This window comes from Ceratosolen solmsi, unplaced genomic scaffold (assembly GCF_000503995.2).
Source record: "Ceratosolen solmsi marchali unplaced genomic scaffold, CerSol_1.0 scaffold41, whole genome shotgun sequence".
Lineage (NCBI taxonomy): Eukaryota > Metazoa > Arthropoda > Insecta > Hymenoptera > Agaonidae > Ceratosolen > Ceratosolen solmsi.
This window is the reverse complement of record NW_011948424.1, coordinates 5,452,081-5,524,169: the sequence shown is the minus strand read 5'-3', so window position 1 is coordinate 5,524,169 and position 72,089 is coordinate 5,452,081. Positions and strand designations below refer to the sequence as shown.

Sequence of the window (72,089 nt, the reverse complement as noted above, 5' to 3'; positions counted from 1 at the left end):
GAGAGAGAAGCAGATAAAAGCTAGATGCTTTTTTTCTATTAAAATAGCTATTTTTTTCTATTAAAATACTCTATTCATTGGTAGTTTCTTAAATTTATGTAAATAATCATACACCAATACTCGAAAAAATAATATTCATAAGAACATCTAAGCCTCTATTTGTATGTAGAAGAAACAATTATGCATATCGATCATCATAAAACATATCAAACTGATAATTCATGAAAAATCATATTTCAAGTAACATTAATTAATTATGATTATAGTTTGAGCATAAAATAAATAATATAGCGATTAATTATTATAATATATTCGGCGAATATAAAAGATTATTTTAATATTATACGTTTATTTATATTATTATACGTCAAATGTTAAATACGAATCTTTTTAAATACGATTATTTTCTCCCCTAAACAAAATTATACGTCCTTATTCTTACTATAGAAATTAATTTATCGGTTAACTTTCATGTAACAAGTTAAAATGTACACTTAAAAATTCATCATCGCTACTATTTTACATATTCTAACTAGAGTTTACTAAATTTACCTACGCATCGATTAATCGATTAATTTAAAATATAATAATAAATCGATTAATTTACAAGTTTTATTACGATATGTTGACATTTGCTAGTAACGAAAGTAATAAACAATTTTGAAAATAATCAAAATATCTAAGTTTTATACAATTAAATCTCTCCAATTATATAATAATTGTGCAATTGTATAATGGTAATTATCTTAGAAGTTACTTGTTCGACTGCTTATTTATTTCACACAAAAGATTGTTTATATAACTATTTACTTATTTTTTAAGTGATAGTGTATAATTAAGTCACATTATTAAAATCATGCGTATAATATAGTTAAAACATAATACAATTTAATGTATCAAATAAATCCTTCGATGCTATAAATCACCGTCGCCGTATTACGGATGCGATGAAAATTTGGATACAGACTTGTGAAATCTTTTTGGAAGTCATATGACGTCGATCCTGTACTTTTAGCTGTAATTTATTTTATGCAGTGTAAAGTAATTACTTGGTTTAAGCGGCTATAATCAAATGACCTCGGGTATAGCCTTATGATAATTAACTAAATATATGATAACGAAATAGGGTCTTATTTATTAGATTGAAATGCATATCATCGATTATAAAACTTAATTTTATCCTTGTAATCAGTGCAATTTATAAAATTATTCATGAAGTAAACAGAATTACAGGCGGTACAATTCTTGCATTCATCAGTCACACCTGTGTAAGTGCCCAGTCATACATATGCATAGGTACAAAGGTGTACAGATGCACAAATATAGTGCACGTATATTCGCAGGCATACATCCCGTGTCACGGTTTTTCAAAATAATAAAAAACAAATATCATTTTTTAACGTTTATTTTAATTTAAGCAAATGCAATTCTCTATGTGTATATTTTTTCTTTCAAGGAATATTTTTACACGTGCAAAATATTAGAAAAATCTTTTATCAATATATCTTACCTTATAAACAGTTTAAGTATTATTCTGTTTGTACAAACGTCAGAGTCATGCGCTAATTATTATTGCACCATTTAATAAAATTCACTATTTATTACCATGTTTATTGTAGTATAGTATCTATAGTATTCTTGTATTTTTTTAATAATAAATAATTTCATTAGCGTTTCAAATAAATAATTTGTTTAAAGTTAATTATAGTTAGATTAAATTGTGTGAAAAAATTAAGTTATAATTAAAAATACATTATTTACGTTACTTATGCATATTTAATAATTACGAATCTATAATTCATATATATTATTTCTAAATACTATTCTATTGAATTGAATACCACAATAATATATAATTTTGAATTTCGAGATAATTATTCAAGCTGATGCAAAATAATTATTAAAATAATATTATAAGGTTGATAATAAATACAGAAATTTAGTTTATATATATAAATAATCATTCGTTCAAATGTTATTATGTCACTTATAATAATATTCATTCACTAAATATGTTCATATATTCTATGATTCTATGAAAGTGATAAATATTTTTTTATTAAATAATCTTATTTTAAATCTTCTTATTAAATTAGTATAATTAGTTTAGCACGTGAGAGAGATAATTGAAAAAAGATCGAACATTCAACTTCATTTTATACTCGGTTATTTTTCATTCTCCATGCACGTTTAAGCATATATAATCATGTACATGTGCGCGCGCGCGCGCGCGCGCATTTACACTAATGAACATACGAACACATGCGGAAACGCATAAGGGCACGCGCGTGCTAATGTTTGTGTGCGCGCGTTGTACGTGTATATAAGCATAATTGAACCACCGTTAAAATTAGGTTATGTTTTGCAAGATCAAATATAAAAAAATAATTATATTTTTATCTCCCTTACGATTCTATTTCATTCTTTTCTGCAAATGATAGCATACAAGTTTTAAAAAAGGTTTCATAAAATAATAATATAAATTTTAAAACAATACAAAGACAATATTTGAAATGCAAAATAAATGGAAAATATACGATTTTAGAAAATCACCTTCGAAAACTTGAATTTATAAGTGAAAAAATTCCTAAATTTGTTATTCTTAAAAAATTATTGATTATCATAAATTAATTATACATAAAATTAATAATTATCGTTAGCATAAACATATATATATGTATAAGAACGTTAAGAGCGACTCAAAGTTTATTTAAAAATCTAATCGACAAAAATTATTAGAAAGCAATTAAGAGGAGTGGCAAGTTCTTTCTATCGTTAGAAAAGTTTTCGAGAAAAATTGCAAGAAGATTTCATGAACTGATCTAAAGTCATTAATTTTATACCGAATGATAAAAAGATGATTCTACCAAAATTTAAATGAGCAATTTAAATGAGCCTGAATTAAGTAAAGTATTTCTATATTTGAATCGGGCATTTTTTTTTTTTTTTTTTTCATTTCATATTTCTCCTCGCACTATTAAACGTGCCTGGCGTGTACGTCAAAAGCGAAAGAGAGAAAATGCAACTTGCAATATGCATAAAAGAATCACCAAGTAATAAAGTTCATTAGATGATGCGCTTGCCCAAGGCACATAACGAACGCTTAATGGAATTCGTGTCCCAGGGTACTTTCTAATCTCTGAAGGTCTACCCTGTAATTCGCCCCCCCCCCATCACCCTTCACCACTCCCAGCCTCTCACCAAAGTCGATTTCACAGACGACAACTGCGACGACGGTAACGACAACGGCGAGTCAGAATTTTCCGAGTTACAGTAATGGGACCGCAAATATGCAGCTGCAGTGTCGACGGCGCAGAGAGTCAAAGAGTGCAAAAGTATGAAAAGAAAAGAGCCCGGAAATGAGAGAAGCTCTTGCCAATTAAAAACAACCTTAGCCCCGAAATCGACTCACGTCCAGAATAAGTTGAATGGAAAAAAGAAAATGAGGTTACAATAAAAAGAGTAGAATACAACGAGCAGTGAAAAACAAAAAACGTGATTCTCTATAGTCTTATATAGACAAGAGTATGAAAAATGCTTGTACGTGTGTAAGAGAGCATGGAAACTTTTTTCTCTCTATCTAGTCGTTGTGCTTTGTTTTTGCACTGTTTCTCGACAAGAGAATTATTTCAAAGATGTACATTAGAACATTCGTAATTTACCTTTTTCCTACAATAACATACCATTGATTTCATAATAAATTCAAATGTTTTTATAAAAAGCCTAATATTCATATAGGCATTATCGTATTCAATAAAAGCATATTATTTAAATAGAGAATTTTAGAACTATAAATAAAATCTTTTTGTATTTCAACAAAATACCGTAAAATAATAATACTTCGTTATACTACTTTTCCAGTAAAATACAAGTACTACATTCCTTTTTATGTCAGCACTACATTTTATTAAATTATTAAAATTCTATTTATATTATTTTTCAGAGAAAGGTTTACGTTTTATAATAAAAGAGTTGAAATACATTCCATTACGGTAGCACCACCTGTCATGTATGTGATGTAACACGAGTGTCCGATTTCTCGCTATGATTAATTTTTAAAAAAAAAAAAAAAAAAAAAAAAAGCACAGATAGATATCGATAGAGTTAGTTGTGAAAGTGGATCCATCGTGGAAACTAAAGATCCCAATTTCTATTCCCTATAAATTAAAGCCATAGTCCTTCTTTCAGCTCACTTACTTTTCTTTAAAATTACTTTAAAATTACTTTTAAACATTAATTGTATTTATTTTACCATTACTCTTAAGTACTTCCATCATTCTATTTTTCTAGAAAATAAAAATATTTGAAAACTATTTACATAAAAGTATTTTACATATTAAATAAGCATAAATAATTTTCCAACATTAATGAATTTTCTTCTTATAATTTACTAATTTTATTCCCTGAAGAATCACATATGCGCGAACGCGTGTGCGCATATATATATATATATATATATATATATATATCCTTTTACATAATAATGATAATAAATAATAGAATACAGTTAATGATATTCTTTTTGGAATTAAAAATGACTGTAATTTGTATTAATTAAATTTTGTGAAATATTGTGCGAATTATTTATGTCACAGTATATCTTCCATAATAAAATATCGATTACGAAAATAATATAACAAATAATAGACTTTAAGTATAGTAAGATATTGGAAAAAATATTCAATAAAAGCTGCTTTATATTATTTAAACACATATCCCATCGAAGTTTATTACAAAAAACATTCATAATTATTATTTTTATATTGTATATAATGAGATAGAGTGAGATAGAGAGATAGAGAGAGAGAGAGAGAGAGAGAGAATGAGAGAGAATGAGAGAGAATGAGAGAGAAAGTGAGAACTGGATTGAAGAGAGACGCTGGAATGTTAAATAGTTAGTGACGTTTTGAGAAAGCTGATATTGATCGTTAGTGTGACGCAACAGGCTGCAAGCTGCTCCTACCGGTGCTTGTCAAGCTCATCAAGCGATTCGTCAGGTAGATAGGAAACTACAACGTCCTCTGTCCGACTGTTTCCCATTGCTAAACCCTCCACCCACGCCGCACCCTGCCAAACCACTGCTCATCGACTTTCTGCTCCTCATTACTCACCATCTCTTCTTCTTTGACTGATCATCTATCTACCTACTTATGTCTAGCTGGGCGCGTCAGTTTTCAAATGCTCCGTTACCCCAGAAACAACGACATCTACACACGATAGTGCAATATTTTATATATATATATATATATATATATATGCATAAATACGTTTGAGATGCAGAGGCTCAAGCAAAGTTAAATTCGTTAAACTACCACTACGTGTGCTTTTCTACACTTGGTCTAATGCATATTATCTGCAAAATATTAAATTTTAATAAAAATCAGCCGTTTTAGTAGTTATGCAAGAATCTCTTTAAAACGCAAAAATAAAATAAAATGAATCTTCATTGACTAAATCAAATTATTTTTCAATTTTTCAAATTATTCGAAACTTTCACTATTCCCTTTAGTTTTACCATTTTTACGTATTATTCAAAGGGCTAAAAATAGCATATATTTAAATTTAAAAAATTTCCAAAAAATATAATATTCTTATGCTCGATTGTGTGTTTTTATTTATTTTCAATTTTAAACTCATCAAATTATTTGAATATTGTTTATCGTAAATTTAGTTTTCTAATATCAACATTGGTTTTGATGATTTTGGTAATTATTAGACAAAACTGGATTTTATATTTATTTTAATCGATAAATAAAGTGTAGTATATAATTTATTGAACATTACATATTTATATAAATATTTTCCATTTTTGCATAATTTTTTTTTAAAATTTGTGTATATAATTTACATTTATAATGTATTATTGTATATAATAAAGCGAATACACGGTACTTTAATTTGTTTACAGTTACAGGTTTAATAAAATTAAAAGTAATGTAACGAGGAGAATTTTTATTAAATATTCTAATTGATGTTAATTTATCCATTGTCAACTTTTATGCAACTAAAACTATTTGTTGTTAAAATACTGTAGAACGAAGGGTAATTAATACATAATTTAATGTCTCTTCAAAATCTTTATTTGAAGTAAAATTACTAAATGTTATTACTCGATATAATACCAGCAATATCATTTCGTGATGATTGATTTCTAAAAGATTGCTGAATTAATTATATCTGCAATTATACTAGAAGTACACACGAGATAATTCATTTTCATGAAATCTAATGTAATATTTACAGTGAATTGGATGATTCCGATCAAACTGAAGAAAATTCATAAACAATTTCATCCAGCAACTGTATGCGTTAGTTAAAATGTCTTAAATTTACAATATTCACAATGACATTAAAACATAAAATCAAATATTTGCTATAAATCTATTTTGTTTTACATTCACCAATATAAAATACAATAATCCGATTCATTAAATTTTGGATTGATATTTTATAAGCTGATAAATACTCTATGGAGAACATTTACAGTTTTAATAGTTTTCAATATTGACAGAAGCATTACTAAACAATATTAATTAATTAAATATTATACATATATTATACATATATTTGATGAAATTAATGAAATATCTTACGATTCGTCGAGATTTTATCGATTAGAATCTGAATATATAGTTTGTTATTATATCTTAACTCTAAATATATAAATTAATATTCTATATATAAAAATAAGTTTGATCTTAATATTCCTAACTAATTTAATTTATTATAGATACATTATAATTAAACGTAAGCATATTTCTTGTGTTTCAATATATTAAGAAATTACATTTATTATTATAGTTAGCATGACTGCGCTGTATTGGTGAATCTTAATCCGAACAACCAACTATATTTTAATAATTCCTTCGGAAATAATTCTTAATACATAACAAATATAATGGTTTAATATATTATATTTATAATTGAGACGACGACAAGATTATTTTAATTGAATGCTAATGTAATATTACCATCGAAATTCAGTTCGATGATAGTTTTAAACAAAAAATACATACAGTCAGTAACAGTCAGGGACATTATTCGAAAAATTATTTAACGGCAACCTGATTGAAAGTCTTAAAAATATGATAGCTCTATTTTAATTTTCATTATAATTATTACAAAAATTATTCTGTAATTCTCATTGTTTAGGGCTTTAATACATAATCAACATTAAAATATTACAGGCCTGTCTATCAAACCTAAGCCAAATTTACATTAACAAAAACATGAATTTCATAAAAATATATTATGAAAAATTAATACAATCTCATAACGATAGGAGAGATTAATTCCAATATTAATAATTATTTAAGGAGCATGAAATCATGAAATATGTAAAATTGTCGGCAATCAACTAATTAACTAATAATATCATGAATAAATAATGAGAAGTTAAAAAAAAATTATTGTACGAAATACAATATTGCCGTATAATCTATAATTGAAATTCAATATTATACTTTGCTGTTTTAGTAAAATAGAACATTATAAAAAAAAGTAAATAAATAAATAAAAAGAAAATGAAGAAAATAAAGTTACGCGCATTAAACTAATTTTTGCATTACACGCTTCACCCCACTGTCTCTCAACGTTCCGATTTATGTTCATTCTATACTATGTCTGAAAAAGATGGATTCGATGGATCGAAGTACAAAGACAGGAGTAGCAGCTTCGAATGGTGATAGAGGGCAACCGAGAGGCGCAAGAATATCCTAACTGCAGTTCAGTCGTGGGAGCCTCGGGACTTGGATTGAGAGGGAGAGAAGAGAGAGAGAGAGAGAAAGAGAGAGCCTTGGGATGTGAGAAGGAAATAGAAGATGTATGTGAGATATTGGGGAGGGAGATAAATGGGGTGGAAGATAGAGTGAGAGAGAGAGAGAGAGAGAGAGAGAGAGAGAGAGAGAGGAAAAGCATTAGCAACGGTCCATCGGTATGCTTGGGTCGACTACGTCCGGATACCGATCAAAGGTCGCTGCGGGTGGTTGATATCTTCCGGTTTATATCAGCAATGTTGGCAGTCAATGTCCTTTCTTCATTGAAAACCAGAAGTCTTCTGTCTATAAAGGACCATTTTACCTATTTCTTACTCTTGAGCAAAGCTACAACGGGTTCCAGCACTCTCATCATACTGTTTCTTATTCTCTTTCTCACACTCTCTATGCGTCTCCAATGTCACTACTGAATATGCAACGTCGATCGAGAGAAGATGGATACCACAGCAATTTGAAATTAAAAAAAAAAATAGTGAACAGAGAATAAGAAACGAATAATATGATAAGTAATAAATTAGAACACATAAAAATGAAATGAAAATTGTCAATCGGCAATTTAATTAAGTTCTAAGTAATTTGAAGACTAATTAAGCAAACTTTCAATTTTATTATGTATATTAAAAAAATTTATTTATATTTAATACATAATTTGTTAAATAATAATATATAGTTTGATGAATTATTTTTATTTAACGTAAGGTATGCCTCAAGACAGAGAAGTACAGGAAAAATTCATCGATGAAGATTGATCAATGGATTTTTGAATTTACATTGAACTGCTAACTCGTGAAAAAAAAAACATACCAAAAATATACTTTTAAAATCTTTTAAACAACTTAAAACACTATTAAAATAATATAATCGTTATCTCAAATATAGAAAGCCTATTAAATATATATTATTATTCGATTTATTATTTTTATTAAAATAAATTAAATCAAATTAAAATGTATATTATTGTCAAAAGTTATATCATTTTCAATTGTATTAATTATCTCTCCGATAAAATTACTTGGTTTCAAATGAAAATTTAACTTAACAAAATTTATATCAACAATTAAATTAAAGAAACTTTAAATATTTTAAATAATTTATAGCTCATCATATCAACATTGCAACATGTATTACAGCAAAAGCATATGCAGCCTGAATAATTTTCTTTAATGAAAGTAATGAGTTAAAAATTTATAATTAGTATGTTACATATGTTTATATATATATTGAATACACTTATCTACATGCATATATTTTGTAAACTAGAAATTAAATTATATTTAAAAAAATGTAAAATATTGGCAATATATTATAAAATTATTGTACTTTATTTTTAAATAAATTCATATAACAATTTGTCTATTCATAAAATTAATTAATAACATTTTTACTAAAAAGTTTTCATTACTGATTGAATTACTTATATGCATATGTATATATGTATATAATATTATAATATTTGAAATATATCCAAAATTATCATGAATTCCTAGAGATTACAAATGATTTAATTATTAATTACAATACATTCTGTCGTTATAAGTAACTATTAAGAAATATTGTGTCCTTGTGAATTTTCGCGATATATCACAGAGGCTAATATTACTATTACATTCTTATTAAATTAAAAAAGAAAAATCTATTTCATTTGCCCTCAATAAATAATCTCTTCTGCAATTGAAAACTTGGGAATCTTTATCTCATTAAACGACAATATAAATGGTACGATAATGAGAGAAAAAAAAATTTAATCAAAGACCAAAGAAAACAAGGAAATTATCTTCAAATAGAATGCGATCAATACTTTCTAATTCGCCGAGAATAGTGCGCTATATTTAATACAGAATTTTTATATAATTTAAGCTTAAAAATTCGGAAATATCGAAAACCTTTATTACTACACTATAATATCGAAATTCATAATGTAAAAAATGAGAATTTATTCTATGTTATTTATTGGATTATTTGTAAAAATGATTTTTGCAACTAAAGTAACAAGAATGTTATGCGCTTTATATTATTGTTCTCTATATAATTAAGGTTTTTGTATTAAAAATTAATTATTTCAATATTCAAACTGTTTTATGATTAAAACATTTTACAGATTTCATTAAACCATTCTCATTACATTGTAGGATTCCATTTTTTGTTTGTTAGATAATTATTTACCGCAAAAAATTAATTAGATTATTAGCAATTCTATATTCACAATAACTAATTAATCTTAATAATTTATTTCAAGCAATATTAAAAGTTATTATTATACTTCAATTAATATAAAATATTTGTGTCAAATATTATTTTTACGAAAAATGTAAAATGAGTCAATCAAATTCACATAATCTAAATATAAAATTTGTATCCTGATTATTCAAAGATATATATCATCTTTCATTACTTTTATTTTATTTGTAATCTTAATTCAACTTATATTTATGTAAATCACGAGATATCAACTAAAGAATTTTCTCGTATAATCACACAGTAGTGAAAGCAATTTTTTTTTTTTTATATATCCAAATATACGCAATGATTGAAGATTCAAATTGAAATAAATTTTAGCAAGTTTTTCATGTACTGCAAAAATATTTGAATAATATAGTTGATGGGAAAGTTATGAAATAAAGATAAACATACAAAGTAAAATAAATTTGAAAAAATAAACTACTATATTATATATTTAAATTTTTGTTAGCTACGGCGGTGCAATGTGAAAAATCCAAAAATTTCATACGTTTTCATCACAATCGAAACTTTTACAATTGCATGCAACAGACATACAGATGAGGCATAGCAAATGAAATAATTGTTAAAAAAAAAAAAAAAAAAAAGAACGGCGGTCGGCCTTGAAATTTAGGGCGTAATATATCAATTCATACACATAATTGATATTAACACTTAAGAATATTTATTATAATATGCTAAATATCTCGTAATGTTTGAGCAATTCCGAAATTATTGATCGATCTTAAGTTTGTCGAGTGGAAGATTTAATGATACGTCAGTTTGAGCAAGTGTAGTCTCCGACTTCAAGAGACAAAGTTACTTGTAACGATTATTTGAACGATCAAAAATACTTATACTTTTTCCCCATCCCAAAAACATTATGAATCCAATTAATCCATGCAATCGAAAAGTTAGAAATATTATATGCGAGCACACGTACTTTTCAAACGCTTACACTTACCCTAATATAAACCCACTACTTCCGCTCAATTTACTCAACATACTCAATTTCTTTCCAACGTATTAATTAGCGAATTGACGTAATTACTACGCATAACTTTCCGTCTAGATTTTGTATTCATGTATTTATGTAATTTTAATATTAACCCAATTAATATTATATTATAGTTATTTAAAGTATCTAGTTTTTAAAATGTTTTTTTATTTATTTATTTTTTTTTTCTGCTTTTGGCGACTATCTTTCAAATGATAAGAAAATATATTTTCATTTGTACTAAAGAAATACATAATAAAGATCTTAAATTAATGAGTGTTTGTATTACCTAAAGAAAAAAAATTTTTTCTTTTACGTAAACGATATCCAGTATTATGTAAAAAAATTTGATATTTACAATTTTAAATTCAACTATTTCAAAGGCATATTTGTTTCGTATATAAAGTTAAATTTCACTCGAATTCTTGAGACAGACGTACTGTAAATAGTCATTATAATTATTATAAGCCCGATTCTATAAATATGGAATATTTGAATTAAATGACAGACCAACGAGAAAGAAAAAACGAAAAAATACAGTGTTAAAAGGCAAGTAAAAATTGTCGGTTAAAGGTAAGGTAGTGAAATTCTAAAGCTTTTAGCTCTTTTATGAGATGGAAAAAAGAAAAATCAATGATACAAGAAATCTAATAACATTCACGTTTTACATTTAAAATTGAATATCGTCACATAATATACCACCTTACTCATTAATTGTTCAACAATTGTAAGTTTTGATCTTACTAGGATAAAGAGTTTAACTATTACTTGAATTTAAACTACTCCAGTCAATCTTCAGTTCGCTATTTACGTACACGTGGCATACGTATAATGTAGCATTGCATTATTTGACATTAAAATTTGTTGATATTTTAGCAGTATTAACAATATATGCTTGATGCAACAATAATATACTAAATTGCGGTGTGTTAAGTATATCGAAAAATTAGAAAAAAATGTATTTCTTTTAATTTTCAATTGCTGATATAAATAGTGAGTGATGTAAATTATGTAATTTGATAGTTTATATTGTACGATAGATAAGATTTTATTTCTATTCTAATATAAATAGATACAGAATGCATGAAAAACTATTGGAAGTTATAAATCTATATACTTTTTTTTTTTGTTTTGTTTTGTACTGATTTTAAAACTTACTCAATTCTCTTTTTTATTGCCCCATATTTTATATTTTCCTTTTAATATTTTCCTTTTCACTAATCGAAGTTATGAATTTTAGTAATGATGCAATTTGAATAGACAATAGTATTTTAATAAATACATTTTTTTTTAAGAAGTGACAATTTTATTTAAGGATTAATTAAAAAAATTCAATAGTTTCAGAGATAATCTAACATCTTCAAACATTTAAGCATTCTATTTCTAAGACTGTAAAGTCTAATTAAACGTCAGACCTACTTTAAAAATTAAATCGTGTTAAAACCATATAACATTATTTTTCACGAAGCATTATCAGTGATTTAAAGATTTACGTTTTCCTAAAGCAGGCGCAAAAATTTTATATAAAAAAATCAAATCTTATAAATATTATTAGGTGTTGCAGATTGTAGAAACATGTCAACGCAACTGCAACTAAATTCAAGTTTATTAATAAGAATATTTTGTTATTGCTTTCGTCAATTAACTTAATATCCTAGGATATTCAAAATTATTGTAAATAATGTAAAATTTATAATGTCTATATATGACTTGGATGATTCAAACATTAACTAAAAAGATTTAATACAAACGAAAGAAAAAAGAAATCTCAGACCATAAAGTGATAGTATAAAGAAAAATTTAGAAAATAATCCAACCAATTATTTTCATCGATATAAGTCAATATATTCCTGTGATATCTAAAAATGTTATTTTATTAAAATTTGTTTGTTTTTTTTTTCATATAACGAAATATATAGGCAAGAAGTTTTAATTCTCTTAAGTAAAAATTAAATTATTATTGACATTATTATTATTAAAAGTGATATGATAATATTCGTTAAATGCGATGCGTAAATTGAATTTGGTAATCCATATGTATAATAATCATGAATAAAAAATTATTAAAATCAATATTTATTAAATTAAATGCAATTATATATAAGAATATAAAATAAAGTGAATTGTAAAACAAATATTTGATATAATTTAATACAAACATAAAAATCTAATTAATATAAACGTAATACTAAAAAGTATCTTTGATAATATATTTTTAAAGTTAAAAAATCCTTTACAATGAGGCATAAAAACATTTCAATAAATGTGTATCTGTGAAAAATTGCAATTTCAAGTTACTTGTATTTATAATAGGATTATAAAATTGTAGTAAATGTACTCAAAGTCAACAAAGAAGTCATAAAGTTAAAACTACCTTTATACTAACTGCCTTTATACCTCTATACACATGCTTTACGTAGGTTTTAACTTTTATCAACTCAATTATTACTTTTTCCCTACTTTCTCTTCGTGCTACTTAACCGCTTTAAAATTCTAAAGCGATATTCATTTTTTGATAAGTCTGATTGAAATCGGATTATTCTACTCATCGAAGTAGATCTCGTTTAAGATAATAGAAAAAAGTGAAATACGCCCAGCTAAATAAGCCAGACAGTAAAATGCGTCATTAAAAAAATAAAAAAAAAAAAAAAAAAAAAAAAAAATAAATAAAAAAAAAAAGATAAAAATATCTTTAATTAACTTTGTTCCACATTGCATTAAATATCTTAATGTAGCCAGTAACGTCAGCCGCGTAAATATCTTATAATAATACTAGAATATTCCTATTATAATTAAAATAGTGCTTTTATAATAATAAGGTCGTTTTTAATAGAAAACAAAAAAAAAAACAAAAATTTAGATTACATTATAAAGACTTTTAGTATAACTACTAATTTCTAGAAATTTAATATTCAAAACTTAAGTACAGCTGAGTTATTGAAGAAAATTTATTACATTGATTGAGATAGAGAATGGGGTAATAATGATGTTTAGTCACAATTCGGCCTACCGTACTCATTAATAATGTTGTTATAGTCAGCCCGTACGAGAGAGAAAACGAGAAAAGATTACCAAAAACTCCCTCCTAATAAAGCGTCGTTAATTATGTCCTGCTTCCACGCATAGGCTTCCAAGACATAATTATAATATAAAATATCAATAAAACCCCATACGAATCCTTCCTCTTGGATCCTACTGCAAACGTCGCTGCGCACCTATGTATATATAGCCATCCTTACATATACGTATTTATTTATTTATTTAAATGAATACAGTCTGAAGTGGCGATGTCCCGTATTTTGATCTTCGGAGCTACAACTAGGGGCATCGGGATATCGAGAAAAATAAAACCCTAAATAATATTTACTTACAAGTGCATGAAATTTTTCTTAAAGAAGCCCTTTCGAAAATGTATAGCGTTAAAGTTTTACAAATTACAACATTTTTAAATATTACAACATTAATACGGATTCTATTTTTAAATTACAGCTCAACTTTCTCACGTTCTTTTATATCATTCAATTGCATTTTTCTTATACAATTCTTGAAATAAAACTGTTCATAATTATTTTCTTACAATTGCAACAAAACAAAACAAAACAAAAAAGAAAAAAAAAGATGAAATAGAAAAGGAAAAAGAACTTCAAGTAAAATTGGTAAATTAGAAAATTTCAAGTATTGCTTTAAGAATCTACTGAGTATTTTTATAGTAATGTAAACTCCATGGAGTAAAATATTTATTTTTAATAAAACGTTTCCACTGTGAAATAGTCGAATTAAAATTAAGTGTAATTTACTATGTATTTACTGGTAGACTCGTTATTTCGAAAAATATTGACAAAAATATTTCTTGTTAATTAATCGGATAATATAAAAGTCGAGGAAATGCCGTAAATATACCAACATACGTTGCCGTAAAATACGTTTTAAGATAATAGTGAAAGCAATAAGTACGTAAATTTATTGACATTAAAGAAGAAATGTTGTTTCGTATATTAAAGTACATATCTTGTGAGAAGAAAATAAAATATTAAATCTCAATTAAAAAAAACAAAAAAAAAAACAAAAAAAAAAACAAAAAAAAACAACTCTTCTATTAAAATGAGCCATTTCACTTTATAATTGTACATATTCATTTTTTTTTACTAAATTAAAACGAACGTATTATGCCAATTAACATCTCGTTTATTTACTAAATAACACCTAACGTTGGGATAAAACAATCCCTAAAAGCGGTGATGAAATTGTTTCAAGACTATTTTATTCAATGGCACTCTACTGCTTATCAAGTGCTGCACTCTACGCAACTTTAGTTATAAGTGATATTAATTAGCTAATGTTACACAAGTACTAGAAAATTATTTCGTTTGTTAACAATCGATCCGAGCTCTAAGCTTCTTCAAACAGAATGACAAGGAGTGGCGCTCTACAAAGACAACGAATTCCGGACCAACAAAGTCCTTCGTCCCTAATTAAATTATCGTCTCGAAATTTAATTTATTTAACGCCACTGTGCAAGAAAGAAGCACATAAATAATACATAAACATTGACTTAGGAAAGAGTAGAGAATGCGAAATTTCATTTACATTTTTCTAACACTGATATGGATTTTTTTTTTTTTTTTTTTTTTTTCATTAATATTGTTAGGATTATAAGCGGTCGTGTATTGCTTCAAATCTCTATTTCACGTAGATTGCGGTCACAGGTTAATATGTGATTTAAAAATGATAAATGAATTGTTAAAACTTGAGTTTTTAGTGGATTCGGAAACGTGAATATAAATAACTATATTACGTGTTATCTTATGGAATGGTAAAGCAATACTAAGCCTGTAAAGGTAAAATTTTTTAAAATTTAAATGACGTAATTAAAATTTAACAAACAGCACAAATTAGTGAATTTAATATGTTTTAAAAAATACATGAATTGAAAGAATTTGTACATATTTTGTAATATAGGATAAACTCGTAAAGATTATCTTTATTTTCTTCGAGTTGGAATGACCGAATTTAGATTTTTAAAATGCACTTAATGAAATTGTATCAAATCATTATAATTCCCTACCAATATAAAGATTAAATTTATGTTGAACAAAATTTTCGATAGACATAATTTACAAAATTCTCAAATAATTATTGAAAATTAAATAAACTAATTTTTATATTATATCAGTTATAATTAAAATTTTATAACAATTTAAAGCCACCTATTCGTATATTGTCTATTAATATATTAATCTATTAATTTTAAATCAACTGAAATTCTATGACGATTTAACTTGATTTAAATTCATGTAGAAAAACTTTCAATAAAATGACGAAAAAGAGAACAAAATTTAAGATTTAATATTTACTAGAAATTACTAACGGACAGAATATTAAAGATGTTTTTCGACGAGATACAAGAATTGCAGAGATAGAAATTGTTTTCTTTTTATTTATAGACAGTAATGGAATAGTACTAAACTATAATTTATCCGAATTCAACTGTGCAAAAGAGAAGATAGCGTGCGTCTAAATTTGAAAACATCACATCATTATATTCTGTATAAGGTCGTAATAAATTAAATTCACAAATCTATTATAAAATAATATCTAACTGATCGATGCGAATTAGTTTTACTACGTAATATATTAAAAATGAATGGACAATTAGGCAATTAATTTACTACAAAAAAGTACAAAAAAAAAAAAAAAAAAAAAGAGCCAAAGAAATATTATATAGAATTAGAAAATCATTATAGCTAGAAAAAGTTTATCTTAATGTTTAATAGAACTACGTTTACACTTGAGTCAATTTTGAAATTATTGATGTCGTTAGCAGAAAAGATAAATACAGCAATTCACCTAATTTCAGTAATGTTTTTACGAATCTGAAGAAATTCAATTTGAAGGATTTATGCTTTTGAGGTATTTATTTTAGTACGATCATTCTTAAATGCTTACGATTATTGTTTAAAGTAAATGAAAAGAAGTAAATCTTGTATTTTTTAATAATGTAATAATTAATGATTTTATGAGGACGAGTTAGAGGGAAATTACGACGAAATGTAAAGAAAAAAGCAATTAACTCATAATCTCTATTAAAATGCGGCTAGCCACCGTTTTTGATCCACGTTGAGAAATTATTAGATGAGGAAATGGGGGAAAGGGGTGACCACATATGAGATAAGCACCAACACATTTTTGTTATTTGTTTTGTTAATTGGACTGACGATACGGTAGTTATTATTTTGATAAAAAAGGAAATAATCAATGCAAAAAATTGAATGTTCGGAAGTTTAAGAGATATATCTTCCATGTTTTATATTCTATACAAAGCAAATGAAAAATCCTTAAAAATATGTATTTGTTTTAACCAAATTACTATTAGTTATTTAAAATCAAATATAATTTGGTATTATATCATATTATGTTTTATTTAGAATAAATTGAACGATAAAAATCTGAAATAGAAGTGAATGATTGGTGATCACTATCCGAATAGCCGACTCTCTGTTGTCTAAGGTTGATAGAAGAATGTAAATAGGTAACCTTGCAAAGGGTTGATTGAAAACGATACTTGTTACATGCCATGAGAAAGTCGGTGTGGTCGAAGAAAAGAGGAAGTAAAAGAAAGGCAACTTTGATTGCTCTTCCCAACGGTAGACGCTGCGGTTATATACGGTTGGAGTTCGGGGATTGAGGGAGAGACAAAGATAGAGATTGAGTGAGTGTGTAGTCGGGGCAGGGGGAAGGGGAGCAAAACCATCAGTGGTGAGTTTCACCAACCATAACATTGTTGTCGATGGTTGTGATATAACTTTTCCGAGACGTGTCCCGGTCCATTCGATAACTTTCCTTCTGTTTCGATGTTTGGACATTTTCCACAAGGATAGGCCCATCGCATTTAACAGAAGCGAAGCCGTAGCTATATAGGATATATCTATCATTCCTGTTCGCTCTCTCTCTCTCTCTCTATCTCTCTCTCTCTCTCTCCCTCTCTCTCTCTACGAGTTTTTACATTGTTTACATCGTGTTATCTAATTCTTTATTTTTAACACGTCTCGATTATAAGTCTTTGGCTTATTTTGAAAACTCTTGCCCAAACGAATAGATGAACGAATATAGAAGATGTATATTCTCTAGGGCGTATCAAACCTTTTGCAAAAATTATTCACTATCAATTTATAATATCAATAATGTATGGCAAATTTCTATATATTTGTGTTGAAAAAATAATTTAAATAGAGGATGAAAAAGAGTATAGTTATCATGATAAATTTATTCGTGCAATACATATTTAATATATTTAATGTTTTATAATCTGATTTATTTCATGAAACGAATATAAATGTTCTAATAAAAAAAACGTTTTTCACTCGTCAAATATAAAAAAAATTTTTTTATAAAATCACTTTCTTATGTTGGTAAATTCGCGGAATACAATAATAAAATGTAACTTTCATATTTGCTTTAATGCTTCTATGTTAAAATAAAATGAAAAAGACCATTTCAATAATAAGAATGCTAACTTTTTTTTTCTATCGAGAAGATCATCTTCTTATAGTAAAACAAACAGGTTAAAGGGTATTTGTGAATATATCACTATTTATAATTTACGAATCTCTTCCATCATCAGATCATAAAAACTGATGGAAATAAACATAATTTATATGTTAAATTTAATCTTTGGTCTAATAACTAAATCAATATAATGAATTTTTCTAGATGGAATAGTGTAATTGAGAAACCAGTTTAATGACAAAAACAATGAAATTAATTAAAAATCATTAACTTTGTAAAATATTAGTAATGGACAATATAGAAATCTCACATGTTATCAGACAGTTATAAAACAGAAAATAGAATTATAATTACAAGTTAAATTATTCATAAAGTAATTAATATAACTACATATCTAAAACTGTATAATATGAAATTCATATATTAGAACTGATTTAAATAATTAAGTAAACATAATAATTGTTACATATGGGAATCTATATAATTACACAACATTTCAATGGAATATAATATACGAAACTAGGAATATGCGAAATCGGATAAAATTGTAAGCAAATGATCAAGTCGTGTATTTATTCAATGCAAATATAACGAGAGAGAGAGAGAGAGAGAGAGAGAGAGAGAGAAGAGAGAGATACGCCGAGTAGATTATATTACAAGGACAACACTTTTCTAAAGTTGGATAATTTATTATCGAATCAATATAGGAAAATTTACATACAATTTATTCTTATAATGTACCTACATTTTTTATAATACTAAAGTCAGAAGCAAAGTATTGATATTTTAGTAAACTTCAAAATAAAATTACAATTTGTTAATACTTATAATCCACGACAAATTTTGATGATGATAATCTACATTCGGAATTTTAGCATAAACTTAAGATCGAAAAGATTTATGCTTTTAAGTAAATGCTACTCAACACAAAAACTAAATATGTAAAGTTTCAAACAATAAGGTTATTTTCTAGATAAATATGAAACTGGAAAAAATAAAATAAAAGAAGATCAATTCAAATGTTTTCAAAAAGTACAACGTATAAATAAAAAGAAGTGACGTAGGTAATAAAATTTTTTTTACTTAAATAAAAGGTGAAAAAAATATTTATATAAAATTTAATGATCTAAATAAAAACATATTTTAAAAATTGTAGAATATGTTTAAATATTGATGTGAATATTTTTAAAAAAATCATCTATAAAATTATTGTTTCCTCAATTTACATCGTTACAGACTTTAGTTAGTCTAGTCTATTATATCTTCAATGTCATGCAAGAAGTCTTTTTTTTTTATTTATTTTTTTTTTTTTCAAGTAAATGATTGAAAATATCATATTTTGTATTTATAAATTGAATTTTAATAGCGTCAATTTACTGAAATATGGCAAATATTCAAAACAGTAAAGAATAATAAATACAGTAAATAAACACACAATACAGAGTTCAATGTTTAATTTCAATATTTAATAATAAAATATATTTACTATTTTAATGAATATATACATTTAAATATAAATCCTCTCGTCTATTGTCGAGACGTAAAAACTTTAATTATATGCATCTTGATTATACATAAATACATCTAATTCTAGAAATTTAGAAACTCATTAAATTACAGTCAACATTATATTCTCTACCCACTTAAAGAGAGGTAGTTTGAATGAGAAAAACAGAGAGAGACGGCGAGTGAAAGAGCGAAATTGAGAAGGAAAGTATGCGAATAGAAAGAGAAATGAAGCTCCATATAGATATACAGTCTGAATAGACAAGAGCATAGAATTACTTTTAAATTAGCATTTCTACATATACATTAATGAAGACGTTAATCAGACATTATATATAATCTATATACTTAAAATATATATTAGAATATAAGCATTATTGTATCAACAAATTATAATTTGTACCGAATTTTTATTATTAATTTGTTGTTTATTTAAAAGGAAAAAAAGCAAGAAAATTAAAAATTAAAATTACCTTTGCCGAAACTTTTTACTTAAAAAACTCGAAACTTTTTGCATCATAAGAAATACTAAATAGCATAATAAATACTTTAGGAAAACTTTATTTTTCAAATTTTAGAAAAAATAATTTCTTTTAATTGCATATAGAATAATATTTTTTAATCCCAGAATGATGACTTACCAATAAGTAATAAAAAAAAAAAAAATAAGAAAATTATTTAAAACTGATTTAAAAACTAATGCACAATTTTAAAAGTTCTGACAATGTATTCTGACGATAGAGATTAAATAAATTATAAATTTATAAAACAAAAGACACTCAAAAGTTAAATTATTGAAATTTATATTACAAAAAATAAGGAAAGGTTTATTTTAAATGATATCTCACACTTTTCATATTTAATGGCCATTATAATAAAATTACAAAGGTTTGGATTAGTATAAAGCAGATTAAGTATTATAAAAGATTTAAATACTATTATTTATCTGATTATTCATCTTTCGTACTACAGATGGATTCATTTTTAATAAGCTCGAGGTCTTATCTTTATAGCAGTAAATTATATAATTAATAGTATGTGATTAACATTTTTAATGATGAATAGCGTTTTTATATTTAGATTTTTTTTTATTTTTTTCTATACAATAATCATTTTAGCATTCAAAGAACCTTTAAAACATTAAATATCCGCTTTATAATTCAAGATCGTAAATTAAGTAAAATTTTAACTAATAAAAACTATTAGTGAAGCGATAGGGTTAAATAGAGTTACAGGGAACGAAAGAAAATGCGAGAGAACAGAGAAAGAGAGAGAGAGAGAGAGAGGGAGAGAGCACGTGATATAAAAAAAATTAATCAGTTTTTGAAACATACATTTGATTTGTAAATTGACACATATCAATGGAATTTATTTCTTCCAAATTTTCCAAATACACTAATATAATATGTGATAGAATATAGATTGCGTTCTTATGTAGAAATACTAAAGTTACTTAAGAATAGATATATAAGAAATCAATATAAGAAATTTAAACTTTCTAATTTTAAATCTAATTTATAGAAATATACAGTAATATGCAATTATTTTTCCTAAAATAAGAGTAGAATAATTGTTAAATAAAAACATGCATGGAAACGAATGTGAAAGAAATAATCATTTAATAAAGTCGAAGCAAATTGTTACACATGTATATATGTATATATATATATATATAATTGATATTATAAATTATAATTGACAAACTTTTTCATAAATATTTTAAAGACATAATAGAATTAACAGAGCTTCACAAATATTCATTTAAGAAAATAGTGTACCTAACGATACTGTAATGTAAAACATGATGACTAAATTAATTTCGGAAAATAAACTATATATGAAGATCATTATTTATTGCATTTAAATAATATTCCAACTATCAAATAATTATATTATTTATCGAATAGGATCCATTCAACGCGACGTTTGCATATGTTATTCTGAATAATCGATATTATTAATAATATCCAGACATCTTATTATCGATTATTCGGCTTTTATACATAGTAGTCGATACGTTCTTTTATCAAATTATAAATATAAAAAACCATTTTTGCCATTTGCAAATGAAAATAATATATTTTGTTTTTCATTACGGTAACATAATTTAAAAACTGACGATTACGACATTTGGGAAATTGAGTGAATAAAAATTATAAAAAAATTTTAACAACTTAATGGTACCTTTGATACCTAAAATAAGAAGAGGTTTATTGAAAAACATAACTTGCTTACAAAAAATAAAAAAAAAATTAAAATAATTATATATCAGTAATTTATTTGAATAATTGTAAAGCTATAACTCTAATTATTTCATTAGAAATTTGATTATGCAAAGTGTTTAATTAATTTTAAATTTAGCCCACTGGCAACGAAAAATATAAAATATGTGATTATAATAAGTTTTATAAATATACGTAATGAAAGAAACTGCTAATTGGATTAAAGTAAAAAAGAAAACACGTGAGAGAATTTTGCAAAACGAAAACGTAAAGCTCTTAATCATCTGGCATATCGGTATAGCATGCTAATTAAACTGAAAAATGATCTTATGCGTGAGAGAAAAATTAATAATATCGAAAAAAAAATTCAACCGCACCCAAAAACCTACGTGTCCACGTATGGGAACGAAGCATAATCGAATTTCAAACATAACAACAGCGCATCCACAACCCATCAACACGACGACAAACCGAAACGTGCTTGCACATATATCGCGTGACAAGTGAAAATTAGGAATGCCCACGACTTGTATGATGCATAGCTCTTGCTTATTAGATGCCCATGATTAATTGCTGTTGAAAAATGCATGTGCAAAAATGCCCAACAACAAAACCATAAACATCGCATTATTATTCATTTCACATCCACGAGCATATCTCGCACATATTCACAAATCGATCATTCAGCAAACATATAAATATCGCGGACGAGAAATGACCTGCAACTTGATGCGGTTCACGACATTATATTCGCGGCAACAGCTTCATTTATTATTTAAAATATTCCACCGTAATTATAGGAATTGCATGATTGTATTGCGAAATAGCCGTAGCCTATTTATCAATTAGATTTTATTTTTCATGATTTATGTGCTTCTACGGTTTCATACTTTTTACATATCAATACAGTATAATTATACGTAATATAATGATTATAATAGAGTGAAGGATAACTATAATAATTATTAAATTAATGTTTTAATTTCTCATTGATAGAGAATATCTGAGAAACATCAAATTGTATTTATTCAAATAAGATTTCAATATAAAATAACATAGCCAAACGAGTAATCCAAATAATCTAAATAAAGTTCATTAAGCTCGAGAGTACAAGTTTATTGATAAGAGTAATTGTAGTTAAATTACGTTTATATGCCTCTCAATGTAGAATTTTATAATAATAAACTGTAAGTTAAGGAATCTTTTTAATAGAAAAGCTTTACTAGTGTTTTATTTGGTCACTTTAAATTCAATTGACTTAATGACTTTCAAGATACCATTATATTATCATAGAACTTATTTCGTTTAGTAATTTAAAATTATCACTCTTATAATGATAAAGATAAATTAATATTTCAATAAAATAAAAATTTTTCATTTTCTTTTTCACAAAATTTTCTATAAAATTCACTCGCTAATAAATGTCCATGATGTAAAGGTAATATTTTTTATTATAAAATTTTTTAATCTAAAATTTCATCTTTACTCGAATTAATATTATGTAAAATTTCGATTGTATATAAAACTAAAGCACATCATAATATTTCTCGAATACGTATAAAATATTCTTAGCTGATGTTTTAACATTCTTTTGACCTGCAGTACGCATCTTAAAAATTTGCATACAATTATCCTTTATTACACATTAAGCTTCTTGTTTGAAGTTATAAGTCTATTCGGTTTATATTTTCTATTCTCTCTTTCTCTCTCTCTCTCTCTCTCTCTGTACACACACACACACACACACACACACTCTCACGCACACGCACACGCGGACACAAATAATAATCATAAAAAAGCCAACGCTTGGCTACAAGACTCTTTAAAGTAGTTTGAAAATTATTATTGTCAGCGCACTATTATCGCCATCCATAGTATGCTTACAAAAAGTCAGGATTAGCTCCTGTAAGGAATAATAGCTATTCGTAAAAACGTCTTTATACACGCTCATGCATTTTTCCTTACGTGCTTTCGATGTCTAATCATTTAGTACATAATTATCATAATTTTCTATGTCCCGTATAAAAATATTATTTTTTATGAAAATCTAGCTGGAATTTATCTACAAGTGCTATTAATAAATGTTGAAGGTAATTGTGAGAAAAATTACTCTTTGTAAAAACATAAGAACAATAAATTATCCAGTTAATATGGAGAATTTGAAAATGCAAAATTTTCAACGTAGAAATATGTATTAATTATCATCTGTCAAATTCGCTCACACAGACACATACATAATTGCATATTAATTTATTATGTGCACTGTTAATATGAATTAAAATTAACTGACTAAGCAAGCAACATTTATTTACATAAAATTTTTTTTCTATTTTTTTTTAAACATTTATTGAAAAAAATATTTATTACACTATAATTATAACATTTATGTGATTAATTAAGGAGATAATATAATATAGAAGAATCATTAAAGCTAGACATTATGTTTGTTAAATAGATGTAAATTAATGTATTATTTGTAATTATTAGCTAAGATTAGTCTGAATTCGAAAAAAAAAAAGATTTATTAACATTTCACGTGGATCTAAAAACTTGTAAATAATTTTATTAATTTAAAATATATCTATTACATTCATTTCTCATTATATAATTATTTTGAATTTGATTCATATCGTAAATAAAATTAATCTAAGGCTTTAATTTTTTTTTCCATATTACAATTTTTATAATATCATAATGAATAATTATTACAAATATTATATAGATTAATATTTTCTGAGAGTTCCGAAACTCTAGCATTGTCCACTTAAATCGATTATTAACTTTAAAATTTATAGAGAATTTTTTTATGATTACGTACTGCATAAATTTATATACTTTCAAAACAATTAAAATGAAATAATCTAATTTTTTTTATGAAAATTATGTTAAATTTTTCATTAAAATTTAGCAATATTCATATTATAGGATTTCATAAAAATAATAATAGAACAATATTTATAAATTAATGATTAACTGCTGCATTTTATTAAAAATGGAAATGTTGAAAAACTTAATTGTTTAAATATTTAATTATTTATTATTTCCTTTAGTCTTTAGCGGCAGAAATATCTCAAACAATTATATTATGTAAATTGATAATTCAATTTTATTCGCCATTAGCCTTTATCCAACTTTTAACTATAATAATCACTTGTAAAGACAAATATTTATAGAATTCCACGGAATTCTCTTTCGACTTCAATTTATAGTATTCGACTTCAATATTATAGTATCAGCATACATTTTATTATACTTAAATTATACAATATAAATAATAATTTCATAATACATGATATTTTATTTTTATTAATTTGTTTTATCGGTTATATTATTTATTATAATTAAATTACACGCAGTGATGGAAATTATTTTTGAAATCTCAAATTTTTTAATTAATATTTAATATCCTTCAGTATGATTAGTTTTCTTACAACGTATTTATCGAATGGAATAAATTTTTCATATATAACTTTTGTATCATAACAATATAAGCATCAACAATATTTTTTTCTTTTCAAATTTATAGTTTTCCAATGAACATTTTAGTTTTCAAGTAGTATAAAATTTAATGAAAGTAAATCTATAAATTTTATCGTTTATTTGTACAATATTATACAGCTGCCATCTAGTAATGTAATGTAAAAATATTTAATATTATATTTAAGATAATTATTAATACTGATATTAAATATTAATAATATATTTATTGAATAAATACATTACTTTGTCAGTGCATACGATCAAGTTTAATGATATAATTGCAATGCCAGTTTTAAAGAACCAACCGACACAACAGGAAATTGAGATCAATTCAAAGCATTTTACATGCGCACAGTTTAATCAGTCCAAAGGTCTATAGTTAATGAAGATAAAGATGTTCTCAATGTTTCGTCTAGTAATATTTATTGATCAATGAGTATATTTTTTAAAAAGGGCTGGTCGGACATCTAAGAACATTGCTCTTTATATATTGAAATATTGGCTTTGCTAACCTGAGTTGAGAAGATGAGTTAAAAAAAAAAAGATGAGGGTTAGAGAGAGACAGAGAGAGAGAGAGAGAGAGACAGAGAGAGGGGGGTGGGAGAAATAGAGAGAGAACGCAAGCATAAAGTGAAATATCGGGACCTCCGAGTTCCAGCATCAAAGTGCAAAGAATTTTTACGCCACGATAAGCAATTATTGAATCTTACATTTGAATCTACCGCGGTACCATATGAAGTGAGACAGATTGACTGTCTTCTTGCATTTTGTCTTGCTTCTCTATTGATACGTATGAGATTCAAGAAAATCTTGCAGACCGTCATACTTTCTTCTTAACTTTCTGCTGACATGTGTTATATTTTTTCGAATTTACGAATAGTGTATCTAGGACTTATGACGTAAGCCGTGTGACGGATTTTTCAGAGAGACATAAATAAATCGATTTTTATTCATAGAAATTATTTTTGCAATGATTAAAAACTGGCACAAAAGTACTGACGCGTAATCGGATTGCATAATTAATAATGAAGATTTTGATATTTGTATATTCGCTGTTATTGAAAAATTAACTTTTATATTCATTGCAATGGTATTCATAGTTTTATTAATGTTGAATTTATTGAAGTTTAATTAACGATGATTATTTCAATTATTTAAATCATTTGAAATCATTTTCAAATATCTATTTCAGTAGGGAATACGTAAAACTGCAAATCATTATTGCTCGTATTAATATAAGCAAATTCATTGGGCGAAGAAAGAAAGATGTCGTAATCATCATCTTTTTAAAGTTTCTTTCATTTACTTTTATCTTTTATTTAGTCCATTAAATGATATTTTATGTTCAAGTTTAAGAACTAACTTTTCCATCCAGTAATGTACATCTTTTAATTGACTTTATAATCTTTACTCCGAAATTCTTACATCAGCTTATTATATTTTGTTTTTATTTTCCCTACTTTCTTCATTTAGGCTTTAAAAAAATATTTTTCTTTGTAATTTGAAAACTTAAAGGACGTTGAATTACTTGTACTTTATACTTTGATTTTCTATTATGTAATTTCACATAATTATCATTAGAACATTATTATTCCAGAAACTTTAAAGTTTATCTCATTGTAAGTTTAAATAGCTATAAAGATTATTAATTTTTTCAGAATTTAAAATTGAATTGTTAATATAATCTACTTATATGTATTATAATTCTTTGTCAATTTATGTAATTATGATTGTAATATTTGAAGATTAATTCTTATTTGTTAATTTTCTCGAAAACAACAATTTATTAGAAGAATATATTACAATTTATTTATTCATATTTTCCGGTTAAATGTAAAGTTTTAGATGAATTTCGTGTTTCCTGTGAAGAATTACATATTCAGTTAATGAGTTACTTTCAACTAATATTAATTATATTCAAGCATCCAGTTAGATTCTAAATTACGATTTCCTTACATAAATAATATAGACATACATATAAATATAGAAATATGTATTTATATAAATAGAAACTATTCAATATGGATCGTCTGCATTCTCGTCTTAGAATTCAATTTATTATTTTTAAAACGTTCAACTTTTCTCCGACATATATATATATTTCGTCATATATTTAAAAAGTTTTTTTAATATTCGCTTTGTTTCGGATTTATTAAGAAAATTCGTTCAAAACCAGTTATTCGTTTAAAACAACAATAATTTTTAATAATCTATACGTATTACACTTTAACTTTAATTAGATTGCATTAATTTCATGTTAAATAATATTTTCGTATTTAAGAATGGAATAATAATTTCAAAATTATTGTAATTGAATTGTATGAGAAAAATCAATAAAATTTAATTAACTATTTTGAAAAACATGCTTCTTTAATAGGATTTATATTCCGCATATTTTATTATTCGTATTGTCATAATTCATCGCAGGAATATGCTAAAATATCTTTTTTATTCAGAATAACTTTTACTGAATAATATATTTAATAGGACTTTATAATAGAGATGAAGGATATTGTAGCCGTGTAACTGTTAAAATAGCGTTTAAACTATTTGTTAATGATTGAAGTCCAATTAAATTTTTCCATTTATGGCATGTAACGACTTTATTTCAATTGATACAAATGAATCAATGAGTTTGTTATATTAATGCTACGTCTACTCACGTGATATAATTAAGCTGTCAACATTTGTTTAAAAATTTTATTTTTGAAAATCTCGTAAATATAGGTTTTTTGTTTTTGCAAAACTATTATACTTTGAATTTAAATTTCATTTAAATAAAATCGTAACACATTAATCTTCAGTGGCTTTGAAAGTTAACATTAGCTACACAAATGTATATAATCATATATTTTTGTTTTAATACAATTTCATCGGCGAAATAATTTCTTATTTTTATTTTCTACTAAAATTTTGTTTATTTAATTTGTGCAATTATTATAGCTCAATTTTTATTACACTTGCTTCAAGAAAATCTTATTAAAACAATCATATTAATAGTATTTGCATATATATATATATATATATATCTACATATCAGTATTTTAAATTTACAGTATTTTTTTTATTTTTTATGTTTTTTTTTCGTATCTTTTACACTTTTTATTGAACCATCATTTTTAAAAACTTTTTATTGAAAAACATTATAATTTTTATAATCTTTTTACTAATTTTTTTTTTACACTATATGAATTTCCAATGCTTTTAACTCGTCACTTTTTATTATTCTTGAAACTTTCGAATATTTCAAATATGGTAAGGATTTTAATTAGATATTTTATTTCTTGCTCTTTTTAAAGTAAAAGCATTTTTATAGCTAATAATAAACAATAATGTAAATCATACTTTATAAATTCTAAAGACTTCTATAATTTTTACACTTTATTGGTCAAATGGCGAAAGTTGAAATGTTTGAATAATTAAAGGTAATTTTCATAATTATATGGAGAAAAATATCTTGAGACATATGGATGACTGCGTATTGGCATTTATATTTTTGAGAAAGGGTCCTTGTATAATAAAATTCTAAGAAGAAAATGGATAGCGATCGTTATATGAAAAATAAAGCTATACAACATTTTAATTAGCGAATATTTTGTTCGAGTAAATATTCAATTCAATAATTCATTCTTATTGTCGCTACACAGTTGTTTTAAGCAATCAAAAAAAAAAATTCAAATTCCGCACTGAATTGTCGTCATTTTTTCAACAATAAGAACTTGTGAATAAAATTTTACAGTAGTTATGCTGGTCAAAAATAGCTGGACGCCTACCATTCATAAGCTTAATCTTTCTAATCATGGACATCCGCTAATTCTGACATGTGAGTATAGCAATCTATCCCTCGAACACAATCATTTCATTTTTAAAATGGCTCGATCGTTAACTCGTTTATCTGTTTATTAAATTTTTGTCAGCATTGTTAATCTACTCGGATTATAAACATTGCATACTTACTTAGCGCTCCACAGTTATACATTCATCGATTGCGCTCCACAGATATACATTCATCTATTTATCTTATTTATATATATATATATATATATATATATATATATATATATAATTAAAAGATTCAGATTGCATAATTTTTCAAGTATAATCGATATTTGTTTCTACATGACTAAAGTTTACCTAGATAACCTCATCATAATCTTACACAAACTTCTTCACTTACCTCCTTATTTAATTATATATTTTACTTACCTTGGATATTTGAAGATCTCGCAGTATATGGATTTAAAGTGGTATCGACATTAAGTTGTCAAATAAATAAAATACTCTTAAAAATTAAATTAATTGATAGGATTAATTAATTTACATTATTCAATTAAGTAATAGGAGTGCTGCTGATTTTGTTATAATGTATAGTTTACGTATGGATATTGTTCAATAAAAATTCGTGAATTTTTTACAGTTAAAATTGTATTTATTAACGTTTTAAAAATCTATCATGAAAATTTCGAAGAAATGCTATATAATTCGATAATTGCTCGTTACCACTGTCACGCCGATAATCCACAAATAATATAATCTACGATAATTGATTAAGCCAGGATTATCAATCCCAACACTTGTATCAAATAATAATGAGAGCAGTGGAAATTAATAGTCTAATGAAAAACAATTTTTGTCCAAAGAGCTCTTACGTAAGCTTTGCAGACTTCCATATCTTACGTAGAAAACTTCATTAGACGAATTCTGGTAAAGGTAGGATCATTAAATATTCACATATACTTGGATCTCAATCAAATCGATCCGATGAACCTCGTCTGTATCTCGAAGGAAAATTGAGAATTTGCAAATGCCTTCGTCGCTTAAATTAGTCTCCTCCTCTCTCACTCTTCTCCCCCCCCCCACCATTATAAAGGTGTTAAGTGAGTTTTGTCCAGGGCAGGAGACGCCAACAACTCTGACGCACTCAAGGCAGTCTGGCTACGAGCCAAGGTAGCTTACCGGTACGCTTGAAAGACCAATAGTCGTAAAGGAGTTTCCCAAGGATGAGAAAAATCAACGAGCCAAGGAAAATATTGAGAATATCCAGTGGATAAATCCAGTAGTTGTCGTCCGGGGGTACGCAAATTTCCGTTCTCGATAATTCGCGAATCTAGAGGTGATGAAGTACAGTCAATTGATAGACATTAATACGCTGGTTGTTCGAACGAAGCTCTTATCGATGGTAATTAAAGTAAATATCTTTTATAATTTCCTTACTTAAAAGTCTGAAAGTACGTGTAACGTTATTTCAATTCGAGATTGCAATGTTACCACGATTATTCGGCGATATCGAGGACGATAATTGAAAATTGAGAATGCAATCCGTGCACCGCTGTATCATTCGTTGAGCAAAATGCCAAAGCTAATATTGATAAGGAATTTTTTTTTTGCAAAAAATATCTCAATTCGATGTGACATTACCGCGAAAATGTCAAAAAAAAAAAGAAAAAAAAAGAAAAAAAAATCAGTAAATATCTGGGAGTCACAATAACCTGTTTGTCAGCAAATTCGTTGTTTCCCGTTGGCGAGCACCTGACATCGCTTATATCCTTGACCAAATTTCCATATTTTATTAACAATTCCTGAAATCCCGGCGTAAACTGGCAGTCGCATCTCCATGGATTGTTACCCAAATACAGACTTACCGCATTTTCACTGTGCGGCAAAACATTCTCCAAAGCGTACGTTGGAAACTTAAATAAGGCAAAAGATAAAACAATTATAATTATGTATAACAATTGTCACATCAAAGATAGCGGAATTAAATAGTATAATTAATTATGCTATGATTAATTTTTATCGATGGAGCGAAAATAATATATCTTTATGAAAACGGAGATAAATGTGCGATGATAAGGTTGAGAATAAGCGAGAGGAACAAGGTGCGAGGGTACATTTTGACTAAAATGATAGAAAAAGTATCGTGAGATAATAGTATTATAATTTCGTGCATAGATCGAACGAAGCAAATACACGGCCTTCTTCATCAGTTTTTAAAATCTCATATCAATTAAGAAAAATTAAAGCTTCCGCGAAGGAAATAAACGTTTATCACCAAATCTTAAATAACATAGATTGCGAGAAGATTATTAAAATGCTGGATGCTAAAAATTATAAAAAAATAATTACAAATAATTTTTTATGCTTTCGTGGAAAAGGCTGCCGCCTATTAATGAGAGCCGCTATTCGCCATACAAATATACTTCTTACATTAAGATGCATTAAAAACAATAAGCAACATGAAGTTTAACAAAATACTTTTTACACACGTCGGTTAATTTATTACCGCGCAGACTAAGAAGCCGAAACTGCTCGAGCCAATATGTGCCGTCCAGCAAATTTACGCTCTCGACGTTATTGTTGTCCAGGTAGAGATCAAGAACACGCTTGTACTGAGAATTGAACTTGAGAGGGGCCAAGTCACTGATCTGTGAAATAGAATTTCACTTTATGTCGCTGCCCAATGTATGGAGATAAATTTGACGTCAACATCCATATCCGCGAGTGATATAGCAATTCACACTTAATCATTAATAATTACACGTTTTTAATATTTTATGCTTTTTATGCTGGCACAATAAGTCCATTAGTATTAAGTTTATTGTCATTTCTCAGTCAATTTTTTCATGTTAATCGATAAAATTGTTTATACGAGTTGAAGTTTAAAAAAAAAAAATTTAATTTAATGGCAAACAATGTGCTTCTTGTCAACTTGGAATACCAATATAGTATTATCGTGCCCATATACTCGTCCAGCGTCTTCAATTCATATATCCTTATACCAATACTTACGGTAATAGCTTAATATCAATCTTGTTTCGTGATAGATTGTTATCTAACCTCATGATAAACATGTATTCGGCAATGACGATAAAAGCCGATTAAGGGGCTTCTGGAGGGCTAATACGCTGGATATTGGCACTCGTTGGCAAGTAAAGCGCGTGAAAATAAACGCGTCAAGTCAAGTCAACGAACGAATCAATTGTAAAATTAAACCAGTCAGCTACGTCACTCACTTAGATCATATAATCGATCTTAAAATATAAATCGAGCTGCAAGAGCTCCGATCCTTATTCCATAAATCTCGTTTGATCGTTCGACCCGATGATACTGCTTTATTAAAGACGCGCGCCGTTCCTACGCCCAACGGCTCACTCTCCGACATAAATTTATCCGCTAAATTTATTTTACTCATCATCCGGTCCTCTCGTTCCCCAAATTGGTCGATCATCGCGTCACTTACGCACTTATCGGCGCAGCGAAGGTGACGCGCTTAGACGTACAGCATAAGTACCTCGTTGCCCTCGAGATGCAGTGTGGTGGTGTCCGTGGGCAGGGAGCTCGGCATATTGGTAAGACCGCGATGGCTGCAGTTGACGGATGCGAAAGCCATAAACTGCCGATGACGAGTCTGTAGTCCTGGAGCCGCTCTGTTAACGACGTAGACGAGCTCGCAGTCGCAGACGCTCAGTTGCCGGCACTCCCGACGCAGCCGCTAGTGTGGCATAAGTCGCGCGTTACTACCTCGGAGATTCTCGGGACGTGTGCTAGGAGAAGAGGGTCGCTTGGAAGAAAAACTCTGGGAAAAAAAAAGGCGGCGAGACTCGATTGGGACGAACGTTCGGGGAATTGGACTTGCGGCGGGAGGGGATGCGCGAGAAATATCTCGTTGCTCGCCCTTGATTAATGGATGCCTACGTATGTAATACGTTCTTTTGGAATATTTTACTTTTGGCGGGGTAAGGTGTCGGGCATGGATGAAATGTGACTCGTTAAATGGAAGAAAAGGAGAAGAGGAAATAACCCTGGTATATTTAACTGCCGAATCGATAAACGATTGTACGTCATTCGCGTAAGCTGCGTCCTAGGCAGTTTATCCGAATGGGTTTTGCATTTTGTACGTAAAGAATTAAAGCTTCGTTTAAGATATCTTTAAGCTCGCTTGGTTCGGCATTTTACCCGCCTTTAAAGCCGATTTGAGTAATAATTATCGAATAAATGTTCAATCTTAAATAAAGAGCCGTTATTCCAATGATGTATATTATTATTATTATTTTTTTTTTTTCAATTTCGACAGCTCGTATATAGCGTGTAGTTGAAAATACAAAAGATAATTAAAATCTCGAGCTTTGAGAATCTTAAAATTTTATCTACGGGCTACGTTGCTGTTAAATTAAATGTTTTTAAACTATCTCATAAGAGTCTGGTGGAAGTGACCCTACAAAATGCCTGTTAATGTTTGGCATTTCATGAAGACAAACTTAAATTAAAGCTTTAAGCTCTGATATTGTAAATCCTTCCTACATTTAAGTATCCCCGTCGTTCGATAAACATTGAAAATTGTAACATAAAATATTTTACGCGCTTTCCTATAGTAATTAATGGGATGCGTGATTGGTCTGCTCCATCGAAGCAGTGCACAGCATAAACGAAGGATCCTGTGTTTTTAGAGCAACGCCGAATTGACTTGATTTTATAAAAAGAAAACACCTTTTTTCTCCAAAAAACGCCAAATTTGCTTTTTTTTTAAAAAAAAAAACCCCTTTTAAAAAAAAAAAAAAAAAAAAAAAAAAAAAAAAAAGAATAAGTAAATAAATAAATAAAATTTTATTTATTATAGCTCATAGAATAGGAATTAAATATATAATATTTCCAAATTAATTGAAATTTAACGCATTCTATTAAAGTATTATTTACGTACAAACTGTCGCAAGACCTCTTCGTTATATATGAATCGTTATTTATTCGAAAATACCCAATATCCGATATTGTATATATCAATGTATCTCGGCTGCTACATTCAAAACTCAAATTAGTTTCTGTTTAGGAAAAAAAAAAAAAAAAAAAAAAAAAAAAAAAAAATTCACGACTACCAAGCACGACGCGTAAAAGTTTTTGTTATTAATATATTTTCCCTGCACTGTTAAAAGTACGATGTAGAGGGACAATATTCTTTAAAATCTTTTTAAAATCTTTTTCATCTAGCTGCAAGTGCTACGCTTACCTGTATAACTTCCATAACAGGGAGAAGGGGTCGTCCTTTATAAGGCGTTGAGCATCGTAACTCCTCCCTGTCTGCCACACGACTTACTAAAGCATCGAACGTCGGGTTCACGAGCCAAGCCGATGTATCATCGCATCTCCAATGATTTCCTTTTTACATTCATCAAACGTTATACATATGCATGGAAAACAATAATTTTTCTACATTATTTCTATTTAAATATGAAGCTAGTCGAAATAAAATAACAATAACAATAGCCATAATTTTAATTGTATTATATATAAAAAAAAAAAAAAAAAAAAAAAAAAACATCTATTAATATTTAATTGTAAATGAAAATTAAATAACTAGAACATTATTTAACAATTACATTGCCCATTGAATAACATTTACATTGCCCTTGGAGAGATATCGATTGTGATAAACGAACTTTTGTTGATAACAAAGCAATGTCTTTCTTTCAATAAATGCTATTTTGTTATAATTAATTGTATTTAAAATTCATAAAAATTTTTCAAAAATTTAATTATATTTCATGCGTATACTTAGCAAAACAATCACTTTGCCCTTACTTACATTATTTGCATGAGCAGAGAGTCAGTTGTACTCGTATTTCTAATATAAAATTCTTCGGTCCCATATGATTTTAGAACTTACAATATGGCAGGGACATTTTTTTATTATTACGTAATAAATCTACTTTAAAGTTATATAATAGATTTTCCTTTATAAGCAAAGAGTAATATTTTCGAGTAATATTGTTCGGCATAATTAAAAATTAATACACTAAAAATATAAGCACCGAATGGAATCTTACTTCCTAGAAAATGTTAGTAATTTTATACCATAAACTTAAATAAAAATCCTTTATTTAAGCTTTTAAATTTATAAGGTAAAATATTCATAGATTATTTTAATAGTTAATTCCACCAATACATTAACATTTTTAAAGCTTTATACTTTCAAGGATAAGCTAAAGCTTCTTTTAATACTGTCTCTAAATTTCAGTAGCTACTATCTTCTTATGGGTTAATAAACAAGAAATAAAACGAACTTAGTAATGGACACATTAAGTAACAAATAAATAAATTTAAAACTATTTTAAAATCGTCAAGTTTGATGTAAAATAAGCAAAGAAAGTGAATTCTGTTCGGTATACTTAGATTGATTTTTTCCGAGTATTCTTTACTAATTTGAGAAATAAGTTTTTTAATAAAAGTTTCTTAACACTATACATGGTTGAAGAGACTGGTATTAGTAAGGGAATGAAAGAAGAAGAAAAAAAACGATACTTAAAATGATATAAACCCCATAAAAAATGCAGTTAGGTATCCAAGTCATATGCATGTAAAGTCATATGGTTATCTACTTTTTTTTTTTTTTTTTTTTTTTTTTTTTTTTTTTCGAGAAAACGTAAATTCCTAAGATATTTCCATCAAATTTTCTATATTAATATAAATTACTACTATTAAATTTTTATATGATTTATTGAATTATTTATTTTTAATAATAGCAATAATAATATCGTCGATAATGATTAAACATAATTAAAAAGAAATTACTTACATAATATTAGAAAATGTTCTTCACATCAATTTAGGTGTGGCAGAAAGAAAGTTTATGATTTATCTTCAGTACCCGATGGACGTGCACTTGATAAGTTCTTTCTTTCTAAAGCTTTTAAAGAAAAGGTTCGCGCTACAAGGCTTTATAACTCGTATTCCCATACGTGCTAACGTATAATTGTATATTTTCAAGGACGAGGGCAAACATCAGTATAAAAATAGAATTAAAAAAATTGTTAGGTTCATTAGGCCACGTAATCGTGCGTCATCATTTTTTATGATATTAAAGATAAACCACTAAAGATATCATTTAGATGCAATATTTCATAATATGCGCCTATGTAAAATAATATTTGTTCTAATATAATTCAATTTGATCCTTATATATTTTTATTATTTCATCAATTCTAATCGATATCCTTTAAAGTAATCTCGGCTTGCTATTAGAGGGCGCAGCTTTAAATATAAAAGAGAGCTATAAATGTATCCGTAAGTGCTTACGAACACCCGCAGGACGATAAATATATACGTAATAATCCTAAACAAATAACTTAAGTAATATTGTAAATTAATCGGACCACTGATAAATTAATGCAGAATACTTGAAATATGAAATGATTATAGAAATAATATGTATTCTTAGGTAAGCGCGTATTTGTTTATGATTCAAATTCAAAATCTTAAATCATAAAAAATAATTCATCGTCATGGGAAAAGAATATAATAATTGTTTTTCTAGCATCGAATCAATAGACAATTATAAAAGCTTTTTCTATTAAATTTTTCATACGGTGTGCACAATTTCATTAATTTACGATGAATTTTTTTTAACTTACGTAGCTTAATCCTCCTTGCTCTCGAGGTTCAATTACAATTATAATCGCGATTATTCCCTTATCTTTATGAATCAATAGCTTATCACGGAAATGCCATACGAATACGAATAGGAATAAATAATAAAAATATAGAACAATCGTTGTGTATTAGTTAGATTTTTTGTTAAAATTTTTAATATAAATTATAGATTTTGTGAAATAATATCTACGAATATATTCTGCAGCAAATTGAGAATAGTCATTTTATCAAACTCGTCTTCCGTCAATTTCAATTTATTCAAAATAGTGTAAATCCATTATCGATATTTCATTCATCTTTATGAAGGTATTTCACGAAAGTATACCGTAGACTTTCAATGTTTATTAAAAATATTACAAAATGCTCTGAATTTCAATACTACTTGTATTCAATAATAGCGTATATATATATGACATTATATTATATTTGTAGGAAGCACGAGCAATTACATTAAATGAATTTTCGAAAACTATTTTATGTAGATATTCTATATTAATAAATTGGTGGTTATTGAAAAGGTTATGCGTTATACAAAATGAAAAGCGGCATAAAAGACTGTATATAATGGAATATCGGTGAAAGGTTAATCCAACGATAAGCCAATTAATTATTCATACCTGCTAAGTAGATATTACTCAATGTTGGAATACCAATTAAGTCCGTAGGGTCAATGTGAACGAGTGCATTATTTTTTAAGTTTAGTGCTCGCAAAGCGGGTAAACTGCTGAATGTTCGACTTGGCATCGTTCGTAGATCTGTGCCTGTGATCTCGACTGTCTGTAGCATACAGTAACGTGTCATTGTTAATTTCATTCAATTTATAAGCAAATATTGTGTTTATAGTAAGTTCAATGCAGTTACTTTATCTAATATTTCGCCTCTTTCATAGGTTTGGCAACTTTGTCATAGGCAACTTTGTCCTTAAATTTTATTATTATCATGAAGATTATCATTAATGATAGAATCTTCGATTCAATTAATAACTCGTAAAAAAATATATATATATATATATATATATATAAGTAAACGTATCTTATTAAAACAGTTTAATAAAATTCGTTTAATTAGGTAATACCATGAATTTCAATTTAATTATCCTTAAACTCTCCATTCGCTTATTTGAGTCTTGGACAAATAATCGCAATAAAGAAAGTTGATAAAAACTTATTTCTCATTGTCGAAATACATTGGCAACCAATTAATATAAAAATACTAGCGAGTGAAAATTAAGAGCTGCGTTAGTCAAACCTTAGCCCAAGTCTTTTCGTAATATACTAATACGTGAAAGTCGTAAAAAGCTTATCATATATTAACGGATCCTATAAATATAGTACGCACTATAATATTAGTTATGATTTTTTTTTTATTAAAGAACTCAATTTGCATAATATTTCAATTTCCGCCATATAAAATTTATAATCTTGAATTACTGATTATCCTTGGTTTTGTTAAAATATTAAAATCACTCGTTATGCCAAAAGCCATCTCTAAGTGATTCGAATTATTTTCTTTATTACAATTTAATATATATAATTTATATTAAATACAATGATTTATCACAAATAATTATGATGGTTCCGAAATCGAAATTTTTCATAACTTTAGCGATATTTGCACATTTAAATTTCGAATTATAATAAAACAAATTTTATCTAAAATTTAAATAATATACCTATTAATTATTCAGCATTGGCTGAGCTTGACGAGGCGAATGGAAAAGTCAACTAAATGATAACGCGATAAGATGAATTTTTTTCTCTATTACTTTCATTATATATCGCATAAATCATTCGCTAAATGTATAATATTATAATATAATATAAATAGAAATCGTAATTTTAGCATGAAACAATTGATATTTAAAGACTTTCTTTGAGCGCGATTAATTCATAGCATACGGTAGAGCAACATTTAATCATTGAAAATTCATATAACAATATTCTCGTTTTGACATGCATACACAAGGGTGACTTCATTGTGCTGTCATCGCGCCATTATGTTGTGACGCAGAAGGATGTGAATTGCTCGCTATAGTACGCGGCCCACCATCACACGAACACACGAATAATAAATAGTAATTCAATTTACACACAATCAAAATCAATTGCCTATCAATTAAGTGATAATGTACATTATGCCCATATAATCTCATGTAAACATAAGAATGATATATTTAAAAAGTTATTCACTGTTATTTAACGGGAGATTATTTTTTTACGAGCACTCCTTTGGAAGCAATTTTTGCTCGATAGGGTGATGCAATTTACGATCGCTAAAATTAAATAATACAAAATGCCTAAGGATAATGTAATTCGCTGCGAACTAAGGAAAATACAATGTAGCAATACGTTTGCTGATGTTAATAAAAATAATTTCACAGCTCTGTTTGTAATTCTTGGATTCGTCATTTTAATTCGGTAAACCATTGCTATCCGCGGCCAATGGGCAAATAATTAAAATTTAAGCAACATAAGGAAGTATTTACACGGATTGATTGAATAAATTCTAGGCTTAAAATTCTATTAATTAATAATGAAGTTAAGCTTTTGCTTTAGGCTAAGTAATAATATCTTGGTTCAAACGAAAATTACCTCAAGGAAGCGAGCTTTTGAAGGAAACGGCGTGACTATCTTACTAAGATTGCCATTATCAATGGTAAAGCGTCGTAGGTAAGGATGATCCGAGAAAATTTCCTCGGCATCCAAGGTCTCCTCTTGCCAATTACGAATAGTCAAGGCAGCCACGGATTCAAAACTGCAAATACATTTATCATGTTAGTAGGATCGGAAGTAATTAACACTCGTATATATTAATAAAATTCTCGAATAATAAAATTAAGAAAATTTATTGCATGCGTTCGACGTGATTCGGAAAAGAAATGGTCATTAACCATTAGCATTGATCGTCATTTACACGCTAATAAAGTCTTTTACGACGACAATTTGAATTATATTATTAAGTCTTTTTTACTAAGTCAATTTTAAAACTAACGAGTAACGATTACACATTTAAAAATTTTATCCCTCGTATAAGATATTTTATTATACTAATTATTATATTATCAAATACAATTAAAAAAATTTCAACAACAACAACAACAACAACGGCAACGACTATAACAACGAAGAAAAAAAATTTTTTTAATAAACGAAATATATAAATAATTTACATAATGGAAGATATTCTAGATTAAATATTAATTATTCGAAGGCGTTTTAAATAAACTCGTATAAAGCAGACAATTCATGATGAAGTTAAGGTTTCTGGTAAAGTTTTTGTTTAAAGAAATTTATAATTAAAATTTACTTTAAAATACAATTGATTGTAAGTAGTTTTTTTTATCAAAGAATGTGATATAAGCATATGCACGTATACTAATTACATTACCGACTAGAATTCCAAAGAATTGGTGGCTTATGCGAGCAAATTAATTCTCGGGCCCTTCTCTCATAGGATGAAAGAATCGTCAAAATTCTACATCGATTTGCATTACCATCCACTTCATAGGAGCCTCCAAACCTTTTCGGGAGCAATCTGAAAGGTCAACATCGATTATTCCGTTTGGTACTCGTCTATCGTCGTCATAGATAAATTTAATCTATGTCGCTTCATTATTGAGAGATCTAATTTTTTTTTTTTTTTCATGCTATATATTTTAACGTACTCGACTGTGTGCCAGTCAAAATGGATATTTTAATTCCATCCTAACTTGGATAAACACTGTGTAAACATCGCTTATGGATTATTAAGATATGCAACAAATAAAATAAATATTGTTATTTTACTTATTACATGTAGCGTAGTTTTTTCTGTAACATATTTTAATCCAATCACATAAGGTTATATTAAATTCTTAGAATTTCACAACTTACTTATTGTAAATTTAAATCGACTGATCTGTGTGTGTGTGTGTGTGTGGGTGTTTGTTTGTTTGTTTGCACGCGTATTACATCAATACCGTTGAAAATGTATGTTTCACAATTTAACACAATTAATAATCATAATATAATGATAATTTTCAAAAAAATTAATCCCACCTTGTTTTAATATATTATTAAATACATAAACTGATTAAATACACATTTTATTATTTCAAAATAAACGTACGTGTAATTATTTAAAAAATTTGTTATGCATTGATTACTGTATTTCATCTCATTCCAATAAATCATTATGTCTAAATCCATGGAATCTTTAATTATGAACCACATATGTATTAAGAAAAATAAGTCTTTTTTAATTATTATATATATATATATATATATATATATATATATATATATATATATATATATATATATATATATGGGTATAATGTTATTAAATTCTTGCAATTTAAGACGTTCATATAATATAACATTTCTATAATGTAAGGAAAATTCTCGAATTTGTACGCATTCTCAAATTTTTTTAAATACTTCAAAAAATACGAAGTCAATGAAAAAGAGTAAATATAATATTATTAGAATATTTAAAAGGTTAAACATAAACTAATCTTTATTATTTATATGTTTGTGTGGTTTTTTAAAACTTTTTTTTTCTACAATTATAAAACAAGTGCTAAATTCAAATAATAAACAAATTTATTATTAATATTTTTAAATCAAATAGAAATCCTTCCTAAGATGATGATACAGTTGACTTCATCATAAAATACACTGATAAATTCAAGTGGATTATACAGAATAATTTTAAACATTTTGATTAAGAGTTTTAATAATTATATGCTTTAATAACTATTTGGCTAATGATAAATTATCAAAAAATATAATTCATAAATAAAACTAAAAAAGACAAATATTAAAAATTACAAAATAATGAAGAGTACCTTCATTCAATAAAAAACCAATGTTTTGAATAACTTCAATAATTATGCTAATAATGACGTTCCAATAAAGCTTGTCGAAGCTTTTAATATTAAAATATTAATATTACGCTCAATCTAAGAGGAATTGTAGTAATATCTACATGAGTAAATCGATGATACGTAAGAGAAGAGCAAAGTAAATGTATATTTGTATTTACTGATAAAAAAAAGTCTTACGTTTACTGAAAAAAAAAAATTTTACGGAGTTGGAAAAAAAAAAAAAAAAAAAAAAAAAAAAGATGATAATATCATTCAATAATCTTTGATATGTTAAATATATGATGTATGAGTAACAAAAGAAGTTTCCTTTAAAACTTTAAAAATAAATAGTTCTATTGAAATAATTTTATTTTGTCACATACTCATATTATAAATATTTTTATACTTACTATTCTATTTTTACATCATAAAAACTTAAACATTATATATTTATCTCAATCATATGATAATTTATTATTCTATTCATTACTTTTTGACATATTGCATAAAAAATTACATACACAAAATTCTATTCATATCTGAATTATTATGTATTTATCAAATTACTGATAGATAAACAAAATATTTATGCCAATACACATAGAATAAATACACAAATGTTTTCACGTATATTGATTATATATATATTGCTATTTAAAAAAAATATCCTTAATGTTGAATTAAAATTTGAATTTGCTTACACAGCTTTTTAAATATCAAATTGACCAAACAATATTATCATGAAGCTTAGTATTAATAAAATTTTGATCGTTTTGTTCTCATTAGTTATCATCATTTTCCCACACATAATATTTCTGCAAATAAACGTCAATATAATACGGTGATGCAACATATTACTGTTAAGCTTATTAATGTGCTTATTATGAATGTATAAATCTTTAAAAGGAAATGCAAAATCTCGTATTTACATAGGATACATACGACAATCCGTGACTTGACAAAAGGGACATTTTTCATAATCAGAGTAAAGTTTACAATACTAAAATTTCTTATCTATCACAACATAAAAAACATACATTTCACAAATATTATTCACAATTTCGTTTTTCATGCCGCTCGCGTCAGCTTATCGTTCCTTATCGTACGAGTAAGCATCGAAAATGCGGCAAAACTTTAGTATCTAATGTATTCGGAAGCAAACGCTACTACTACCTACACTTAGCATTTTAATTGTCACAATGATCAACATCGATGAATATTATCTCACGATAATGGCATTTTCCACGTGGAGAAGCAAATTATTGAAATGAAGCCGAAATCGTAAGAATAAGCGATCGAGCAGCTCCGAGTTGGGTGATTGTCAATCGACACTTACGTTATGAGTGCGAGCATCGAATAAAGCCCGAGGCGCGTCATGATCGAGAGAATATTCACGGATAAAGTCTTCACGATAAAATCTTGCTCTGTAGCGGACGTTCGTCACATACTGAAAGTGAAAAACGCCGGTCGCAGCGACCCGCGCCTCCTACCGCTAAACGCTAAAGCAAACTTTACTTTTGTATGAACGACCGTAGCGGCTGATACGCACTCGACACATACACAGGTGCGAAGAAGATAGATACTTGTGACTGCGTAGTTCGCTAACCTGCATGTGACCGTCGCGCGATCATTAGCATCGTTAAAATCGACATCCTACTCTCGTGTACTTGTACCTCGGGCTTTTAAGTCCTGCACTTAGCTGTGACACCCAACCATCTTTACCATTTTCTCCTCCATCTTTCAATTAATTCATGACTTTACGGATTTTTGCCATGAATCCGTGCTCGGTAGCTATAGCATTTAATTGGGCTTTTACGATGATAAGAAGCCATTGCAAATTCATAAATGAACTTAGCTTTTATTCTATCTCCTCGTCTTATAAGCTTCGCGTTAGCCGATTTATATTTTTATACCGGAGTAGTCGGAGCTCCATTGCTAGACGTAATAATTAGCAGGCAATGTGTTTTGCATTTTTTTTCTCTCTAATTTTTCTTTATTTTTTGCTTTATTTTTGTTAACTCGTCCCGTGGAAAGGAGCTTTTACAATAACAATCGGTCCTTCTTTCTTCATTTATCTATTTATATCAACGGTTTAACGATAGCCGACTTGGATTGGCCGTTGATAAGTTTTATACTAATTAACATAAGAAATTAATACTCTTTACATCCGAGACATCCGTATAATTTATTAATATTATCATAAATAAATAGGCATTCGTTGATGCCTTGACATTATAGGCTTTCTTATTGCTGATTATTACAAGAATTGAATTAAATAAATTCTTTCTTTTTTTTTTTTTTTTTTTCATCTTCAATAATCTTTGATAAATTTAAACGATTGGCTGAATAATAGAAATTAGCTAATTTAATGAACTCTTTCATTAAACGAAATTTACGGGAGCTCGTTTTTTTCTTCAAACGATTTTTCTACCAATTTAACTCACGTATATTTAATGAATTGCATCCTTGAGTAAGTATAAATAAAACTTTTTCTTATTAAAACGGGTTAATTAAGTTAATAGGATGGTAATATGGTAAAAAAAAATACTGTTAAGACGAAATATTTAAGGTGAAAACTTGAGGAGAATCGTAGTTATTTATGCAGATCTACACGAACAGCTAGAATATCTTATATTTTCTTATTACTATTTATTAGCAGTATAAGTAACTAACTATATATGTTTAATTGTCATGCAAGATATTTATTAATTTTAAGCAACGTCAAAAATTCTGCAAAATGTATTAAATGAAATTTCGTTCACTTATTACATTATTGCAAAACGCTAATTTGGCCGTTTGTTTTTATAATTTAGAACTGCGTGCTTAACATACTAGTTTTTCAAAGTATCACTAATTGCAAAAAAATTGCCTTCGTTTGTATAAAAGGAGAAAATAGGATATATTTAAGCAAATGAGCCTAGTGAGCAAAGTCGAATGTATGTTTTCATACATTAGTTTGAAACAACTAAATATTCTGCACACCTCATTGACAAATTGAAATCAAAAGGAAATACAAATAGTGTCGGTAAAAACATGAATAAGCACACGTGCACATAATGAAAAGGTTAAACGAAGTGGCGCTTTCGAAAAAGCGATTCCGGCAGAGTAAAGCATAGATACATAAGGACGAGGGAGCCAGAGGCGGATAGGGGATGAGTTTGAGTGAGACGGAAGGAGAAGAGATAGGAGAAAGTCATTACAGTGAAGTAATTCGCTTGTATGCAGGTGCATCTACGCTCATAGCCAAGGATCGAATGCACCAGGTTCGTATTACAGGATATCTCCATGCTAAAGATCAATTACACGAGCTACTCTACATACCGTCGGCTTTTCCTGCAGCTACTGGAGTCCAGTGCGCGATAATTACCTCGATCGTCGACGCTTTCAGCTTCTCCAATCAAATGCCGACAGAACAATTCTCATAAATCCAACCTTTCTCTTGCAATAAAAACGAAAACAAAAAAAAAAAAAAAAAAAAAAAAAAAAAAAGAAGGTCCTGGATGCACTAGAATTTTCATTTTCCACCCTTAATTTATGGCTTATAAACTTCACGGCTGCTAAATACAGTTGTTATGACGTAATTTACTTCACTCGTATTTTACATCAGCACTGGGACACTTTATATGATATTTTTGTTGAAACTCGCAAACTACGTGCACAATATGAATAGATTGTCAGGATTAATGATTGTATTTTAAGTGTGATGAAAAATTATAAGCAACGCTATCGTATTTCGTAATTTCATTTGTCAGCTTTAAATTTTACTCCCTTTCATACCTATAAATGTTTAATTTATTATCAAATGTAATATTAAACTACTCGGGATAAATTATTTCAATTACAATGGTCGATCTTTTAAATTAAATTTGCTCACACACACACACACACACACAGACACACGCGCGCAGCTATTTCGTTTATTCGTTGAAATCGTCATCGTCTGTTTAAAATAAAAAAAAAAAAAAAAAAAAAAAAAAAAAAAAAAAACAAAGTATTCTATTTTATTAACTGATTGTTTAATAATGATATGCAATTATCGTGACCTGACGAATAATGTCATAATGTCATTATAAGGTACGAACTACCGATATGATTAACATTACTTATGTACACATAACCTATTGGTAACATTGCATTACCCTGTGATTTATCAGCTGATTTACGTTGCTCGCGTGAGCGATGAAAAGATCGCTAAAGAAGTCGTTTAGTTTATTATTTAACCAACGTGTATTGTTATTACGAAACAATGTTATAATATGTCACCAACTAGCCACTTATTATCGAAAATTTACATAAAAAATTACAGTAAGCTTACCAGCTTGACAATTACCATATACAAATCAAATCGCTACCCATTAGTTTAAAAAAAATATTTATCTATCAGAATGTCTTTTTCTTAACCAATGATGCTTTATGCAATTATATCGAACCTAATTCCCACGAAATTTCAATGATCAAATAAAATAAGCATTCGTCTTTTAGAAAATTGTGTATAGATATAACTAACGAGCAACTTCAACAAATAATTATGCTCCTTTCAACGCCCAAAATTCATACAATTTATACTTACATAGGAGCGTGTATAAAAATTTATATAAAAATTTGAGAATGAACGAACAACGGATACTAGACATATATATATATATATATATATATATATATATATATCTGGAGAGGAGCTGAAAGCAATGATTTATTCTAAAAGCACATAGATTCATCTATTTATACTTGTAAAAGCTCCACGAAAAAGAAGAACAAACTTTGATATGAATGTAAAAATTTTAAGAAAAATCAGTAATAAGTATGCATATTTATTTTCAAGCATAATTTTCTATATAAATCTTCAGATTTTGTATATATGAAATGTATAAATAAATTCGTACAGAGAATTTAATTATTAATTAAGAATAATCTTTAGAATGTAATGATAGTGTAACACGATCCGTCCAAGATTACTTGGATCTCTTTCTCCGATTTACCACGCATGCAATGACATCTATGAATAGAAAATTTCGTTTGAAAAATAACCAAACGTACATTTACTTTCGGACGATAAGCGAAACTCTAAGAAGGATATTGTTTAAAGTTTTCAATTAAATTTTTAAACATAAAATAATTAATACCATAGTAGAAACATGAATCGCAAACATTTTTTTCTTTTCTAGCCGGATTAAAACAAAAACAAAAAAAAATAGTGAAATCTATAACAAAATATGTAAAGTGGAACAAATGCAAATAATCATAACAATATAAAATAAATTATTTAACATCGTATTTAAAATGATCAAGTAAATGTAAATAGGAACAATACCGAATGAATTCCTAATAACTCTGTGAACATCATTTTTCGAATAAAAATAATTTAACAGAGTTGCATTTTAACATGTATCTTTTGATTTTCTATATAGAATTTGCAATTTTTTAATTTGAATTTAAAAATTTTTTTCAATATATATTATTTTTATTTTAATGAAAATAAATTAAATAAGTATTAATTAAATAGAAATTAAATCTCTCTGTTTTTATAAATTACAGAGTTTAATAGTAATAAATAAATGAATAATAACATAAAAAAGATGGATAAATCGGTTATGTGTAATTTTATTTTTAATTATGATGAATTAAATAACACGGATAAATGTTCTATTTAGTTAATTTATTTATTCATTAGTAACATTAATTAACGTTTACTTCTTTAAATAATAATGTAAAATGACTTACTAAATAAAAGAATGTACATGATAATAAATAATAGAAGAAATTAAATAATACATAGTCTCTTATAATTTTGCAGTTAGTAACGAAATTTATGGTAATTGTTGTTTAAGAATATATATATATATATATATATATATATATATATATACATATTAGTAAATGTAAATAAAATGGAAGAATATTTGCTTTATATTATAAGTTTTTTAATTTGTAATATTGTTTATGTTTTTGTCTTTATTGATTCTTTAATTACACTTTACGTATTTCTATTATTATCAATTTAATAATAGATAAAATTTTCTAATATGAAAATATTTCTTAAATTTAGAATCATTAAGAACGGAGATTCTATACATTTATAAATGTATCTAGTAAAAATATTAATTTTTAGAAACATAATGATTGAACAAATATTTTTTATAAAAATATAATAAATAAGTGGAAAAAATTGATTTTATTCTAATATTCTCTTTCTCGCTGTCTGTCCGTCCCTCTTCGTCCTCCCTCCCGCCATCTCACTCTCTCTCTCTCTCTCTCTCTCTCTCTCTCTATCTCTCTCTCACTCACTCATCAATTACCGTCTATATAAATAACTATATTTATAATAGTTTCAAGCTACAATGAAATTAGAAATAAAGATTGTTTGATATAATTATATAAAAGACATCGACAAATCAACAAAAAATATGTTATTATAAAACATCAATTATACAAATGAAACATACATCGCGTTGAGAATATTTTTACTTCAATTGACTAAAGCTAAGAAAAGCGCTAGAGTGAAAACATTTATAGTAGTTTATTATTCATCGTAACGCTCGCATATTGACGGATTGATTGATCACTCATAATTTGCTTATTAATGATAAAATACTGCATGGTGAATGATAATGAAGATCATTTCGAAATTGCACGTTATTTTTATTTTTCATTCATTTTATTCTTGCAATTTTTGTACAGACGGAATTTCATGGCAATACGGAATGTTATTGTTATGCAAATAGATGCAAATAGATCATAAATTGAACGCAATATAACGTTAATGTTTTTTGCAAGCTTCTTTTTAAATTTATAGTATTTTTTAATTGTTCAATTTACTTATTTGAACATTATCATATCCAAAATGTTTATATTCAGCGGATATTCACGTACTATACTCTCGCTCGTATTATGAAATTCTATCGATCTAAGTTTTTTTTATATATCGTCGTTTCTGTCGATATTGCACTTTTCCCTATTCTATTCTTTCGATATAAACAATCAGCGATACCTTGGCAAACAAACGATTTTTCATTATTATTTATAGCTATTCATTGCTAACTCGAATCTATTGATTCGAATTTTTTCTATTACTGTAATAAATTATTTTGTAACATGCTTGTCGTGTCGTGCAACTTTTTGTCGCGAAGAGCACATACGTTTATTAAGGACGGGATATTACATTATCGATGAAATTATTAATAATCTAGCGCAATCCTTAAATAAAATTATACATAAATTTTATTCTACTTGCTACATAAAATACTATATTGCAATTGCATTAATAATACAGTTGCCAGCGTAATGTCTAATGAATCCGATTATCGAAAACATAAAAATGCTGTCGCTAATAGATACTCTTATATTATTTATCTCACATTAATTATAACAGCAGATCGTTTGTATTTTCCACTATTCTTTACATCTAATAGATAGTTTTTTATTTAGTAACACTGATGTACGAATAGCAAATGTAAAATCATTAAAATGATATTGACGAAATTATGCTAATTAGTAATTTAATTATCAAATAACTAATAAGACGCTTTGCTTATTCCTTTCAATCTTAATTAAGTTAAATTGAAAAAAACAAGGTTTATATGTTATTTCGTAAATATCAAAAGATTTTTTTCTGCCAAGTTTGCTCGGTAGTGTTTATTAAATTTTAATAAGATATCAATAATGGTTAATTGTATAGTTTTGTTCGTTAAATAATTAATATGTCGTTCAACAGTCTTTGAGCATTAGAAAAATACTCTCGAGGCTTCGCATTTAATTAATATTCTATATAAAGATGTCAGTCTGAAAAACTTTTCTATTTTTCATTCTATCGTTTTAATAAATTTTATAACTAATACAATTGCACATAATGAATACGCTTTAAAATACATCTAAAGCTTTTGCTAAATGCCGTATGATATTGGGCGAATTGTACAAGAGAAATGCAATATTTTTTTCAAAATTAAGCACGCAATGCCATTAAAAAAAAAAAAAAAAAAAAAAATGAATAAACGAGAGCATTTTCAAAGAAATTTTTAATAGTAAGTATTTCAATAAAAGCTAGTACGATGCAATACAGAATATAAGACATTTTATATTGAAATAAATGGAAATTTAAGTATCGGATACAAAAGTTTTGCGAAGCTGGTGCCACCATAACCTCTGTATATTTTACGTATTGGATGCTTAAAATTTGGCTGTTTATTTCCATTTAAATAGATTTTTTATTTATTTATTCTATCGACTTTTTGTTTTTTTTTTTTTTTTTTTACTAAAATACCACTTTTTACTTGATAATCGATTGCACCTACACTTTCTAGCTTTCTTCTTATTTATATAATTTTACATATGTATATTGTTTCACACAAACGTACAACTTTATCATATTATTTTTTATTTTTTTCCATCGGATGGCTATATTTTTTTTATCTATATATCGCCTACGGTTTTTCCTCCCTACCATTACCCTTTTAATACTTAACGTATCGATTTCCTAAAATAAAGCTACTACGACATAGTCAATGTGTTTTTCCTCACCATTGATATCAGTTTCATTCGTATTAATATTTAGTTAAATAATCGAATTTAAACATCGATCAATCGAAATGAAAAAATTAAATTTAGATGTCGATCACTGCTCAGTATTAGAAAACGATTGACTTCCCCTCGAAGGGATTAATTATATATTAATGTTAATCTCTCTACAAATAGTTACGCATTAGCGATTTATATAATATTTGACAAACTTATGAAAGAAAAAAATTATTGTCAAATCAATTATCAGTAAATTTTTAGTAAATTAAATTTTTTTAGAAAGAATTAAATTTTGTTTATAATTCAATTTATTATTATTATTATTATTATTATTATTATATTATTCAAATTAATAGAAAATTGAAATTTGTTACTTGAAAATTGAAATAATTAACCAGGGGAAGCGTTCCTTTAATTTATTTAAATTAAAATATATATATATATATATATATATATATATATATATACATAATGGAGCTTTAACTTGAAATATATGAAATTAAAAAGATTAATACAATGATAATATTTATCTAAGTAAATATAAAAAAATACAATTTGCCAACAAATTATAACTTTTTCATTAAGTAAAACGATTGATTTATGTGTAATTTTTTTATCAAAATACCTTTATCGTAAATTAATTTATCTACAAAATATTATATAGTAGTGTTTTTTCTTGTTTTTTTTTTTGTTTTTTTTTGTTTTTTTTTTTACTTTTTATTGATAACTTTTGCGCTGAATTAAACGAATGCTTCGTTAAAAAATTGCATTTATTTCTCAACATAAAAGAGAAATTATAATCCGATCGTTAGTCTCGTCCAATCGCACGAGCATTCTTTATAATTTGGCACAATAAATTATATAAATCCTTAGACGTTTTTATCCCTGACTTCCTTAATAATATAATTATAGAGGATGCGCGTTTGAATTCCTAAAGTGATATAAATGCGCATCCAACTGTATGAATTTTCTACATACATATTTCATTAGTTTTACAATTATAACACATACATACATCTATAGACATACTCCTGTACTACAGGAATATCGAAAAAGTATATGTATATTGAATCTAGATTGGGACGATTTATGATGTTACATAGTAGTAGTAGTAGTAGTAGTAGTAGGTTGTACACTGATTTTATAAGTTTGGACGAACTATTGATGTTTTTATTGGACGTTCCCAGTGAATTTCACGAGCTTCCAAGCTTTTAATACGTCATTTTGTGTACAAAGTATTTGTAATCATATGAAGAGTTAAGCCATATACGTCACAATAAGACATAATGTAGAATTTTTTTTTTTTTTTTTTTTTTGACATATGTAGATATTTTTAAATTATTTTTGTACTTTACGTTTTCGAATGTTTTGTTTCACGAATGACTATAATACAGATGAGCATTCCATTTTTAATTGTAAACTTGTACAATTGAATTTGTACACTAATAATCTGCCTTAACTCATTACCATTGTCACGATACAAGCATTTTGTAAATTTCAATTACTTTGTTAATATATTTAAGTATTTCTTAAAGGTGTCGTCGTTAAGAATATAAGCCAAATATGTAGTCATTTAATTATTCTATATTATTAGCCAAGTGAAACTTGAACATTTTAATGAAATTCAACTGCGAAATCGTCCATTCGAAACAACCACCTATAGAACACAGACAGGGTAATTCATAAGCCATAAAAATGATGGTCATATCAGTGCCGACGGCAGCGTATGCTTATCTTCAAAAAGTACTTTTGATTTTTCTAAAAAAGAAAAACAAAAAAACAGCAACAACAATAAACAAAAACAATAAAGAAAAACAAAAACAAAAACAAAAACAATAAACAAAAACAAAAACAAAAACAAAAACAAAATCTCACTTTCACCGAATCAGCCATTGGCTTAGATTATCAATTGCCTTTGCAAAGATGCGCAAGGATGCACGCGTACTCTCAACGGCAATAATCGAAAGTGGGGGAGAGTGGGAGGGATAAATAAATGTGCGCGGTATCCCGTGGTAAAGGCGAATGTTTGAGAATGCGTGTCTTAGAAAATGTGAGGGGCCAGCTGGAGCTTCCAGAGTGAGACCGGCCTGGCAAAGACAGTGACCTGGCCCTTCTCCTTGCCGCCGACGAGAAAGACGTAGAGGGGCGCCGGTCCAGGTGTCGGCCGATCGTTGCTTTCGTTGGCGGCCATTTTGGCTCGCTGACGTTCGGCCCGGGAGGCGCTTATGGCCCGGCGCGAGGGCGAGCCCAGTGGCAAGCTTTTGGGTGGCGCGCGAGGCCTCATCTCCTGGAGCTCGAGGAGCTCGGCGAATGTCTGGGATGCGGAGCGTCCTGGCTCGTCCTCGAGGACGCTGTCGGGCGGACTGTTGAGCATACGGGCGTAACGAGAGTCCGCCTGGGTACTGCCGCTGCCACCGCCGCTGCCACTGCCGCCACTGCCGCCACTCCCGCCACTCCCGCCACTCCCGCCACTCCCGTCGTTATTAAGGCTCGTGCTGTTCTCGAGCCCGAGGTAGTTCGGGTTGCAGAAGCCGAACTGGCCATCCCTCAAAGCCTGGGATCAAGCAGATTATGGACATTAGTCCGAGCGCGACGTTGACCCTTTAAACTTGCGAATTAACGGGTGAGCCGGGATTTGTAGCCGTTGATCGACCCGGATGAGTCAAGTCGCTCGTATGACTTGATTACTCCAAGCGGGTGAACGATAATTACTCTTGTCAAATTCAATAGGATTTTTGACATTAAGTATGATTAATGTATATTTATGATATTGCATTATTTGACGCCGAGTTCATTTAATGCAAAATATATCTGGTGATCAAGCAGAATTTAGTCTGGAGGTTAGTCGCGCTTGTTAATAGTATATTCATTATACTTGTATAGCATAGTTCCTGGGGTGGATTTCACACGAATTTAAGTAGGTCTTAGTCATCGTCCTGGCAAGGCAATTTTCATTGTAACCAAAGTAATTTGTTTGCGACAACTTAACATCTCTTACTTTGAACTCTATTACAAAGAGATAAAGCTTTTTTTTTTTTTTTTTTTTTGTGCCCTTAATCAGTAGAAATTGACACGAAACGAAGATATTTAAATTTCAATCCTCTAAAGAATTTGTTGTATTTTATTTTTAAGCACATAAAGCCGAAGATTTTTCACTCGAAGCATTCATTATTAACATCTATGAAAAACACAACAAAACGAAACAAAACATAATAGAAATAACTTTTAGTTAATAATTATGAATAAATATTCTCAGCATCTCGCATGTATAATTTATCAAAGGGCTTGAAGGTTAATAAAATGTCGGCTCTAAGAGCTTATGCCACCTCGATTGGCTAAGACGGTAACCTGAGACGTAGAAGATGAAGAGCCACGGTAGCTCTTGCTGCGCCTGCTGGGCCAATCCTCATCGGCAAGTGGATCCCCGGGGCTGCGCGCCCCTATGCTCGCGTAGTCGGATGTCGACTCCTCGCCCTCCTCCAGGTCGGCAAAACGGACGGATGCTGAATTGGGTAGCTTCGTGCAAGGCGTCTTGGGCGTCTGGACGGCCTCGTAAAGATGGGAACTGTAGCTCTCGCCGCGCGACGGTTGGCAAGCTTGATGGATCGAGGCAAAATCGTTGTTGAAGTAGTCGCAGTTGCTTCTTTTTATCGTATTTTTGCTGCGTATGTAATGAAAACTTGTATGTAGGATGGATCGTAGCTTTAAAAATAGCTTTACAAAGCTAATTTTATCCAAAGTATGCAAGTGTCTGTGATTTATGTTTAATATAATTTGATATGCGCGATATCTTCGTATGTGTAAAAGTACTAAGCCATTATACTAATATATTTTATTATATTAGTATTATATTACTAAGCAAAAGCGCTCCTCTCTGCGGAAGAAACAACGTGTGCATCAACTTTTTATAAAAATCACGTAAAAACTTATGTAAAAACACAATAAAATAAGATAATTGAAACTGCTTTACAATTTTATCATTATCAATAGACTCTTTTAATTTTGACAAACATTGCATTGAAACAATTTATTAACTAATTGTATTAATAAACGAATTATCTAAGCTTTCGCGTAAGTATTTATAATGCGAGAATTTTAATTCTCATCGGCTGAGCTTTATAAGTTAATGTTCAATCAGCAACGAATTTTACTTTATTCGATGTAAGGAGAAAGTTCCGTTAAATAGAAATGAAAAAGCAATAGATTCTGCCTTACTGTGAATAATTCGCAGACCACGTACGCTGCACACGACATAAGGCGAACTTTTTCAATAGAACAGAATACGGTGGAATAGAAATTTAATGGGAAATGAAACTTCAAGGGATAACGGAAACATGATTTCTCATTCGCCGGATGGTAGATACGCCCGACGCCTCCATCTATGCGCGACTGGATGATTTTAATTTTCTTCGTGCTTCGAACGGGTCTCGCACACATAAAGCCAATGGAGTCGCGGCATTGACGCAAACCCACCACTTCTCCTCCTCGGGTAGCTCGATAAGCTGACTGATGGCCGGGTTCCTGCGGCTGGCTTCCTCGTCGTCCGTGTCCTCGTCCGGATCGACGAAGACGAGACGCGCCGCCTCGACGGGCGTGAGCACGGGGGTGGGCAGCGCGAGAGTCCGGAAATTTGGCACGGAAATCGGTTCCCTCGTCATGCCGTTGCTCAGGAGGGGCTCGATCATACTGGATCGCGGAGGATCTGACAGCCGTTGACGGCGACGCGCCAGCGTGTTGGCGCTCCGGGACTTTACCATTCCAGTGGCCGGCTCCACCACTTCCCCGTCCACCTGTTGAAAGGGATAGTACGAGTTCGCCTGGGTGGAGGGCCCAGAGACTATCAGCTTCTGCTCGATTGGTCCGTGACTTTGTTGCGCCTCTACTTTATGAATAATTAATCGACGGAGCCTTCAGCCGTTATGGCTTCGGGGTCCGCACAATCGATTTAACCAGCCGACGTCTAATTTATCACCGTAGGCACATTGTTCGCGCGCGTTCTTATTGAATTTCCAAGCATATTGTATACACGAGCGTTTTATTATGGTCATTTGCATAAATGTAAAATATACGTCAATTTTAAAAGAGGATAAGCTGCACTTGAAAAATCACGTAGATTCAGAGAAAATTTCAATATAACAAATTATTTATCCATATTTACAATTACAAATATTAATAGCAATGTATCGCTATTATTTTTAAAGAATTTTACGTAATAATGTATTCAGTATGCATAATCTTGTTGTATTAATGAATTATCCATAATACGAATACCCATAATTCCTAATTTCTTATCGTAAAAAGTGTATTTTCATGTAAATGAAGTTATGATATTGATTTTTATTGCTTCTCTTGTGAATTGGAGCGTTGCATATATATATATATATATATATATATATATATATATATATCACACGGTACAAGCTAATACCCAAATACAATTTATAATTATCAACAATAAATAATTTAATAAGAGCACAAAGATAATGTAAAATATATTTTCGTTAAATACAAAATTTGTTAATAATTAAATTCGGATGAGTAAATGAATAATGAAGCTTCACGTTCAATGAACGACCGACCAGCCGCCAATACGCAGTCTTATCTCTCACTATCGTATCACTCGTTATTTCGACAAGAAAATGATCGAGTATAATAAATAAGTAAATTTTCGAAAATTCCGGAAAATAGACCCGACGGGACATGGGACCCGTACTATAGTCGCGCATACATACATACATATATATATATATATATATATATATATATAAAACAAAAAGATGGAGGAAAGTAAAAAAATTAAGAGTGGCGACTCACCTCCTGGGGGCTTTCCTGATCGTTGTCGTCGTGTGCGCTCAACACCGAGTAGCTGCACTTGTTCGGGTGACTGAGCCTCGACAGGTTTATCTGCGAGAGCTTGGATATCTCGCGGAGGAAGCTGGGGCGCGCAGGGGCCGGCTCACAGGGTGAGACTCGCCCGTAATTGCCGGAGCCCTTGGAGTAATTGCTCCGTTGGCTGCGGGCCCTAGTGCGGGTACATCCGCTGGCCACGTCGATCCCATTGCCGCGTATAAGCAGCTCCGAGACCGCGAGGGCGACACTCTCCGCCCGGGGCTGAGGCTTCGGCCCGGTAATGCTCAGCTTCTCCCAGGTTTCCGTGCCTGCGTAAGCAGCATCTGGATGGTTAGTGGGAATCCTGGCCACCGAGCGGGCAATAGAAAAGGCAAACTGACCAAAGTGAAACCTCCAGAGCTCGTTGGTCGGCAGTCCGCCGCTCTCGCCCCCGAAGATAAGCATGCAGCTTGGGAGGCGGCAGGCGGCGTGGCCGTGGAGGGGCCCGGGTCCTGGCTTGCTCCTTAACAAGGACCAGGAGGCCGCTTTCACGTCCCATCGCCAGCAGTCGCTACGCTCCTGCAGGTCCGTCATGCCCCCGTAGATGTACATGGCATCACCGTGAAGGACGGCCGAATGTTTGTGCCGAGCCGGTGGCCCCGCCTCGTATGACGACAGCAGATGCCAGGATTCCGTCTCTGTTACCCAACAATGCCAAGACTATCATTCGCCAACTGACTTACGCCCGATCCTCGGTAGAATGAATGGGAATGGGAGGAAGGTTGATTAGATTAAATGAGTGATATGAGCGACTGGGAGAGAGCTCGGACAAATTAAGAGTAGTTGAGCCGAGCTTCTCTTCTCTTCTCTTCTCTTCTCTTCTTCTCTTCTCTTCTCTTCTCTTCTCTTCTCTTCTCTTCTCTACAATACTATTCGATATATACTTTAAGTTATTGTGATCGAAAGGGCGCGATTAAAATAACACGATGATTTTTAAATTTTGATAAATAATGTGGCATTATGAAGGTGTGGACTTATGATAATATAATAATTCTCAATGTGTGAGTCCAATTCGGATAAAAATAATGCTTTCATAATTGTCCCGATGTTAGTTTCATTATATTTAGCGAACCCTCTAAGCATACACCTAATGGGTATCAAAATACGTGTGATAAGGGACATTAAACGACAAAAAAAAGGATCTAGCGCCTAATCCCGTACAAGCAATTGCAAAGAAAATCCAAAATCAAAAATGAATTCCGAGTAAATTGATCAAATGTAAATAAATGGGAGGGTCAAGATAATTCTAAAATGTTGAGATTAGGCAAAGTAAGTAGAAATCAATGTAAAGAAGGAAATATACAGAAGGAGCTTGCAATCAATAATGGGGGAGCCTCTCAACAACGAGGATACCAAGTAAGATTTATAATGGTCATTAAATAATTTATAGCATAACGTAGGTACATTTAACTAATAATTTACCGCTTATGATTAATTTACCGTTCGAGATCATAAACGAGAGGGAGAGAGTAAAGAAAGTATTGACAAATTGAATTCCGATGTGTTTTTATTACGATTTTTTCTATCTCTGTAAACTCCAAATGGATCATATATTTCGCGCATAAAATTCACGGAAGAGTGCAATTACGGCGTACGCGATCCATAAAAATCAACATTTTTCATACGATCCACGCGCATTGCTTGTTCCAATAATATTCAGGTATTCCCTTTGTCTTCAAAAAAGCAGTGTGATAACGCATAACGAGGATAAACGAAGCGCTTAGGGAGCGCATCACATCCTACAAGGGCTGCTTAAGTTGTAAGATGGAAGGCTAAATTGTTAGGGCTAATGTTTAGGGATATTTATTATAAAAATAATAAATATGCAGCGTAAGCTTTAAAAATGTTCAATATTTTACGAAATAGAGTAGAAAATTTCACGACAATCGTTAAAAACACTATACTGTATTAAGTTTCCCTTAGTAATTCTCGCTTCATCTACGGAATTTTCCAATCGCCTTTTTCAACTAGTGATAAATAATAAGTACGATTAATAAACAAATTTCAGAAAATGCTGCGTAATTCGATAGTAAATGGTTGAAGTTCTTGAAAATGACGTCGCCAGTGGTGTTTAAAGTAAGTTTTTAAACTTACTTTTACAACGTACTATAGGGATAAAAGCATTTTTCTTTCTTTTTCCGGAGCACCAAAAGCTTACCAAAGTGAAAAGCCCATAATTCCGAAGAACTGCCTCGTAAATCCTGGTAACCGCCATATATTAACATCTGCCCACGATGCACAAGTGCGGTATGACCTCGCCTTCCTCTAGGAACTGCGCATCCTTTTTGAGCTCGTATTTTCCTCCATGAATCCAACTAAAGGACAAATAAATAAATTATTATCCGCGTAACTCGTAATTTGCAGCGCAGGACTATACAGCTCCGCGAACTTCATTAAATTTCAATATTGGCAGTCACTTTTATTAATAAAATAAAACTCGTTTCCCAGGCTTCGAACGCGTGTGTAAGTTAGCCAATCACAAGGCCATAAACGATTCTATTAAAGTAATGAAAAAATTTCTATTCACCCAATGCGGTAGTTTCGTATCATTGGCATCTCTTTTAATACGACATTTACGATTCATCATTCGATATTTCATTGTGCAACGAGTAAATAAAAAATTACGAATTAACCGCTGACAAATGAATGCCCCAGGCCCGTTGAAATCTACTATTTACTACCACGAGTAAACACTCTCCATCGTCAAGTGTTTTAACCTATTTATAAAAAATAAAAAAAAAAATAAATAAAAATAAAAAATAAAAAAATAAACTAGCCATTCCTGCAAAATAAATTAACTCGACAAATCTCATCGTTAAGGCTTGACAAATCAGTTACTTAATTATGTTTTATAGGTTATCCTCTGTAATATGTATGATTATCACCTTAACCGAGTAGCACCAAAGTGGCGTCTCCGTACCCGCTGAAAAACCAAGCTCCCCGCCAAAAACGTAGATGCATTCTTTGTGGGCTACTGCGCTATGCTCCTGCAAGGCCGGAGGACGTTCCCCCGAAGGATGTAACTCCTCCCATCTGCTTTCCGCTAAAAGTAATGAGTTGGAAAAAAAAAATGGATGATTTTATAGATGTAAATCTATGGCCACGTGGGCTTGTCGTTTCGTTATATTTTATTGCGTGAATCAAGTCAAACGATGATTTAAAGTAAGTTAAAGTTCCATGTCATTTCAATTAAGAGAGGGATATAATTTAAATAATGATAAATTAAGAGAAGACATTGTCAACAAATCATTGACAGAATTAGGCAAAATAATGCAAGAAAAGTCAAAGTTAATAATCGTCGAAGCAGCGGCTTTAGCAATATCAACGTTTATATAATAAATTTTTAATCTAATTATTAATATAAATACGGAATAAATTTATCCTAATTCTTAAACTACTTTTTAAGCGAATTTACCAATAATAAAATATTCAGATTTTTTGTCATTAAATACGAAATGTTATAGGAATATTCAACGTTATTCGCCTTTTAAATAAATACGATACTTACCATTAAATCTTTGTTACGCGTAAAGGAACAATATAAAAATATATGCACAATAGGCGATTATATATATTTTCACATACAAAATTATTTAAAATATTATTTACAATTTAAAATATAAAATTTTAAAATGCGTTTTTGTACGCATTTTCCATTCGGTGGAATTTTAATAGGAAATGTTTCCCTTCCTCGGCAACTATGACAATTTAAATATGATAATAAATTATTAAACTTTATATGTTAATGCGAATGCATATATAATTGATATTGCATTTATAGAATAATGCTATGAAGATTACGTAGATCTATTCATTCGAACTATAACAACAAGAGCTATTGAAAGTTTTATAATCGTGAAATATAAATATTGTATACAGCATTTAAGGCATTAACAACATATACGAAAAAGGGAAAATTTTTTTGAATTATGCGTTTTCAATTGTGAAGACAATAATCTAGGTTGAATGTAGAAGAATACTTTAATAATTAATAATTTCTACATACAAAAGATATACAGCAAGAAATACTTGCTGCTCCGCTATTCATTTACGATATTAAATTATGTCTATACGAGTCACTATCAAAGTTAATATGCAATACAATAATAATCCATTATACGGTTATAATGTTAATCTTAATACTGCACTTTAATAATTATATTAATTTACAAAAGAGCGAAACAAGTTTTATAAAACAATTGGCAAGAACTTAGATAATAATTAAACAAAGTGATTATACAACTTACAACTTATTATACCTACAGTATAACATATTTATATCAAATATCTTATTCACTTTTTACCTTTACACGCTCAATACAGCTATCGTCTATGTATTAAAAGCCCTCGAAAAATGCTTGCATAAGTGCTTGAAACTAAAGACAACAAAAGCGTGAAGCGATCACCAAGAGATAGGCGTACGTCGCAACTGGATAACTCCACCGGCGACATTATAATTACTCTCTTCTTTCATAAAACTACTGACCCCATAAACGACATTATGAAACCAGAAGGAATGCAATGAATTCTGGCAAAACAGTGTGGGAAATTAATGATCGAATTCGTCATGAAACGTAATTTTAACGTAGAATAATGTTAATTTAAAGCAGTTATTCCTTATAAATAATGGTAATTCAACAATAAATGAAAATTATTTTAATTCAAGAATACAGGGCAATTTATCGATCAGATGCCTGCGAGTACTCCAGAGCCATTGAAGAATTTCGAAAATTATAATAACAAATTTATCCTTTAATCCAAAATCTTACATACAACTAAATAATCTTATGGGAATAAGAATTAATTTCTTATTTAATATCAATATAAAGTTCTTATAACATTTATTAATTATTTCATTCAAACACTAATCCTAATAATATCGTTTAATATTATTTTATGATATTTTATACGCATCTGCGCTTCAAACAATGCGCTTCACGCACGTGTGTTGTATTATAGAATATTGTGTCCCGTTATGCTATTATTTTGTGCTTGAAAATTATAAATATCGGTGTTAATACTTAATGCAAAAAGAAAAATGAATGGAAAATTTAAATAACATTTTAAGGATGTATTTATTATTCTTAATTGTAATAGTCAAGAAATTTTTATTCTAATTATTATTAATAAACAGAGACCGAATGAAAAAAATTTTATACAATGAGATTATAAGACAATTTAACGACAAAGAAAAATGTATTGAATTAACGTGTTTTATCAATTATTCATTTAATATTCAAGAAAATATTGGATAGAATAATAAGCAATTAAAAGCCAAATTATTTAAGCTTATTGAGTAATAATTCAATTATCAAACCAATAATAAAGTTATGATATTTAAGCGAGAATTTTTATTCTTCAATGTAATTGTATATTTCCTTTTTAAACTATTTTCTAAATGCTGAACTATTTACAGACTTTAAAATAATTACGAAATCGTAGTTCGTAGCCATCCTAGAGTTACGTCAGACTAGAACTGTAATATTTAATAACTTCCAGAACCATGACCTACTTGAAACCAAAATATACTTGAACAAAATAAAGGAAAAATATATATAATGTTAATGACTCACACTCCACTCTCATTTGATTTAAATTTTATGTACATAATAAAATATTCTTAAATTAAAAAAAAAAAAAAAAGCTTACTTTATACAGACAGAGTTTGTTAAATAATATATGAATGTGTACATTTTATAAAATAATAATTGATTGAATATGGATAGGTGTGTATGTGTGCGTTTAATATTGAAAATAAAAACATAATACACGAGCATTTAAAATCAAATAATTAAAGTTTTTGTTAATTTGTCACGCATTTTTAATTACTATGTATTTATTTATTTTTAATATAAAGATGATTGCTAACCTTTTATGTTTTTTTTTTTTTTTCAATTATCAAATGTTTTACGCTACTAAATTACCTTAAATTCGTATGGTATCGGAGAAAATTGATTTCATTGATTTCCCTTGAATTATTTTCTTAAATAAAACCTAATTAAATTATAATACAAAGATTATTCTCATCTATCTTAATACAAACTAATAAACGTAGCCATTTTTATAAACATTTCACTGCTAAATAATGACAATAAAGGATCTTACATAACTGATATTAATCTGTCATATTACTCGGATAGTAATAAAATTAATTTTCTCTGACACATATTTCTACACGTTTTAAAGGCGAAATAATAACTCTCCATCGTCATTAAAAAATACCACTTTATTAAAATTTAACACAAAACTTATATAATAGAAATAATATCTAAAAGACAATGAACGGTAAATGAGACGAAACTCGGTTCACTCGTTCCACATTTTCATTAAAATTTGACATTCACCGAAAGATGAAAAGATTCACAACAACATAAATGAAAGTAATCCGTATATTAGTTGCCCTTTTTACACTTCTTAATGCAACCACAAATATGTCCCGGCTTATTTTTATTGCGTTTCTTAGCCGGTCCAACCCTGGGAATATTTGACTTCGGACAGGTGCCACAGTTTCCCACGCAATTATCACAATCACAGCAACTTGGTAGGCTCGGCTCCAAGTTCTTAGAACTTTCGATAATACGATAGTGGCCTTTCGAATTCTTTTCTACCAAGCCGAACTCTTCGAAACGCTTCAGGATATTTGGAACCTGAGGAACCATTTAACATTTCTGTAGCAACAACTCCACTCAACTATGGCTATTATACGATAATTATATATAGCCTAATTCAAATTTATAAATACCAATTTATTAGTTATAAATTATGCATTTAAATAAGTCGATTGAATCATGAAATAGATAGTGAACGTCAATTATATATAAATATTATAGATTTAATTGGAAAGTGTCTGCGGTCCGCAATTTATTTGAATAAATGTAATTTGGTTCAGAATACTCCTACTTCACGGTATAACGAACATTCATATGTATAAAGTTGGAAGAAAAAAAAATTATTTTTATTATTAAATTACTCAAGCTACACCAATTTCATCATTGTCAATGATTATTTTCGCCTGATTAATATTAATAAAACCGAATCATTAATCGACTAATAACTATTAATTATCTTTATCAATAAGTGACGCGTTTGAAAATTTTTCCAGAAAAAAAAAATGCTATCAATAAAAGTTCAATAATACAGAAGTTTATCAAGCGAGAAAAAAAAAACTGTTTAAATTAAAAAAAAATTCTTTAAAATTATATATTACATTTCACAAGGCTCGTAAAATCTTAAGATCCTAAATTTAAAATAAGTTCTACATTTAAAATTTCCTTTATAATAAACAATACTAAATGTATAATATATATATATATATATATATATATTTTTTTTTTATTATTATTATAATATTGATTATATATCAATTATGATATTAATAATATAATTATATATTTTTTAAATTTCTTAAAAGGACTTTAAATTGACAAAATTATGGCCTTAACATATTAATACATAATAATATCCATTTTAATTGATTATATTCATGGCATTAATTGTTTCTTTATTAATTTTAATTTCAAGTGAAAAAATTCATGATATTTCTTACAAATTAATTATTTTTTTTTTATCATTATCATCATCATCATCATATATATATATATATATAAACTTTTTTAATATAATATAACTTCTATTAACATATATAACGCAACTATTAATCAACATACGTGAATTCTAAATCATTCATGATAAAAAGTATCGATCTATTTAACTAAATTTAATCTTGTTTTTAAATTTAGTTTTCACATTACCTGACGTTTTAGTTCCTTCTGAACATTTTTTCGACTGGTTAATATGTACTCTAAGATTTTTTTTTCCGATAAAGAATTTAATTTCTTCATTATTATTTATTAACTATCTTCGTATTTCTCGAGTTTTTATTCTGCATGTGGAAATATTACAATTAATTACATATCCAAAACTAACCTTAATGTGAGAAATAATATAACTTTATACTAACATTTTTGTCCACAAATCCATTACAATTTCTTTGAAAAATCAATAAACAAATTGTTTATTGAAAATTTGAAGCTTATCTTTCAGTGTTCCGAATTTTTATTTTATTCAAATTCAATAATATTACAAGTAACACGAAATTTTAAATCGTCAAATCGTAATCATACGTATAAAACATTACTGGATTGGTGGAACAAAATCGAAAGACAATAGAAATCAGAGTTATGTGTAACTTTACTTTTCAGTGTAAAAATTTATCACTTCTCAATTTTATAATGATTATTTTGATAAAATTATAGAGTATGCGATTATAAAACCGTTATATTTGTATTACTAAATTCATTTATTACACTTTAATATTATCTTTAATAATTTTTTAATTTATTAAAATATTACCACTTTAGAATTACAATTACAACTGACCTATGGTAATTAAGATTACATATTATATATTATAAACATTGCGATCAACTAAATGTATTTTATTAAATTATAGTTTCTTATAATTATGCTTCCGCCGCAATTACTAGATTATATTTCAAAATACATCGTTTTCAGCAATATTATTATGTAGTAAGGTTGCAAAAATTGACGATACTTTATAATTAAAAATTTATAAGCACGAAAATTGAAAAGAAATACTCCAATGAAAAAAGGTAAATTTAATGCTTAACACGAGATTAACCTTTGTAGAGAGAGAAAGAGATGACGACCCATTGGGTGATTCGAAGTTTAAGTACTTAATTAATGTTTGTTATGATCATTCGAATAGGAAAATATATTATGATTTTCCGATACATATAGATAGAAAATCGATATTTAATAGACGCGATCATTAGGTAATGTATGGAGGCTTTCCGAAACAAAGGTTTCTACCTTACGGTCTAAAATTCTCGATCAAGGCCTTCATTACAATAAAATGTTAAACTTTTGGCATGAAAATGGCAATTTACCTACTTTTAAATGCAGATTAGCCGGATAAGACTTTCAATCGCTTTACCAAGTGGGGACTAAAATTATTATTTAATAGGATTATTGGTAAAAATAAGTATTACACATTTACCCGTAACAAGACGACAGATATTTTCAGATAATGGTATAATACATTTTTATTATAAGTGATAAAGTAAAAATAGATGAAAGTAAGTAAATAAAAAAAATTATCTGTATAGATATTATATAATATAAGAGTAATAGTAGATTGAATAAAAATTTGCTGAAAAAGACAATTAAAGCTATATCATTTCAGAAAAATTCAACATATCCAAAAATTTCTCATCTACAAACTATTGAATTACGAGTTAAGCTTATCCTCACATAAAACCTTGACAATTTCGAAACAAATCCTAATAGACTTTATTCATAAATTACGCCACTCTGTTTATTTGAATATTATCGTCTCATCGTCATCTAATAATTATTCTAGTTCATTATTTAAGTTTATTTAATAGTACAGTTGAGATTTTATATACACCTTTTTTTATTGTATTATTTAGATTATTTAACTACTTATCTTGATAATAACTATTTGTATAAAACTGCGTACAATTGATCGATTCGTCATTTCATGTAAAAATTCAACTATTCGTGTCATTCGTTTATGTTAAAATTATACCGCAATAATTTGTATTCTTTATGAGACTTTTATTGCAATATAGAGCAAACGTTTACATTTCACTATATTCTTAATTATTGATTATGATCTTTAAAAAAAGTTTTTAAATAACAAATATCTCACATATCATTATGATATGGTTATTATTGAGCATCCAAGAGAAAGAAATTATTCGACCCAAGAAGTCTTTATACAAAATATCCTGATGAAACAAAATCTCTTGATCAAATTTTTCATTGTTAATTAAGTAGTCGTAATTCTTTGTAGGAGTATAATTAGATAATTAGATCGTAACAAACAATTGAGTGTAGACATTATCGCAACAAAACAAGTGCAACGATGTAATTTTATGGAACGAGTAAATTCCAATAGTAGGCAAATAATCTCGATTGTTATGTGTTATATAATATATTGGATCAACTTATAGTTAATATTATAACTATTTTACTTATAAGTATATACTATATACTTATAATAATAATTATAAATATATTCAATAGTTATTTTAAATATATAAATATTTAATTATAATTACAATTACGATTTCCTACGAAAGACGAATTACTCATAAAGAATTTATATAAATCAAAACACATATTAAAACATCATAAAACATCTAAATCTTCATAGAAACAACATGTTTGTAAATTTTTATACGAGTATCTAATTTAACGAAATCCGTCTATGAAAAAGAGCAAATCATTAATACTCAATTTAATACGTATGAGTGAATTAGCATTTCTCATTTCATTTTTATCCTAATCTACTATTCTAATATTCCTTAAAAATTACTTATTGTTAAAATTAATTTTATTGTCACAAAAAGTACTTTGTATATTTATTTAAATAAAAACTCAGCGTAGTATATTTTATTAAATTTTTAAAAATCTATTTATATTATTTTCAATGTAAATCCTTGAAATGTAACCCATGATAATATCGTTTGTCACGTATGCGATGTTGCGTGGGTGTCTGATTTCGCGCTACGATTATTTTATGAGGACGCGTCCAATAGAAGAATGCTCAGGTAGATTTAGATGTAAGGAGAAGATCTGTCGCCAAGTCAAAGGTCTCGTCTCGAATTCGATTCCCCAAAGAGTAAGAGTCGTGGACTTTCATCGAGTCTTTCGCATTTTGGCAGAATCTACACGATTTTTTTTTTTTTTTTATTAAATTTGATAAAGTTTCTACAAAAAAGCGTTCATTTTATCAATGCATATTATTTTTCACCTTTTAGACTTTTGCAAAAGTAACGTACTTTTGTTATAAATATCTCAAAATAACTTTACAATGAATTTCTTTATAAACATCAGTATGAATCTCTTCAATTGAGTCTCGTGCATAAATCATTGATAATTTGTAGCAGTGTGAGACAAGAGTGGACATGATTTTCGAATTATTTATCGATTTTCAGCCCCGAGAGGCAGTGAGGGAATGGGAAAAGAAAGAAAGCGCGGGATGGAGAGGGGGAGGGGGGAGGGGGGAATGTGTGTACGAGAGTAACGGGAGAACCCGGCCACTTTATTCTTGTAGTAATTCCCCCTGTCTAACAATACTCTTCAATAGACGACTCACGAAAACTGGATTAACTTCCGTCGATGGAAAAACTCAGCTTACATGTTGTATAGAGCATAAGGAGGAGTACTTACCGAGGCTATAGCGCCAGAAATCCTTGAGGGGCAGGTTGCCGTTCCGACCACCCAGGAGGTAGACGTGGCCGGTGAGTAACGTTGCACTATGTTTGCTCCGGGACGGCGGCGCTGGTCCGTTTTCTGACCCGGTGGACGTCACCGAGCTCCACATGACTTGGTGCTTTCCTGAAAGTCGAGTCGATAATTACATTCTCCGTACCCCCACCTCTTCTTCCTATCCAATTTCTAGTTATCGGGAAAATTGAAGGGGCGTAACTTTATATGCATATACGGCGCTGGTTTCTATATTATTTTCAAGCTCCGAGGATTTATCTTACTAGACTGGTAACCATTGTCTTGAAATTGCTTGGTACTTTTTCATTGTACGCGAATAAATGCGAGGAAAGCTAGTTATTTAAAAGGCAAGAAAAATAGGAATTCCCGGGCTTATCCACCCGAATAGGAATAATAAAAAAAAAAAAAACAGAACATTAATTCTACTCGTTCTTCTATCATTTTCATTCGCATCTTAGCATTCAAATTAAAATTCACAAACATTTTATTTCATTTGAAAAGCTACTAACTTTTCAATACTTTTCACAATGAATAAGATATGTTAGCTGTAATCATTTTTCTCAACGATATCAAATATATCTTAGTTGTTTGTAGTAATGTTACACAATGCAATAAATTTATTATAATTCAAATTATAACTACCTACTGCTGAAGAATATTTTAATCTCTCAAAAATTCTTCATCTTAAACTGACCGTTCATATCGACATCTTACTAGCCTCGTTCAATAAAAAAAAAAAAAGTATTTATATTTAGCCAAAAATTTATGCTACGTTGTAGAGATTTTTAATATTGTCATTTGTTATTTTCTGAAATATATGAAATCTATGTGAAGTACAACTTGGTGTATAGAATATCTCATCTTTAACATAAGCTTCCATTTTAATTTCATAAATAATAATAATAATAATAATAATAATAATAATAATAATAATAATAATAATAATAATAATAATAATAAGATGTTATTTTATTTCACGTTTGTTGAATTTTCTCATGCTTATAAATATAGAATTCCAGTAGCTTTCGCTTCCAGAGTAATATACATGTCCCAAGCTTCACTTATTAGCTTCAATAATATTGTCGTATTATCTCAATAGTTATTGGTAATTCAATTTTTATATTTGAATATTAACTGACAGTTTGTTTAAACTATTTAAATAGTCAAAAAATATTTTTATATATAATAGGATTTGCAGAAGCCTTTTAATCTATACGCTAATTCTTTCTATTCGGTACGCAGTCCAAATATATGAAAATAATATTATTTTTAAAAGTATCCTCGTCCATGAATTAACACTTACTCTCAGATAGAATAAAAATGTTTGTTTAACGAAGAGATGTAAGGTAAATAACCAACAAAAGAAAATCTCAACGGCAAATAATTTCAATTCCGACCGAAATATCTACATAACGCATAGTGAAATGAAACCGGCGTATAATAGCAGTCCTTGTATTTTCGACCCTTGAAGCTTTTACAACGACCGATGAATTACAAGTAGTCACTTGACATACAGATATGCATAGCTCATATAAAAAAAAAAAAAAAAAAAAAAGAAATGAAATGACAGAAAGAAAAAGAATAAACAACAACAAAAAACTCGCTCTCTGGAGAAGAGAAGGAAAATAGGGAGACGAAGCCAGGAATAATTAAGAGCGGCGCTTTCCGCAATCAGGGAGCTCGAGGTGGCACTCGGCCCCCAACCAACACAATCTCACTTGGATGAAGAGACGAACAACCTTAGCGAAGGTAACCTGCTCTTGCCATTCAAAGCGGGACTAGGTATTTTAAGGGCAAAGGAACTGGTAGGTCACCGACTAAGTACTCGCGTAGCAAATTCTTTACGCTCGGACAGCCTCCCTAATTAGCTATTTTGCTCTCTCTCTCTCTCTCTCTCTCTCTCTCTCTCTCTCTAAACCGCGTGCGCAAAAAATGGGACCTTATTATGGCCTTGTTTAATTTAAATTAGGCAGAAGATTCGGTATTGCGACAATTACGAAAATTAAACTGCAAGACCGCGTTTGGCCTATTTATTTATGCGGGAGAATATTTGGCGATGAGTAAGAAAACATGTGCCGATAAATTATGAATCAAACAGTTATTGGCATTTAATTGTCATACCAACAGCATAATGATAAGATTAGTAAGTACAGAGTGATTGGAAAAATGACGGATGTTAAAGAAATGAATCCGACTAATCGGCTTTAAATGCTGAATGTAATGCTGACGAGCAATAGTGGCGACAGTGATTTTATTTTCGAAAAATAATCTATACCCACATATCACTTATAATAATAATAATAATAATAACAATAATAATAATAATAATAATAATAATAATAATAATAATGATAATAATAACAATAAGGATTTTTATTGGTTGAGTAGTGATGTTAATTGATTCTGCTGTGTTGTTTATGAAAAGGTTTTCTGGAAACACAAACGTCCTTGATATTCTTCATAAATATTTGAAAAAGCTTATCGTTATATTTATTAGCAGCATTACTATAGCGTGAATAATTCAGTAAAATACTTTATAGTATAATGGATCCGTAAGTAATTATCTATTTACTAAACACCTTTAAATATAAAACGTGAAATACAAAAAAATAAAAAAAAGTATCTTCTGGTTACATACATACACCGCTCTAAAATGTTTAAGCGACAATGTGAATCTTACACTAATTGTCGAACAATTAGTGTAAAAATAATAACCATATAAAAAAAAAATGAAAAAGAATATTAATAATATCAGTATATAAAAAAATGTACCAATTCATTCAGCATAGCTTTGATATTAAAATTCTACAAATAATAAATGCAAACAAACATACAGGCTAAAGCATGAAAAAAAACTCGAGAATTCAGATTCTGATATATTAAAGAAGTCAGCAATGTAAAGAAAGTCAAAGTGGGCGAGACGCGGGAGAGAAAGTTGAATAAGATGGCAGAGAGAGAGAGAGAGCGAGAGAGAGAGAGAGAGAGAGAGAGAAACGTGTCGAGCATTTTTTTTATAAACGACTTCTGGGCATAAGGTATAAGTACATTCGATTTGCATGATTCCCAAAGAGGAAGATTACGCGTAAGATCCTCGCTTTCAGTGAAAAAAAAAATGTAGTTTAAACATAGTATATTATTGCGTAACAATAACAATGATAAATTTATAGATCTTGGGCAAAATTGGATACGCAATAATAAATTTTAAAATGATAAAATCAAATTTCTGTTAAAACATTTAATTTCATTTAATGCTTTTTTTTTCAAGATTTTTATTAATGTAAATTTTTTAAATAGAAATGTATCGATAAATTTAAATCCCTGAATTTTAAAAGTGATAAGCCACTACTTTCTGGCAACTCTTTAATTTTAAAAATTCATTTATATACTAATAATCGCTATGTAATTAAGAAATTTTTTTTAACTCTCTTAGTACAAAGGTATTTAAAAACCTGCCCAATGAAACTTGAAAATAATTAAGAATAAGCAGACTGTAATTTACAGAAATAATTATAAGAATTTGCATATATACGTAAAATGGTATATAATGTGTCTCATGAAAATCTTATATTTAAATTATGAATTTGAAATTAAATTTGAATGTAGGAAAATAATGCGAAGCCCCAGAAAGGCAATGAATATTATATGTTGAATTTATTTTTTAATTGAATAAATTGTTCCTTACTGAATTATTAACATCTTGTTAAATCCATGCATGCATGCATGCGACCGCATGCCCCTTATCATTATTATGTAAACACTTTTACACTTTTACTTTTATTATTTTAATTAATTTATTAGAATACGAAAGAAGAATAGGCAGTTGTAGGCATACGACAACAACCACGCATCAGCGACAAAATGCTCGACCACGGATTAGCTTATTAATAAATTCGATTTTATGCTTTCAATTAATTCTAATTTTTAAGTTAATCATAGGACTATAACGCGGAATTTCATTATTCGAATTTTCATTGTATACCACATCGTACTCGCCACATTCACCGCTTATTCCGCAACACTTATATATATATATATATATATAGAGAGAGAGAGAGAGAGAGAGAGAGCGAGAGAGAGGCAGCGCCGACGAGAATAAGAATACCGACAGCATAGACGTGACGCTAAAGGCCATTAGGCTTTTAAATAAAGTTGAGCCAAGAAATTGAAAGAAAATGAGATCGTCACGAGCCATTGTTAAATAAAGCTCCGGGAAGGCAAAAAATGTCACCCAAGCGGATGATATTTCCTACGGAGTTGGAGGGCCGATGCAACAGCAGGGAAAAGGGTGACTCGTGGAAAACTCGTTCACCCGGAGCTCGCTTCCAAAATCCCTGCGGCCATAGACAACTACTGGAGGATCATCCTCCACGTCCACTTGACTCTACGCTCACATTTCACAGCTAGATTTACCGTCTTCCTCGCGCACCTTCCGATGTCGAGGC

At 28.5% G+C, this 72,089-nt stretch overlaps 3 protein-coding genes across 3 annotated transcripts; all 3 read right to left on the bottom strand.

Annotated features, from left to right (window-relative positions):
- Positions 1-30,569: 30,569 nt before the first annotated feature.
- LOC105362729 (Protein singed wings 2) lies at positions 30,570-40,736 on the bottom strand. The gene is made up of 8 exons (XM_011500216.1): positions 40,693-40,736; positions 39,716-39,878; positions 37,742-37,901; positions 34,705-34,853; positions 32,995-33,195; positions 31,970-32,128; positions 31,193-31,393; positions 30,570-30,810 (listed from the first exon to the last, which is right to left on the bottom strand). The coding sequence occupies exons 1-8, from the start codon at positions 40,734-40,736 to the stop codon at positions 30,625-30,627; spliced, it is 1,263 nt and encodes a 420-aa protein (XP_011498518.1). The 3' UTR covers positions 30,570-30,624.
- Positions 40,737-52,318: 11,582 nt separating this feature from the next.
- Positions 52,319-67,752, bottom strand: LOC105362599 (tip elongation aberrant protein 1). The gene is made up of 8 exons (XM_011500066.1): positions 67,591-67,752; positions 59,256-59,413; positions 58,529-58,685; positions 56,712-57,008; positions 56,296-56,639; positions 54,955-55,298; positions 53,830-54,142; positions 52,319-53,035 (listed from the first exon to the last, which is right to left on the bottom strand). Exons 1-8 carry the CDS (start codon positions 67,742-67,744, stop codon positions 52,523-52,525), a joined length of 2,280 nt encoding a protein of 759 aa, XP_011498368.1. The 5' UTR covers positions 67,745-67,752; the 3' UTR covers positions 52,319-52,522.
- Positions 62,579-64,234, bottom strand: LOC105362598 (uncharacterized). The gene is made up of 2 exons (XM_011500064.1): positions 64,122-64,234; positions 62,579-63,017 (listed from the first exon to the last, which is right to left on the bottom strand). Exons 1-2 carry the CDS (start codon positions 64,209-64,211, stop codon positions 62,763-62,765), a joined length of 345 nt encoding a protein of 114 aa, XP_011498366.1. The 5' UTR covers positions 64,212-64,234; the 3' UTR covers positions 62,579-62,762.
- Positions 67,753-72,089: the final 4,337 nt, after the last annotated feature.

Bases quoted from the DNA above. Each gene is read 5' to 3' on its own strand.
- LOC105362599 (XM_011500066.1), bottom strand. From the start codon at position 67,744: ATGTGGAGCTCGGTGACGTCCACCGGGTCAGAAAACGGACCAGCGCCG. The intron at 59,414-67,590 runs GTAAGTACTCCT...CATTACTTTTAG, and splicing joins TTTCTGGCGCTATAGCCTCG to CGGAAAGCAGATGGGAGGAG. The intron at 56,640-56,711 runs GTCAGTTTGCCT...CTGCTTACGCAG, and splicing joins GCTCTGGAGGTTTCACTTTG to GCACGGAAACCTGGGAGAAG.
- LOC105362598 (XM_011500064.1), bottom strand. From the start codon at position 64,211: ATGAAGAAATTAAATTCTTTATCGGAAAAAAAAATCTTAGAGTACATA. The intron at 63,018-64,121 runs GTAATGTGAAAA...ATGGTTCCTCAG, and splicing joins AGAAGGAACTAAAACGTCAG to GTTCCAAATATCCTGAAGCG.
- LOC105362729 (XM_011500216.1), bottom strand. From the start codon at position 40,736: ATGAAGCGACATAGATTAAATTTATCTATGACGACGATAGACGA. The intron at 39,879-40,692 runs GTACCAAACGGA...ATGTATTTGCAG, and splicing joins TCTATGACGACGATAGACGA to TTTTGAATCCGTGGCTGCCT. The intron at 37,902-39,715 runs GTAATTTTCGTT...TGTATGCTACAG, and splicing joins CAAAAGCTCGCTTCCTTGAG to ACAGTCGAGATCACAGGCAC.